This window comes from Chelon labrosus, assembly GCF_963514085.1.
Source record: "Chelon labrosus genome assembly, chromosome: 6".
NCBI lineage: Eukaryota > Metazoa > Chordata > Actinopteri > Mugiliformes > Mugilidae > Chelon > Chelon labrosus.
In genome coordinates this window covers 18,819,415-18,888,988 of record NC_140342.1, presented here as the reverse complement: position 1 = coordinate 18,888,988, position 69,574 = coordinate 18,819,415, and the positions used below count along the sequence as shown (strand labels likewise).

The 69,574-nt window shown below is 40.5% G+C and overlaps 6 protein-coding genes and 1 long non-coding RNA gene across 10 annotated transcripts in view; 3 read left to right on the top strand and 4 right to left on the bottom strand.

Annotated features, from left to right (window-relative positions):
* The window catches only part of LOC311489696 (RNA-binding Raly-like protein), a 26,057-nt gene extending 9,245 nt beyond the window's left edge, over nt 1-16,812 (top strand). The window contains exons 2-8 of the mRNA XM_084546891.1: nt 10,215-10,290; nt 11,015-11,062; nt 11,772-11,965; nt 13,135-13,248; nt 13,505-13,662; nt 15,031-15,068; nt 15,749-16,812. Coding sequence (XP_084403017.1) covers nt 10,215-10,290; nt 11,015-11,062; nt 11,772-11,965; nt 13,135-13,248; nt 13,505-13,662; nt 15,031-15,063 — 623 coding nt within the window. The 3' untranslated portion in view covers nt 15,064-15,068; nt 15,749-16,812. The remainder of the gene's footprint in view (nt 1-10,214; nt 10,291-11,014; nt 11,063-11,771; nt 11,966-13,134; nt 13,249-13,504; nt 13,663-15,030; nt 15,069-15,748) is intronic.
* Nucleotides 16,813-19,150: 2,338 nt separating this feature from the next.
* On the top strand, nt 19,151-32,307 carry lrrcc1 (leucine rich repeat and coiled-coil centrosomal protein 1). The gene is made up of 20 exons (XM_084546546.1): nt 19,151-19,369; nt 19,462-19,557; nt 20,346-20,551; nt 20,721-20,786; nt 20,893-21,060; nt 22,441-22,607; nt 23,041-23,256; nt 23,839-24,032; nt 24,766-24,940; nt 25,661-25,809; nt 26,747-26,951; nt 27,584-27,723; nt 27,971-28,172; nt 28,724-28,909; nt 29,179-29,353; nt 29,790-29,953; nt 30,094-30,302; nt 30,598-30,735; nt 31,315-31,450; nt 31,983-32,307. Exons 2-20 carry the CDS (start codon nt 19,514-19,516, stop codon nt 32,091-32,093), a joined length of 3,051 nt encoding a protein of 1,016 aa, XP_084402672.1. The 5' UTR covers nt 19,151-19,369; nt 19,462-19,513; the 3' UTR covers nt 32,094-32,307.
* A 928-nt stretch (nt 32,308-33,235) lies between these two features.
* Nucleotides 33,236-42,515, top strand: e2f5 (E2F transcription factor 5). The gene is made up of 8 exons (XM_084546186.1): nt 33,236-33,400; nt 34,722-34,831; nt 34,955-35,116; nt 35,601-35,709; nt 36,368-36,674; nt 40,296-40,436; nt 40,621-40,659; nt 41,132-42,515. Exons 1-8 carry the CDS (start codon nt 33,272-33,274, stop codon nt 41,206-41,208), a joined length of 1,074 nt encoding a protein of 357 aa, XP_084402312.1. The 5' UTR covers nt 33,236-33,271; the 3' UTR covers nt 41,209-42,515.
* A 1,220-nt stretch (nt 42,516-43,735) lies between these two features.
* Nucleotides 43,736-50,720, bottom strand: ackr4a (atypical chemokine receptor 4a). 2 transcript variants are annotated; one of them, XM_084547255.1, is made up of 2 exons: nt 50,668-50,720; nt 43,736-45,105 (listed from the first exon to the last, which is right to left on the bottom strand). In XM_084547255.1, exon 2 carries the CDS (start codon nt 45,088-45,090, stop codon nt 43,975-43,977), a length of 1,116 nt encoding a protein of 371 aa, XP_084403381.1. In that variant the 5' UTR covers nt 45,091-45,105; nt 50,668-50,720; the 3' UTR covers nt 43,736-43,974. The 2 variants fall into 2 exon arrangements, with proteins under 2 accessions (XP_084403381.1, XP_084403380.1); XM_084547254.1 differs by lacking the exon at nt 50,668-50,720 and adding an exon at nt 48,461-48,605.
* A 1,812-nt stretch (nt 50,721-52,532) lies between these two features.
* LOC311489043 (uncharacterized protein) lies at nt 52,533-55,054 on the bottom strand. 2 transcript variants are annotated; one of them, XM_084545942.1, is made up of 5 exons: nt 54,260-55,054; nt 54,064-54,165; nt 53,783-53,862; nt 53,506-53,590; nt 52,533-53,427 (listed from the first exon to the last, which is right to left on the bottom strand). In XM_084545942.1, the coding sequence occupies exons 1-4, from the start codon at nt 54,350-54,352 to the stop codon at nt 53,551-53,553; spliced, it is 315 nt and encodes a 104-aa protein (XP_084402068.1). In that variant the 5' UTR covers nt 54,353-55,054; the 3' UTR covers nt 52,533-53,427; nt 53,506-53,550. The 2 variants fall into 2 exon arrangements, with proteins under 2 accessions (XP_084402068.1, XP_084402067.1); XM_084545941.1 differs by having other exon boundaries at nt 53,543-53,590; nt 54,260-55,052.
* A 1,724-nt stretch (nt 55,055-56,778) lies between these two features.
* Nucleotides 56,779-61,841, bottom strand: LOC311489367 (uncharacterized protein). Of its 2 annotated transcripts, XM_084546431.1 has the most exons (8): nt 60,721-61,841; nt 60,183-60,281; nt 60,056-60,076; nt 59,444-59,548; nt 57,745-59,332; nt 57,194-57,292; nt 57,055-57,087; nt 56,779-56,830 (listed from the first exon to the last, which is right to left on the bottom strand). In XM_084546431.1, exons 1-4 carry the CDS (start codon nt 61,042-61,044, stop codon nt 59,498-59,500), a joined length of 495 nt encoding a protein of 164 aa, XP_084402557.1. In that variant the 5' UTR covers nt 61,045-61,841; the 3' UTR covers nt 56,779-56,830; nt 57,055-57,087; nt 57,194-57,292; nt 57,745-59,332; nt 59,444-59,497. The 2 variants fall into 2 exon arrangements, with proteins under 2 accessions (XP_084402557.1, XP_084402556.1); XM_084546430.1 differs by lacking the exons at nt 59,444-59,548; nt 60,056-60,076; nt 60,183-60,281; nt 60,721-61,841 and having other exon boundaries at nt 57,745-58,315.
* Nucleotides 61,842-62,542: 701 nt separating this feature from the next.
* Nucleotides 62,543-64,213, bottom strand: LOC311489368. Its single transcript, XR_014699115.1, has 3 exons — nt 63,708-64,213; nt 63,170-63,268; nt 62,543-63,063 (listed from the first exon to the last, which is right to left on the bottom strand). It is a non-coding gene; the product is annotated as an uncharacterized lncRNA (long non-coding RNA).
* Nucleotides 64,214-69,574: the final 5,361 nt, after the last annotated feature.

The following is a 69,574-nucleotide window of genomic DNA, read 5'->3' as shown; positions in this document are numbered from 1 at the left end:
TTACAGGCAGCCATAATAATCGCGCAGGATAATAACTGGTATGCCAATTCAGCTCTGTCTGTCTGGGCGACTTTTTCATTAGCAGGAAATTGTTGCCAGAAGAGCATGGCAATTATTTTAATCTACTCTGAGACTGCAACCTTAAAAATTAATGTATCATCGTTTTGAGATTAAAAGAAATGTGTGTTCTGCATGTACTGTTGAGGTGCCTATGAGTAAGGTGGTTGGTTGCACATGGCAGCACCAGGTGTGTGTGCACCTGTGTGCATAAGAGGCTGACTGACATGTTTTTGCATGGGTAATAAAACATTTTAGAGGGGTGGCACTACTCACAGATTGGCAACCACTGGCTTACACACTTAATAAATCAGCCAAATGGATGCTTTCTCCCAATTAACTAGCAATAAGTCACCTTGTGAATCAGCAATAAGTCAAAGAATCAGTTTCTGTGAAGTCCTTCATTATATAATGTTTTATGTTTCACAATGAACTCCCAAATGAGGCAGCCAGGTTTCAATATTCAAGTAGTTTCAAGCAGGTGGCAGCTGCCACTTCGTTTTCAGGTTAATGAGCATGTGGTTAGGTGGAAGTGATGGACAGGCTCCAGGGGTTAAAATGTTTCAAGGCGTTGCACTTTAGAGCCACACGGTTACATCATAAGAAATGTTGCCAAAATGGAAACGGAGGAAAGTGCATTAATAGCCGAGGAGAGATGAAAGACAAAATTATCTTTACCTCAGGCTCCGGCAATTTGCTCATTAGGATTAATGCAAAGATCAACACATACCAGCGGTGGGAGGTAGCAGAGCAATGTCGCAATGTTGCCCTCTGTGCTGCAAGTTTATGTCTTTGGATTTAAGAACACCCTCCTACTAATAGATGTATTCCCATATGCCATATACTGAGTCCAGTCAACCCAGAAATTTTAGCAGACTGTCATTACGTTCTCCTTAATGGACCGTAGCTCTGCAGGTAAAGCAACTTTATTAAAAGAACTTGTAGACGGGCTGCCAAATTTATGCACTGCCAACTAACCATTTTCCTTAAGAGGGAGGACAAAGAGTAAAGGACAAGGAAGTCATTACAGAAGGACGGGCTGCTGAGCAATTAATCTGCATGTACCCACAACAAAAACCGTTAAAGCCCCGAGGTCCTCAGTCTTGGAATCAGTTAGGACGCTATACACTTTAGATGAAGGCAGGCAGCTCAGATGGAGGTGACCGTTTAATTTCAGTAAGATTGTAGGGTTATAATCTGCCCCCTTGTGTGTATGGACATCAGTTTTTAAGGTTGGCAGGATGTGTATCAAATGTATTTGCAGTCTATAACTGGTCACTCTTTAACTTCACTCACGTTGACTAGTCAAATGTCTAATTCAAGATTTAGCAAGATTTTAAAATTGCATTGAGTATTGAGAATGAAATTAAAGATACAGATGAATCTGCAGCTCAGTCTGGAATGAAGTCTTACCTTCTTGATTAGTCCTTCAGTTGTTCAGTCTACTTCAATTTCCACGTCAGGAAACACCAAGAACACATTCCAAACATGTCCAGTTTACAATATCATAGGAAAAAAGAATATACAAAATATATCCTGGAAAAATGTCAGTTTTACTCAACTGTCAAATAAAATATCAAAGTAGCCACCAGTTAAATCTAATCTCAAATTAAAATCCGACTAAACATCACAAATTCGAGGTAAATTCAATGTAGTTGTGACTAGTTGGGACTCTCCCACTTCACAGGGCTCTATGACAATACAGCAGTGGCCTCTGTGGCCACAATTAGCAACTACATAACAATAGTAAATGTAAAATTTTAGGAAGTGGTAAAAGCATACGGTGGCGTGGTGGTTAGCAGCGATGCCTCACAGCAAGAAGGTTCCAGTTTGTAATCCAGGCCAACTGGGCCTTTCTGTGTGGAGTTTGCATGTTCTCCCTGTATCTGCGTGGGTTCTCTCCAGGTACTCCAGCTTCCTCCCACCGTCCAAAGACATGCTAGTTAGGTTCATTGGTGATTCTAAATTGGCCGTAGGTGTGCATGAGTGTGAATGGTTGTCTGTCTCTCTGTGTTAGCCCCAGTGATAGACTGGAGACCTGTCCAGGGTGTACCCCGCCTCTCGCCCAATGACAGATGGGATAAGCTCCAGAGGACAAACGATTACAGAAAATGAATGAATGTTAAAAGCACACGTATCCTTCCATGTAATGGTAGCTAAACAGCAGCATCTACTTAAAAAATTAGCTACTATATGCAGCATTTTGCTATTAAGCCAAGTCCAAATATAAAGCAATTTGCTTGTTGCCCATTTGTTTTGTAGATGAGAGTTGGTCACAAGTGGATGGATTTCTTTGTATGTGGAATTCTGTGTTTGTGTTAAATGTCAATCAGCTGTGTCATTCACTGGTTGTTACCTCCCTGTTATCACATCTTCTCAAATTAGTACAGCTTGGTTTTTATTCCCATCGTCACCTTTCATTAACATTCATGGTCTCTTGTCGCCACATCACTGCTGCTGTCTTCCTTTTTGTGCACTCCTTTGATGTGAGTTAGACGGTTTAATAAAGAGTTATTTGCTTACTTATTTAATAGTCACTCTAACCTTACCGCCACAGAACTGAGACCCGTGTTTCTACGGTAACAACGAGCGACACCTGTTGACCCGTGCCACTAAATGGAAGGAAAAAGAGGAAAGCCGTAGTCTTAATTGAGGTTCATTAAAAATGATGCTGAGCATGCAGTGATAAGGCAGAAGGGCTGCAGGATTCCTCCGGAAATATTCAGCGGTATATTACACATCATTAACTTGTCCAAGGAGATATCCTGAGCCTGACTGATGAGTTGGCAGAAGCACTGAACCCTTCCAGATAAAGAAGCCACAACATCACAGGTCTGCACCGCTTTCAGAGTTTGTGCTGATGTTGAATTTTACGCTAATGGCAATGTTCTCTGGTGATGTTCATGGAGCTGAGTGCTATGATGTGCTTCTCTGTTGGCTGTTTAAAGGAAAAAAAATAATAAAAAATCTACACAATTTGCCCAGAATTCGTGGAAGAGCCGTCCGACTTCGAAAGAACTTGATGCTTTTGTTTTTATCTCAAATTCCCTGAAGTTGCACATCACATCAGCACGTCGGGGCGCTGTTTATAGCTACCTTTGTAAGAGGAAGACTGTCTTATTTTGTCTGCATAAAAGCGCTTGATGGAATCCATAATTCATTCCATGTATATGAACAAATGAAGTGTCGCCGTCTGACTAATAAGAACTGCAATTTAACATAATGTGAACCAGAGGTCCTCGTGCCCACGTGCACATACGCATTTGGTGCATATGCAAATATTCAGCGTCTGCTTTTCCAGCCTGTCACTCACTCTGCCCTGTTTAAGGAAACACACTCTCGGGTGTAATGAAAAGAAGAAGCCGCCTGTGCCTCGGAGCCGAGATCGGAGATTATTCAAGTCTCCTCTGTCAGATTTACAGGGCGCGAGAACACGGGGCTAGATTGAATCTGCGGCCGCTGTCATGCAGGATGTCTCTTACTCCCGCATTTGTATTCAAACAGGTGCCTGGATGATCTCTTAATCGAATATGCCTCGCCTGCTCTCGGGATGTGTGTAGCCGCAGAGGTGGAGGTTGCTCTGTGCCAGGAGTGATCGTTTTTCCTGCCAAAAGATTATGCTTAGGCATTAGTTGGGGAGGAAATGTGTTTGTTTTCTCTGACTATATTACCACACCACTTACCTCTTCTGTCTTAATTGTTTCGTAATTGCACACGGAGCATGGTTCCTGCTGCAGATGAAGGAAGACGGTTTCTTTGCCTCTTCAAATGCATTGTTACCTATCAAAGTCACTTAGCTTGCAATTTGCTAAATAGAAGCAGCACAGGGGCTGCGCGGCTATTTAGTTTTCTCCCTTTCTTTTTAACCAGGCTCATCAAAGCTGACTTATTAAGATTTATGTGTGTGTACTCTCATTGTCTGTGCCCAGTCTGGCTTTAATGGCTCGTCTACACCTTCAGAGACAAAGAGCTCAAGGGTGTGCTGAGGCGAGGGGTCTGTATCTAACCAAAATAGACACGCAGTAACACAGCGATGCGCTCGCAGGTAATTCAGCTCTGCTTCATTAATATGAATGAATGTGAAGTGAGTCAGAGAGCCCTGAGGTGCTTATGATTGTATTCTTGGATGATCCGGCGAGGACGGATGAAGCGGTTACTGAACTCGGCCACATCCCTCGTGTGGGAGGCTCAGTTAAAAATGAGGTCCCTTAAAGTCCACAATTGGCGCTTTTGGTATGGAGTTAGAATCATGCCAAAACCTCACACACACACAAAACATGTTTTACTCACGCCCAACGATTCACAAACAAACTCAGTGTGGTTTGCAAATACAAAACATCATTCACAAACTAATGTATTTTGTTTTGCAAATAAGAAACGTACCTATCAAATAAATAGATAATGCTTCAGAAACAAATGCAGTACGTTTTACACATACAAAGAAACATATTTCTTCAAGTACAAAAAAATATCCTTCGAGTACAACAAAAAATCCTTCAAGTACAAAAAAATATCCTTCAAGTACAACAAAAAATCCTTCAAGTACAAAAAAAACCCCAATTCTACAAATACGAAAACTGTCACGTGACTTTTGGCACAATCTTACCACTGTCACGTGACTTTTGGCACAATCTTACCACTGTCACGTGACTTTTGGCACTAATTTTCCGCCTTGCTGATCCACACACAAATGCCTTCAGATCCACACACACAAATGCCAGTAAAATGTCCTGTAATTCACACTCCATAACAGCAGGTGGCGCGGTTGAGTCAATTTAAGGCCGCCAGGACGAACTTTCCCTCCCCCCAAATCTTTATTAAGGCCACCAACAGGAGCTAGCCTACCATGTGTGGATTGGACTTGCCGCCATCGAATTTAACGCAATGAGCAGCCAACAGGTGAGTTTGCGGTCGTTGCTGGTGAAAAATCAAATGTTAAATAAACTCCAGAAATGTCTTTCGTGGGTAGGATGATATATGTAGCTTATGGTACCGCAGGAGCTAACCTAGCTTACACCGATAAGGCTAACTTAACTTTTCATTCTGTTTCTGACTTCAGTGACTTAACACCACTCCTCAGATGGTGCTCAAACAAATGTGTGTGGCCCAAGGTCGTCTTTACTTCAAAATTCCGTCTTAAGACCAAGACGTATCAAGTGTAACGCTATATGTGGCCATAGTTTAATTTAGTTAAGTCAGAAACAGAATGAAAAGTTAAGTTAGCCTTATCGGTGTAAGCTAGGTTAGCTCCTGCGGTACCATAAGCTACATATATCATCCTACCCACGAAAGACATTTCTGGAGTTTATTTAACATTTGATTTTTCACCAGCAACGACCGCAAACTCACCTGTTGGCTGCTCATTGCGTTAAATTCGATGGCGGCAAGTCCAATCCACACATGGTAGGCTAGCTCCTGTTGGTGGCCTTAATAAAGATTTGGGGGGAGGGAAAGTTCGTCCTGGCGGCCTTAAATTGACTCAACCGCGCCACCTGCTGTTATGGAGTGTGAATTACAGGACATTTTACTGGCATTTGTGTGTGTGGATCTGAAGGCATTTGTGTGTGGATCAGCAAGGCGGAAAATTAGTGCCAAAAGTCACGTGACAGTGGTAAGATTGTGCCAAAAGTCACGTGACAGTGGTAAGATTGTGCCAAAAGTCACGTGACAGTTTTCGTATTTGTAGAATTGGGGTTTTTTTTGTACTTGAAGGATTTTTTGTTGTACTTGAAGGATATTTTTTTGTACTTGAAGGATTTTTTGTTGTACTCGAAGGATATTTTTTTGTACTTGAAGAAATATGTTTCTTTGTATGTGTAAAACGTACTGCATTTGTTTCTGAAGCATTATCTATTTATTTGATAGGTACGTTTCTTATTTGCAAAACAAAATACATTAGTTTGTGAATGATGTTTTGTATTTGCAAACCACACTGAGTTTGTTTGTGAATCGTTGGGCGTGAGTAAAACATGTTTTGTGTGTGTGTGAGGTTTTGGCATGATTCTAACTCCATACTTTTGTCTTCTTCGCACAAATGAGGAAAGACTAATGAACAAGACGGTGCGGGAATAAGATAAGACTGACGAAACTATGAGAGTGATTCAGGGTGAACGTTAGCTCTGTTACGAAGAGAAAGAAGGAGGAGAAGACATGGCTGAAATCCAAGATCACAGCAACAGTAAAAATAGTTTTCCATCAGCATGTATTGTGATATTGCAAATAAAATATCTATAAAGCTCGTGAAGTATTTATTATTCTATTGGGGCGTCCTCGCCTGTTATTCTTGTCTTGGATTTAAATAATTTTGCACCACTTTGTAACCCTGGGTTTATGGATTTAAAAAAAAAAAAAAAACGATGTGAAGTTTCACTTACTCGACAGTCCTTGTTATCCTTAAAGCTGCTCTAATCAATAGTTTTATATTAATAATTGATCCAGTGTGAACGCGGTTTCTTGTAGTGATGAGCCTGCATGGTTTAAACATCTTCTGTAGTTTTGATTGTTTTGCTTTTCCAGCCTGCAAACTTTCTCTCACCGACGATTTATTCACATTCTTCAAGGCTAATGTTTTAAATAAAATAAAATAAATAAAAAAAAGTTGTTCTAAACAACCTGGTCAACACCTAATGACAGTTTGGTGAGGGTAGCAACTAGCTGATCAACACAGTGGACCATTTATTAGCAAAAAACGCTGATACAGTATATCCCTTGGAAGTTGGTGGAGACCAAAAACAAAGCTAAAAGGAGAGTGAATATTGGACTTAAAGGGGAAATACTGTTTTTTACAACCTGGACCTTATTTCTGGCATAAAATACACTCGTTTACTCACCCATATAACTTTGGTGTCATTTGGAGTTGTTTGCAAAAAACTAGCAGTAGCAAATTACAGGTAAACAAGCGGCGCTCAGAGATGACATCATGCGGGTCGGAGGTTAGCAAGTCAATCTAGAGACCCCGGATGATGATAACAGGTAACTTCCAGACTCAATGGGGAATAGCACTAGGGTATCATAACAAAATATTGGTGAAATGGACACGTTTCGCTGCAGATAATGCGTTATTTAGAGGCTGCGTTTCGGTGCCCCAGTCACTCCCACTATATGGATATACGCGGATCTAAATATCTGACGAACGACTCCAAATAACACCAAAAAAAACAGTAGTTTCCCTTTAAATTCGTCAGATGGACGCAAATCTGAAGCGCTTAATTTGCACTATAGGCAACTGATTGCAACAACAAGTTCATAATGTGACAATATAACTGTTTTTGTTGCTCTGAGGTTATTTATTTAAAGACTGTCTCAACTTTACACACTGGATTCATGTTCTGCTGTTTTTATTGCATATTCGATAGAGTAGCTTTGGTTCGTGTAGTCCCTCAAAGCTGCCGTTGCAACATTTGCCGGAGAACAGCGCAGTCAACGTTGTGTTATCGTCAAACAGGAACATTGTCGTCTCTGGAGTCGCCAGTGTTCGTACAGTATCTGGCTCAGACTTTTCTTGTGCTCTTGAGTTTTCCTCTGTGATATTGTGCTGCAGCCAACCTGCTCATAACGGCTTCAGCATGGAGTAACTTTTTATATTCCCCCTCAATACGATGCTGCACACAGTTTATAGTATCAATCAAGCCCTAAGTGGCTATTGCTTAGCAACACAGGCTCTATCTCTTCTATCTCCAGCCTCAACTTTTTATGGCTACGCGCACAAACACGTCTGTCTGCGAGCGCACACACTTATTCATGCCACTTTTGTATATGATTAGTATAATGACTGTAATTAATCAGAGGCTCAGTGTGTGTCTGTCGTGGGGGGGTGGAGGATTTGGGGGTGTTGTGAGGTGGCAGTGTTCATTTGAGAGTGCTTTTTAATGCTCCACTCTCTTTTTAATGACCCTAGCAGGGGACCAGCTAGAGTGTGCCTTACAATTTGAACCATTCCTCACATCTTCCTGTATCCTAATGATAATGATACAGCTGCCCCTGTGCACCTGAGAGCTACCAATACATCCCCGAGTCCATTAATCCATTAGAGAGCATGAGGACAAAAAAAATAGGGAATTTAAAGAAAGAGAATGGATGAGAATATCTGGGTTCTAGCACTATGGTTAATCTGCAGACAATGGGAAGGCGGATCCAGACCCGGTGCAGCTGCTGGTGTGTGTGCGAAAACTTTAGTCTGAGAAAACACAAACTTAAATATAGTCTGAGATATCTTGCACTCTTTAATTCATAAGCTCAGTGCATTAAGTCATTTTCCCCTGAAAAACAACTAAACGAAACTGCGACTGCAACGCCTCGGGCAAAACGACTTGGCTAAGGCTCCACGCATGACATTTGCTACGGTGTGATCCCCAGAGCTGATGTTTTAACTGTGCAACTCAAGGGTGACTCATCCGTCAGAAAGTAATCTCTCCTGCGTTCTTAACGTGAGTCTGCATGTGAGTGTGCGCGCGTGGAAACGGGGCTGTCTGATTTTTGTTTGTGTTTGTGTGTATATGACCTTGAGCGGCACTCAAGGCTGATTGAGCCGAGTTTGAGCAGAAGCAGCGACGACAAGCCTTCAGACTAAACGCAGAGATGGCAACCCGGTTTAACGCACCAGGGTTCTTGGCAGGTAGAAAGAGCTGTCAGTCATGACAGCAGTCATGAGTTGCGTGCAGATGAGTCCCGGCAGTCTGCTAATGCATTTGAAGGGGATTTCTTTGTTTTCACTGAGTCAACACTGTCCTAACATTGACTTGAAGTCATTGTCTTGGTTGTCTCAGGGCTGTCTGAGCTCTTACCAAGACCTCCTCATCAGTCTGAGTGCTGCAATGGACTGAAGCGAAATCATTACATGAATCAATGATTTGCACTTCAGTTCACCTGGTTAGTCCCATCACACAGAGCCTGACAGGTGCTTACACAGCTCTAACAAACACTTTCATTAAAAGTTCGGCTGTAGAGCCTGTTATTTAATTATTGCCATCCATTACTTCCTCTGTTCTCAATTTTACACAACTAGAAACTGAATACATCTGGGGTTTGATCTGAGTGGCACAAAACAAACCAGGTTTCAGTCGCATTTATTTAAAAAAATAATAAACCAGGTACTATACGAGAAATATTTGTTAGTTGCAGGCCCAGGTTTAGAGTAAATTGTTACAATTTGCTTTCTCTAATTAAAAATATATATTTGTCTTAAAATAGGCCAATGAAAATTTTACTAATACGTATAATAAACTAAAATTTTAACTGATCTTTCATTAATGAGCTAAGTTAAATCAGACTTTATAGAAGATCTGGGACAAGACAATTTCCTTCACATCAGAGTGATGTTATTGGGAATAAATAGAAATAAAGATATATATAAAGAATGGTAACATTAATAATATATAGAATTTAATCATTTATGTTATGCTATATAAGCATTCACCCTTATCTATATTATATATAATAGTTTTATACACAAACTTTTCTTAAGTTCCCATCATATTTCATAGAAATCTCTTCAGAATGAGCTTAGAGATGCCCAAAAATTCTTTCTGCTTTCTTGCAGTCTACTTTAATGATTGTTTTGACCCAAGTTTCACAAAGTCTTTAATGTGCAAAACCCCAAGCTGACCATCAAACTAAACTCTCTGAATCAAAGCACTCATAAGGAAGCACAAGAAAACAGCGTTAAAACAAGAAGCAATACGTTTCATTTGTCATTCACAAGTGGTACTTTAATGTTTTTCTACAAAGTATCATGCTGTCTGTCCTATCTTAATGAAATCTGTAATATTTATTCAAAACATTTCTACTTTAAGCCCCCTAACTAAATAACAGTGTGAATATTTTGTGTGTGTGTGTAGGTTTGTGTGCCTAGCAAGAATTTTATACTGGTCGTTGGCCAAAATCAAAGTTAACCCTGTTTAGCCAGTATGACAATGTAAAACTGAGTTATGCCATATTTTCATTAAATCATATAAAGTTAATTATATGATCACAAATATTTCACGGACAATCATTTAAAACTGCAGTGGTGTGTCTTTAAAGCATTTTGTCCCCATATTCAACATAGAGTTGCACTGATGTTGAGCCCTTTCAAATTCATATAGATTTTAAATGTTTTCTTAATGTTAAAAAATGACAGTACTATTGTTTGACATTATGACTTTGGCTTTTGTTTCCAGATATCAACATGGCAGGAGAACCAAAGCCATACAGGCCTAAGATGGGCTCCAAGAGGCCCCTTTCATCCCTATACAGGTCTGTGTGTCTTATTTATAATTATAGTTTGTTAAATACGTGCTCATGATCCTCTGTAGCAGATTCGGTGCTTATGTCAGAACAGGCGACTCCGCACCCGTGCTATTAGTGCCTCTTTTTGAAAAAGTTTGCCTGATGCATTTAGCCTAGCTTATCATTAAGGCTGGAAACTGAACCTGAGCAGTTAGCCTGGCCGTATAGCTGATGAGATGGAGCTAGCGGCATCAAGTATAAATTTGATTGTTGTGGTTTCGTTTGAAGTTATGACTATTTCTTAGCCGGGAACAGAAGCTACCTGAAGCATACACAGCTGTGCTAACTGTACCTCCACATTTACAGTCATTACGCTAATGCTAATGCTACTTTTATACTTAGGCTAGGTTTTCCCTCCCTGTCTCCAGTCTCAGTGCTAAGCTAACGGACTGTTTGGTGCTTAATATTCAGGGCAAAGCTCTGACAGTTGGAAAAATACATTCAGTTTCACTTCCTGGATGAGAATCTATCAAATTCAAAAATGCAGCCAGCAGGTTGCTAGCTTAACTTAACACAAATTGTTTTAAACTTCAGTTTTTGTACAGATTAAACAACGATAATGAAAAAAAAAATGCTTTTAGTTAGTTATGTATTTTTAAATGTGCAGAGTAATTTTATTTAATAAATGCAAACAGTTCTAATTTCCACTTGTCGTTTGCAGTTAACACAGAAAAATTATCTATGTCCACAGTGGCTACGAGTTTGACTATGATTACTACAGAGATGATTTCTACAGCAGGTATGTAAAAAACATTACCTAGTCTTATAGGTAAATAACCTTTTTAACTTTTCGTGTCTTTTTTCAGTAAGTGCATTTCCTTCCTGATATTTTGCCCTTCCGTTTACACCCTCCTTTCTCCTCATTTCTAAACTCCGATAAAAAAAGCTTTTTGAGCAGACTAGCCGCATTTCCGTCCGCAGCAAAGTAACTACATTATCACAGGGATAATGAATGTCATATCGGGGAGGTTTTTATTCCTCTCCGTTGGGCTTACTAATGATGCTTTTACCCGCATAGGCGAGTACTGAATGTCAGATAGTCCCCCGGCTGGTCATTTGCACTGGCAAGGCAGAGAATGTATCTTTATTCTGACATTTTCATTGGTTTGTTTACTTCCTTTACTTTGCAATATCCCCGAGAGTTGAGTTCCTTCAGATTTGAGTCATTATTGCTATTTTGGGCAATTTGATATGTTGAAGGCAACTGGGAACAAGATTTGATTGAATGGCTGTGGCGCTGTTCAATATGTGCCTTTATCGTGCAAACATCTTATGCAGTATGTCTGTTGGGTGCTCTGTAAGTGTTTCTTGTCGCTTGAATAACAACAGCTAACTGACTCATGAAAAAAAATAAATAACACTTCTCTTTTTAACTGTTTCTCTGCGCTGTGGGACATTGTGCATTGTGTGTTTTTGTTGCCACAACTTGATTTTTCATGTCTCTTTAGACTCTTTGAGTACCACGGCCGCGTTGTGCCCCCGACCAGAGCTGTGATCCCCATTAAACGTTCACGGCTAGTTGTCCCATCCACACGCAGAGCCAAATCCTCCTTTCCAGTCAGGGCCTGTTCTTCCTCTTCCTCGTCCTCATCTTCCTCCTCTCGGGCGCTCAATGCTGGAGGCTCCATCGCTGGCCCTAAACGTATGTTTTCTTTGTCCCATTTTGCTCCTGCAATTTTTTTCCTGCTCTGTTTTCAGATTCAGTTCAAACTGGAATGTTGTTTTTGTAATTACGGCCGTCATTTCAATAATTTATTATAAGACTGTATTCATCACAGTAAATGCTGTGACCTAGAAACAAGGACATGCCAAACCACATGTACCGAATATCAACACCAGTCAGGTTGAGGGCTACCAAAAATAATTATTTTAATTATTAGGTGATTTGTCTGTCACTTTCTTTAAAAGATTAATACAATTACTAACCCTTATTCTTTAATTTTCCTGACATCTTTAGGATATTTCTTTTGGTCAAACAATAGTCCACAGCCCAAAGATGTTAAACAACAGAAAGCAGCTTATTCTCACGTCTGAGATCATTTTTAATCGATTGATTTATTTTGCCAACTACACAAATGCTGATTTCCGTGACAGGCTAATTTGTAGTTAATTGTTTGGTAATGTAAAAAAAGAAAACCCACCGAAAAAAAACAGCTTTCATAATTTTGTTTTGGGCTGAAGCAGTTCAATTTGAAATGTGACACTGGTAGTAATCAAGATGCAACAAGTGTCACCCAATTTCTTGCCTCTTTCTAGCATTTCAGTGTCTTGTTCCCTGTTGTTTTGATTCCTTTGCCCCTGACCTTATATCATAGCAAACAGAAGATGGACAAAGTTAATGACTGGGAGGTGGTGAATTTAATCGCTAAAAAGCCAGACATTTTTCCTGGTGGAGACCAAAAACAGAGCTAAAAATCAATTGAATATTTGCATTTTGCTGAATAATAATACTGCTCAGTGTCTGAAAGTCAGTTTTAGGACATCGGGGATAATTTTGTCCTTGCTAGTAAGAACCAAAACGGGATTATGATTATACATATACTGTTATTTTATGTTGCTGAATTGCTGTGTACTGCCCAAACTCTCAAAGACTCCAATCAGTATTCTCCCCACAATCCAGCATAGTGACATTTCTTAAACTATGGCTACCATCCCTCCTCCTTGCCTTTTTCATCAACCGTGCCTCGGCCACTTTTCTGTCAAAGTGCTTGGCTGTTGAGAAATGTCTGAGCAGTGCGACTGTGTCTCTTGTTAAAAGTCACATTAGTTCTGTCTTTTTTTATTTTTACCTTTATTGATGTTTGTCTGCAGTCAAGACAGACCAACTCCTAACAATAAAGAAGGAGCTGTCGCAGATCAAGACCAAGATCGACTCATTGCTGGGAAGGCTGGATAAGATTGAGAGGCAACATCGCTCTGACGGTGGTAAGACATAGGGGAGGGGAGGACCTGTCTGGGAGAGGAGCATCCATATATGCACAGGGAAAGACAGAGTGCTCGTCTGGTGTTGGAATAAAATACGCAGACAGTGTTTGAGGCGAGAGGGCAGAGCGATAGAGAAAATATGTTGAGCAGCTTGTCTGAAAGACGGATTGTTCTATTATTTAAAGAAGATATAAATTCTACCAGCCTTATTATGTTATGATGTTAACTGCCAGACCTTGCCGCTGTCTTTTGCCAGAGATGCAGAGGACACAGGAGGAGGTGCGCGAGTGTCTCCATGGTGACGCAGCAGACCACTCTGGCGGAGAGGAAGCGGAGGGGACGGCCGAGGTGGAGGCGGGTGAGATGACGGACGGCGGTGAAGACGACTTTGAAGATGAAGGCACCAGCGACATGGTGAGCAGGCCAAGCACCCATTTACGGTCTCAACAAGTGGAGAGTGGGTTCTCCTGCCTCTGATGTGAAGGCGAAATGTTGTGCTCAGCTGTGTGTTTGAGAGTCCGAATCTAAGAAATATACACGGCCCCTTAATGCACTTGTCGCGTCTCCTCTTGTGCTCAGTCACTCAGGTGTTTTTTTTTCATCAGCTGTACATTTCAATGTGCTCATGTTGCAAGATTAAAGCCACAATCTCGTGCGCTAATGGAATAGTTCAACATTTCTGGAAAATATGTTTATTAACATTATGGCAGATAGTGGATCGACAACAGGAAGGAACAGATAGCCTGTCGGAAAAGGATTTAATGTGTGAACTGATGACCTTCAGAGGTGTGGATAGACATATTGTGGAAGCTTCAGAGAAATTGTCATTTCGTTTAAAGAACCAGTTTTGCCCTAATTTCAATAGAAGGTCAAGCAAGGTCTCTTTTATTACATGGGCCTACTATTATTTATGCAATATATACCATACAGTGTGTAGTGTATACTGTATTTTGAAATAATATAGAACATATATACAGTCCACATATTGATGCCAATACAGTGCCTTTTTACATATTTAGGTTATAGAGAAAACTGATTTCCATTTTGATTTGAAGAGGTAAGTTTAGGGTAAATTTAGTATTATATATTTGGGTTTTTGTGGGGGAGATGATTCACATTATTATACAGTTAATCCTAGGACATCAACGTGTTAAGAAACTGATCAGAAATTGCAGACCTGTCAAGTAAAATGTAGTTGTTTTTGGAATTACACTAACCAATTAAATAAATTGTTTTGGAAAAATGTGGCTTTGAGGCGGTGGATTTAGCAAGTGGAAATGGAAATCGCCTTTGCTTACAATTTAGTTCTCTGTCCTGATGATTTCCGAAATTACCGAAATCTGAAGAAAGAGCTTGTCAGTTTTATAGACACGTTAGAAAAGTAAATAATCATATTTTTATTCTAACAGAAAAACCAGCAACTAGCTCTCAAGCTGTCTGCACATCTGTGATTGCAGACTGAAATATTGATGCTTTATGCTAAATACCCGGAGACCAAGTTACCCAACCAACTCTCACCAACAAATACGGAGCTCTTGTTTTTCTTAATGTTTTTTCTGTCTGTGTGTGTACCTGCTCACCTGATTTTGTCTTTTTGTGTCAATATGTTCTTTATACATCATTTTAAAAGCTTTAAACGCTCCAAATAAGAAATACTTTTCAGTTGCACAGTAAAGGCACATTTAGACTAATTTAGACTAGAGGAAATCTGTATTGCTGCCTAGTTACAAGAATGGATGCTAGTTTGATGTCTACATTAATATTAAAATCTTTTTTTTGCAGATAGAGAACCACATATCAGACATTGACAACTGAGTAAGGTCAGTATTTAATCTCTGCTTTAACGATGCACAAAATAGCCAATTTATTTTGGTAAAAGCGTTTGGAAAGCACATGGAGTGTAGCATTTTTGATGCCCAGCAGCGTGTAGTCAGCGGCAAAATTGATTCAAAAGATTACAGGCTTATTTTTTTTCTGCTTTCAAGGAGAGTGAGAAACACGGCTCATCACCTTCCAGTTTAATCCTCCACACTGTTCTTCTAAATGGCCTGTCATTCTCTCTGTCTGGGAGCGAAGCGAAAGGCAGCTCCTCTGCTGTTATCTGTGATGACTGCCTGAACAGCCGCAGATGTAGGACTCCGTCTCATCCGCGCTTTCCATCAAACAACATTTAAATCTCGCAAACAGCAATGTGATTTAATTTGCCTCTCGGCTGACATTTCCTCCCGGTTGTCCTCAAGTGCCCACGAACGTGAATCTTACTGAACATGATCGGTCATTAAGATAATTGTAGAATTGCAGGCAATATCAGGATCATTTATTGTATTTAATGCTAGTAATCTGTGATTTCACCTTTTAATAAGACAATCTTGCTGATGAATCACTGAAAATGTGGCCGCTCTTTCGACATAGGTTTCGCGTGAAAGAAAGTGTGATAAAAACATAATGATTTTTCACTGCAGTCTTTTTGTTTTTAATTTTTAATTTTTTTAAATTTCAGGGGTAAAAAGAAGGCTACAGTTCAAGACGTTGGGAGAACAAATACCAGCAAAACCTTCTTGATCGGGGAAGTGTCTTTAACATTAAAGGAAAGTAATGAGGGAAGTGACTGACACCAGATGAAGACTTTTTCCAAACTTGTTTTATGCTTGTTTGTTGCTCATTTGCCTCATTATAACATGACACTCCTGACGTGACACTTCATGTAAATGCTGGGTGTAACTACTCTCCAGTCTACTTTGAGATCCGCCGCAAGGAGCAATCAATAATTCCCCCTCGAACTGATTGCCTTTCTGAAAAAACATGGACAATACAGTATATTGTGTGCTTAATATATTATGGTCTGTATTGTGCATAAACATACAGTTACGTGATCAATCTGATTAAAATTGTTTACTTTATATCTTTGTTGTACCACAAATGTATGTTTCTGTTGCTGTGCATTGAAAACTGTGAAGAGCCACAGCGCTGGCTGAGAGCTGAACATGAATGTAAGATAACACACATTTTCTTTGACACATGCTTTATTTATTGGTACATTTTGGTGAAATGTACACTGTAATTTATTCACATTATGTCTCCACACTGTATTGTATCACGTTTGTTATTTGTTCTACATGATAAGATGCATTTCTGTACATTCTGTTTATGGTAGTCAAAAAATGACTAAATTATGCTGTCGGCATGATAAAAATGTGGCTATTATGGATCATTTGTATTCATTGCATCCGTTGTACAGCCATGGATGATAAGAATTTTTGACATAAACCTACTCCCAACCCCCACCGAAGATTGTCTTGAGTTTTGTTTCATTTTCACAAACAAGTGAGGGGGAAAAAAAACAAAAAACATGCACATAGTGGTTGTCTGCTCAGTATAATAACTCAGCAACTGCTGGATGGATTCTGATGAAACAGACCCTTGTGATCAAATTTGAATAACTGTGTGACACCGTTTTGAAATGCCTGAAAACTAAATGTATTTCAGTTAAATGTGGTACAGACAGCTGAACAAATGTGACTTGCGTACTGTACTGTACAAACTGTGTGTAATTAGCTCTGCATCATACACAGAGTGTTGTCTTTTTATGGAAATACACTTTATACAATAATTCTACACAACTATATTTCAGCAGGACACAGTGTGATGATTAAAAGCAAGAAAATATTACTCAATGATATGATTGGGGGGAAATGCTTAAGGAGTATTTGCTTACACTTTTTTTTTATATTTTGTAATAAACAAGCTGAAGGCCTTTGTTAATAGTGATGGTCTGAATATACTGCTTCCTCCATCACTGCAGGCATTCAGATCAATCAGGATAAACTGCAATACCTAATTTTAAATTGTACAGCTCTTTGGTTTATGACCACATACTTGCAACACTGAAACGTTTTCACCAGCGACTACTGTAGGCTGCTTTTGTTCTAGCGAAGGTTAGCATGCTAACAAGATGAACTCACAAGGAAAAACATACCTTCTAAAAGGCTGTAATGTTTCTTAATCATCAAGGTTATTGTGTATCTAGAAACAAATGTAAAATGTTTAAGTCCATTTGCTTTGTGTTTACCTTTGTGTTTAGATATACCTAACATCAGAATGCTAACATTGCCCTTGTTAGCATTTAGCTCAAAGCATCACAGAACTGCTAGCATGACTCTAGGTTTCTGTCATCAACCTCGTATAAACTGACTTAGCCTGAAGTTAAACTTCTGTGTAACCTTTCTTTCCACCCTTAAACCATTTTCAAAGCAAATGAGTAACAAGGTGAAAGTAAAGGCACTGAATGATGCTAAATGTGCTCAATTTCCACTCAGATTTAATTATAGCATTCCTGTACATTAGTCTCGTTCCCTAATTGGCTATGAGAGTATTCATCTATTTTTTTAATACATTGCCCTTGAAAACTACAGGCTATGAGAGATGTACTGGTGACACAACAACAGATGGCATTGCTAATTCAGTCACTTCATTAGCACCAGATCATCATTTTCACAGGTTAAGGAGGGCCGGTGGCTGGGTTGCAGGTATAATTGGTTCTATCATCTCTGGCTAGCAGCCAGTGAGTACAATGATCACTCATACAGCTGCTCTGATATGGACAATGTTCAGTGTGTGATGAACTGAATCAATCAGCAGCCTGTGGAGCTGCTGGAGGAATTATGAGTATAATAGGGGTCAGGATCTTTATAATACATCTGTGATTAGCTGTAGTTGAGCGAGGATGCACCACTCACAGACCTATACTGTAAGTCAAGGGAAGTGCTAATATAGATAAGTTAATGCGTTGCATCTTAGAGAAGGCAAGCATAAAATGAGAAATGTATACATAATTTAATTCTATATGAATTATTCAAGCGGCACAGTGGAGTGGTGGTTAGCACTGATGCCTCACAGCAAGACGGTTCCGGGTTTGAATCCAGGCCGACTGGGGCCTTTCTGTATGGAGTTTTTTCTCCCTGGTTCTGCGTGGGTTCTCGCCGGGTTCTCCGGCTTCCTCCCACCGTCCAAAGGCATGCTGATTAGGTTAATTGGTGATTCTAAATTGGCCGTAGGTGTGCATGTGAGTGTGACTGGTTGTCTGTCTCTCTGTGTTAGCCCTGTGATAGACTGGTGAACTGTCCAGGGTGTACTTCGCCTCTCGCCCGATGACAGCTGGGATAAGCTCTAGCCCCCCCACGACCCTTCACAGGACAAGCGGTTACAGAAGATTAATGAATGAATGAATGAATGAATTATTCAAATTCATCAGTTTAATATTGTATTTACTCTGCATGGTCAGTGTCTCATGGACGAAAAGTCAGTTTAGATTGAGAGATGCCTTTACCAATGGTGGCTGATGACTGGTTTTGTTTTCTACAATTAAAGTATTAACTTTGAAACTCAGGCCATCCTTGGCATATTCAGCTCTTTTTTTTGTTTGTTTTTATTTGAGCATTTTCTGAGGAAAATCATGTAATGTGACTGACCGAACCAGAATACATACCAAATGGACTTCAAGGGGGGATTATTTATTATGTACATGGTTACATATGCTTGTTGTATGGTCTTAAAATGCAACTGTGTCGATTCAACTGGAAGTAAAGTAGTCAAAACTACAACATAGCTACATCTTGACAGTACAATGCTATTTATAAATTGCTGCATCAGTAGTTTATGACCAAATTACAGTTTGCTGATAATAATTCTGTATATTTATTTACATTTAATAAGAACAGAACTGACTGTTTAGTTAATAATTATCACTTATTATATATTCGTCTATCTTTTATATGTTCACTAGTACAGTATATCACTTTTACATATTGTTTTTTTGGATCTTAAACACTGTGGATCGATTCTGCAGTGGGCGGAGCTAACACACTTTCCCGGATGTTACCGTTAATAGCGTCATGTAAACAGGAAGTGAAATGCTCGAAGCGGCGAGTTCAATTCTTTTCAACTTAACGACGACAAATATTGGAACAAACCGAACGCATGTCGTTTTGGCAGTCAGAAAATAAAGTCTTCACGACTTGTTTCCTACTAAAGTACGATAAAGTGTTCTTTGTAGGCAGCTTGTGCTAAGTTTGCCTCCTTTGAGCTACATCGATGTTAACTAAACTGTTTGCTCGGCTGCTAGGTAACTTAGCTAAAGATTTTTTCTTGGGCTTTGTGCACATTAAGCTTAATTTGACAACTGTAGTTTGTTATTAAGTTTTGTTTCGTTCGCAGACTTCATGTTTGATGGTTGCAAAAACGGTAGAAACAGCTGGTTACCGTCGCTATGGGAGACAAGGAGCTGAGTCTTATTGACAAAAAAATAACAAGGTAACGATATCTAACCCTTTAGCTCAGCTGTATAAAACGTTTAATTCATTATTTTTGGTGCAGCAACACAATCGTAACATAATACATTTACCAAGGTGACTCAATTGAACGAAACGTATAAGTTTAAAGTAGCATAACATTGAACCACTCAAGCCACGTAGACACACTGTACTGTATATGTGGACTAAAATATTTAACTTATTATAGCGTAATTCAGAGACCAGAAACAAATCAAATCAGAGTGTGCATTTATTAACTATCAACAGCTACCAGTGATCCTCTCAATCAATGAATCCTTTAGTACATTTTTCCAATAATACTTGATTTACTGCTACCTATAAGGCAGACTTGTAAATGGGTATGTTAACATTGTGTTGCTCAAATACTCTCACTTCTTTAGGGTCTTTAAAAACACTATAAATCCAAAAAAGATAGAGAATTGTTTTATAAATTAAAGATGTTGTTCACATTAAAGCCGGAAGCTGCAGTGATGTATCACAAGGAGATTCATGTTTAAAGAGTTGCAATCCTAAAAGGTTGTAAACACAAGGCTTTCATTTTTCAGTTAATCAGCAGCAATATTGTAAATATCGTCTTGCTTCTTGTTATATGTTAAGAAATGCTCCTTTTAGCATGATTATTGAACCAAATAATTAAAAATCACTAATACACAAAGTTATCAATAATAGACTAATCATTAATTGGTACAAATTGTCCTATAATCAAATGCTTGTGTGCACTAAGTTTTACCTTCTGCTGTGAATCTGACCTTGTTGCCTCCTGTCTAGTTTGTTAGATATTCCCCAGAGTCCCACTGTAACGTCGCTTAATCTGCACTGCAATCACATCCCAAGGATCGAGGGACTGACCTCAGCTTGGCACCTGCGGCACTTAGACCTTTCCTCCAATTGCATTTCTAAGATTGAGGGTCTAAGTTCTCTCACTTCCCTGAGGACTCTAAATTTATCCTGCAACTTAATCACCAAGGTTGAAGGTGAGTCTTTAGTCACGATTTTATTGAGATAATAAATGCGGCGGCTCTGTGCAAGTTCTCCAGGTAATAATTCTTCATTAAAGGATCTTGTGTTTACTCTGATGTTGCTGTCACTGCTCCACGAGCTGGTAAATCACTCAGTTGTTAATGTCCACTCCCTTTACCACAGGACTGGATGGCCTTGTGAACCTAACAAGATTAAACTTGTCCTACAATCGGATAAATAATCTCACTGGTGAGTTGACTACCGTCTGAAAAGAATTTTCTTTTTCTGCACCCAAATGAGAAAACTGACATCTGAAGATAATTCAGTGCTTTTTTTCCCCTCATCTCCTCATTAGGCTTGTTGTATCTCCATGGCACGGAGTACAAGCTAAAGCACCTCAGTCTCCATGGCAACAACCTGGACAGCATCGATCATCTCTTGCAGTGCCTGCTGGGATTACGAGGTTTAAGAGAAGTCACTTTGACCAAGGATGGCAGAGACAACCCTGTCTGTAGGTCACCAGGTAGGACAAGAAACATTACCACAGGTGTATATACTGTACATTATTATATATGGATAATTATACACTTACTTGCCAGTTCACTGGGTGCACTTGTGATAATCAGTGCATTCTAATATAATAGTCAAGCACTAAATCTTAGCTCTCATGAAGGTTATGGTATCCAGCATTTGTTTTAAATAACTGAGGTGATAACTGAGGTGTTGATTCAACTGTGTTTTCATTTTGGACGCTGTGGGTTAGTAGTACTATTGAATTGTATTGTGTTGTGCCGACACATGTTTCTATTATTTTAACAACCCCATTTTAGTCAGTGAGCTAGGCTAAATAACAGAAAACCTTTTGTATTTAATTGAATGCAGTTTAACAGCACCACAAACTTCATCTTAAAAATGATCACACAGTTGAATTACCACCTTTCTCACACTGTTTCTACACAAACGTAACATTCAAACAGTCATGAAGGGGGATTTAGTGCAGAACTATTATATAAGAATGCATTTGTTTTCTGTAGGGGGGTATAGTTATCACGTACGAAGGATTGACACAGAGAAGCTGTTTTATACTTGCAGAATAAATGTTCTGTTGACTGACTTATTGATTAATCAACTAAGTTTGCATGTCAATGAGAGGGAACATGACTCTACTGAAGTACTTGTCATTATTTTATTTTCAGCATTGGTCAACAACGAGCATCACTGTCTTGTACATTGTCCAGTTACAGAAAATGTTCAAGATGATAATGATGAGTGATAAAATGGACAAAGTTTATATACATATAAGGGATTTTATTCATAGTGTGTAAATTACCGTCGATGGTACTGGATATACACAATTATCTTCATTTTGTTTTTTCATAAATCCCTAATGATGAAGATGTTTTTCAGATTTCTCTGTGAGTTCCATAATAAAAGCTTAGGAAAAATATGTAGAGGCCACTATAGTCCATTATTCTCTCTTTATATCTTTGGTTAGTCATTTTTTGTTACTTGGATTGACAAGTTATATTAACGAAAAAACCTTTTCAGTAATGCTGTGCAGCCATTATTCATATCTTTCTGGCCATGTCTCATTCACAGCAGCAGCTGTTGAAAGCGTCTCTTTTCATCTCTTTAATCCAAGAAAGCGTACTTAACGCACTGTTACAACCTTTTCTGTCAGTACACGTAGATGCACTTACATAAGCCGTGCTTGGTTCCCATTAAGTAAGGTGCATCAGTAGTGCATACGAGGATACCATGCAAAGGTTATTCTTTTAGATATAATTATTTGATCATATGCAGCAAAACCGTTACATCATCTGATGTTTTATGAAGGCCATTGATGTGAACCTGAATAATGGTCAGGGTTTTGTAATGCGTCTGTGCTGATGGTTTATTGCAGGTTTTAGGGAGATTGTTATGCAGTCGCTGCCACAGATCTCTGTTCTGGACGGCTTAGACCGGCTGGGAGATCCATCACCTCCAGGTCTAGGCAGTCCATGTGATATCCCCGGTCTCGAGGACTATGTGGACCTCCTGCTCTCCTCAGATACAAGTCACAATGAAGCGGTAATTTTTGATGCCATGATACCATGAATTATAATTCAATTATATTAACTCAGATTTACATTTTTTTTTTTTATTAAATCAACATTTATTTAACCAGAGAGTCTCTTGAAATAGATTCATTTTCAGCATTCAAATATAGTACAAATAGGACACGAGACCAATGACGGAAAAAGGCCTAACTTTTAAAATAATTGTTTGTCTTTAAAAATATTCCCAAATCATAATGCAGAAGAATCTGAGTATCACAGAATAGTAGGAATTTTTATTATGTTATATTATTATATTACATGTTTCCCTCTGTTTTTCTGTTAAGCAAGACCAACTGCAGTTTGACAGCGTTTCCGAGATGTCTCTTTTCCTGAGTGCGAGAAATGCACTGAAATGTCATATGCCTAATATATTGCTGAAATTTTAATTTAAGTTTCCATTACAGGTTAAAAGTGATGTCCCTCTTACAACACCCCGCATTGACCAGCTGCTGACCCAGTTTCGCCAGCGCATTTCCTCTGGAGCAGTCACGGATCCAGTCACACATCCAGCTCCTCAGTGCTTCCGTCCGATTCGTTCTGCCGTGGCTGATCCGGCAGACCCCGCTAATGAACAGCGCATCAGGAAACTGGAGCACCAGGTGTCTCAACTCATTCAGCAGGTGAACATTTAATACTGCTGTTAACTCATTTAATAAATATTTGTGTTGTTTTATAATCTCTTTATCTCTAAAGCTAAAAAGCAGCTGGGTAACTCACATTTAGACTGCATCCCAGCTTATATACAACATACAGTGCTGTGGAAAAATTTTAGACTGTTATCCATCAACACAATACAATCAGGGAGACGTCAGGCCGCTCACAAATCCAATGACAATGACTCAGAAAAGACATCCAGAGTTTCAAAGAACTGTCTTCAGCGAGAAGAACAACAAAGATTCCTTCACCAGATGGTACAGCTCACACAGAGCCCTGATGTCAACATCAGGGAGTCAGTCAGGGATTGCATGAGGAGAGAGAAGACACTGTGACAAATCCACAGGAGGAACTGTTTTCCGGGATGCTTGAAAAAAACCAAGCTACCTGCCCAGTACCTTAAAAAACTGTGTGCATGTGTACCAAAAGAGAATTTAGTGTCATCACTAGTTGTCTAAAACAGATAAATTGCATTATTTTTTTCTCTTAACTGTGCTTTGTATGAAATTATTTGATTACGTTTACTGACTAAACTTATATTTTCCCAGGGCCCCACAGCTGATAAATCCTCAAACCCTTCGGTGGCAGTGGCACGCAAAGCCAAGAGGGACACAGACCGCACGTCGGAAAGCGAGTGTGACAGCGGGAAGGAAAACAAGAGGCGCACAAGGATTCCCAAACATCGCAGCAGCTTAACGTCAGCGGCGAGCACCAAGGAGCGCAGGGGCAGGAGATCAGACAGGTGATCCGTCAGATTAAAGAAATTTCAGCTGCCATGTTAACTAACCTTGAATGCTGTCATGTTTACATGTGTACTCCCTGATTTCGCTGTAACAAAAATTACTACCTTGAGCAAGGCACTCTATTAATGGTGATTAAAATTTAAGAAAACTCTTTCAGCAGGGAGTAATGATAAACACAATTATACACGTGTCAGAATTTACTGACACAGAAGTGATTGTGATGTAATTATTGACAGCGTGCATCTATAATTATCAAACACAGCATACGGCAATGAGTGTCTCTGTGTGTTCAACATGCATCGACTTAATATCAGGTATCTTAATGACAGAGGAAATCGGGAGGCCGATCGGAGGTGATAAATTTTCCTCTCTGAGCAATGTTGTAAACGTTCCTCCTCCCTGTTAGAAATTACAACTGTCACCTCACTCCCATGATTAACGGCCGTGCCTCCGTGGACTACCCCCTCATCTGCCCCCTCATCTTACTTCATCAGCCGCTGATGACACGTGCTTAAGATTCAGTGATTTAACTTAAGTAATCTCACAACTGTCCTCATCAGAAATCAAGGTGATTTCATCTCCGAATTCAGCTCAAAGTCGTTCAAACTTTGCTCACCTACGGAAGTGAGCAAGTCTTCTGCTTTGACCTTTATTTAGCCAGACTTAAGCTGGAGGGCTGTTGAGAATCAATTTCACCGCTGGCTCAATACCTGCGATTTGTTTTATGCGCAGCGATCAGGAGAATCACAAGCAGTGGACTTCAAAGTCTGCTGCGGGGACCAGGAGGAAGGCTGGCGGCACAGGAGGTACGGAGGCAGCAAGGCCAACAAGGAAGGGACCTTTGAGAACAGCGACGGCCTCAGGCGATGTGAAAACCAAGTCCACTGAGGAGGAGGAAACCTACAGGGTACACCATGGATAGGTCACCTACATGCTGAATGGCAGATTCTATTTTTATTGTGTGAATGTAATAAGAAAAAGGTTATGTCCCCATGCAAGAAGGGAGCAAAGTGGTAGGTTTGCAGCAGTAAATAAAAAAAAAAATAAAAATGCATGCTTTTTCTGTAATAACAGCATATCTGTATCTTGCAATAAGAGGTGCTACATCCAAACACGCAAAAATTTACATCTCATTATCTTGTCGTATTTATTTTTAGTAATAAAGTATGCCACTTGGGTTCATATATTAAAAATGATAGTAAACTAAACTCCCCTATTAAATTCTGGTGCTCCATTCATCTTCGTATTAATATTACCATTTTCCCTTCTGCCTCAGGAAATTTGGGTGTTATACAACTAGAAGTAATGTCATCTCTTGAGATTTTCTCTCTGTGAATATAAAAAACTGATTTCAGTTATGAAGAGTCTGATGTGTTAAACTGGTAAAAAGTTTCCCTCTTTTGTTCCCTTCATTTTTCACCAAGCACTTTTGAACTCTTCAGTATTGTTCCATTGTTCAGTAACAAATATCATCATCATAATGTGTTGGAATAGAAATTTAAAGAACTTAAGTTGTATATTAAAATCCGTGTTTCAGTTTGAAGCCAAACTAATGCCACATTTTTTCTCCTTTTTTGGATTTTCCCCAACGTATGTTCATGCCTGTATTTGTACATGTGCTGCTCAGACAATTGTGGAGGAGCGCGACCAGGAAAGAGAGAGACGCTGGAAGGCAGAACAAGCCGTGAGGAAGTTAACCGAGGATCTGAAGTGCATGCAGACCAAGGTCGGCGAGGAAAAAGACCTCCAGAGCATGGCTCTGCATACCACAGACAGGTGAGAAGGAGGCTCAGATGGACACGTGCTGTATGCACTGTTCTTCATCTTTTGTGTTGGCTCTCTTGTTTGGCTCTCTTGTGTCTAGGGCCTGCCGCCTGTCTCAGTCTTGAACAAGGAGCACCCATCCCACCATTAAAATTCTTCTCTGTCATTGTGCCTTTCAGCAGCCATTGAGCCTTTTATTAAATCAAGCACACATTTTGGCTCCATTGCCCCAAACCCTATAAGCATACCTGCAGCTGAATGTGATAATAAACCTATTTAGTTTAAAGATAATTAGCCTATCCGTTCACCCTGATTATATACCTCATATTTAAATTCCAGAGGCTATAATTACCTGTTCTTAAATATTCCTATATCTGTTGTTGCGCACATGGGGCCATATTGCTTCTTCTGCGGTGTGCAGATATATCCAAGAACCAGGTGTGACTATCCTGTGCTTTGTTTTCATCATGTCCTGCTTAGATAAATCTGCGTTACGGTTGTAATTAGAAGCCTGGTGACACGCATATGTCAGCGGTATAACACAAATCAATCTTAGCTGTCATTTTCTAATGGCACTGAACGCAGCTGCTTCTGTTGACTTCTGCTCTCATCGGGAGACAGATTACAGAGAAGTGACTCATCGAGGTAGATTGAAAAAGGGCACTTCTGTGCATGAGGTGGTTCCACATTGTTGGTCTTTCTTAGTCGTGCACTGTGTAGCTTCTTTCTCTCCACCTGACTGCTAATTCCATTCCCATTCCACTTCTATCGAGATAAGATTTTGACTGTGGTGCAATGTTTCACAGGATATCACATATTTAACGCTGGGAGATAAAAGACAGAGGACAGTGAAGGGCATCACAAAATTGGTAGCGGTTTCCCGATATCTATATCCAGCAAAAAAATTTAATTTGTGGTACTGTCTTATCAAATTTTCCTGTCCATCCAGGCTGAAAGAGTTGTTGCTGAAAGAGCGATCGGGGCGCTCCGCGTTGCAGGCTCGTGTTGACGAGCTGGAAGGGAGATGTCAGTCCCTAACTCAGCAGCTGGAGCAGGCCCGCAGCAGTGAAGAACAATACAAGACTGCTCTGCGTAGACTGGAGGAAAGTATCTCCCATGGAGACGCACTCAGGACTTGCCAGCAGGCTGAAGAGGTACAGATGCTAGTTTGTTTCCCTTAGATGATGTTAATCCACTAAGACGAGTTTATTCTGAGCGTTTTTGCTTCTGCTACACACTGTTTGCTCATTATTAGTGCCTGTATTTCATTAATGTAGCCCACAGAGTGTATAAATACATAGAGATTAATTCAGGCAAATATACAAAACATGAGTTGACCTTCCCTTAGATAACGGGTGTCAAACATATGGCCCGCGGGTCAAAAGCGGCCCGCCTGAGGGTCCAATCTGGCCCGCAGCATGAATTTGCTATGAAAGTGCAAAAATGACCTGGAAGACAGCAATTTTTTTTAATGAAAACAGCTGTTATTCCTAATTTGTCCATTGTTTTTAGTCAGAGAAGTAGACAGAACACAACGCTGAAACCCCGGACTAAACAGCAGACAGCTACATGCCCAAATTACACTTATTTTTCTTAAGATTTTTTATTAAATGTAAACGTTCTCCTAATTTACTTGTTCTTCCTTGCACTAAAACAAATGGAAAAAATCGGAGTTGTCGTTACTTATAGGTTATTATGCCCTTATTTTACCGGTCTGGCCCGCTTGAGATCAAATTGAGCTGCATGTGGCCCCCGAACTAAAATGAGTTTGACACCTCTGCCTTAGATGAAGAGACACCAGGAGCTGGAGAACAAGGCAGCAGCCCTGAAGAGGGAGTTGGATATCCAGAGAGCCTCACTACGACAGCACAAAGACAAAATACAGCAGCTGCACGAACTGCTGGCATCCAGGGAACAAGAGCACAGGTACACCTGAAGGGATTCGCTCTGAAACACTAGGAGGAGCCGTGCTTGTCTTGTTAGAAAGTTCTCCCTCTTTTTAAAGTCACTCACAGTATTGGAGCCAATTTGAAACATACAGTCTGTATTTCATGTTATTCCTCTTAATGTTTCAACATATTACAACATGCAGGCTGTCTCGTTTCTGTAAAGACACATTAGCTCTTCAGACAGGTCAGTGTCTTCTTTACACTTGTTTCTATTCTCCTTGAAGAAAACAGCTGGAGCTGCGCTTACAACCTGGCGGTGCGGATTTTCGCGAGGCAGTGGCGAAGGAGGTAGCTTCGTTGGAAGAGAGACACAGCCACAGGGAGGCGGACCTGCAGGAGAAACTGGCGGCGGGCAGGAAACAGTACGCCGCTCTGGAGGACGAGTTCCGCATGGCGTTAACCATCGAGGCTGCTCGCTTCTCTGAGGTCTGCTAAAAGATGGACACCTGCCATCACCTGTAATCACTGTAATGCCATTCTGAAATTAACACTGCATTGTTTGGGTTGATGGGTGATTACTATGTACAGTAAAAAGTGAAATGACTGAACTTGTATTGACTCCACTATGATATGGAGATTGAGATTGAATAAGGATCATTTGACTCTGAACAAGTGCTCTGTGATTGCCACAGGAAGAAAGCTTAACAGAACAGATTTCAGTCAATACACACTCTCTTGTTAAAGTTACATCCAGCCGCTACACAAAATGTAATCTTATGTTTGATTGCTACCGCTTGCACAACTTTCTCCTTTAAGGCAGCCACTTTTGACCTTTGAGAAAAGTCTGAATAAGACACAGATTACCTGCCACTGTTTTCTGTAAATACACAACTCTGGAACCTATTTTGTCGACATCAGTGTTGACGCTGATTGATGAAATTGTAAAGTCAGGTATTGCTTGAACCGAAGCCCTTCACTCTGTTTAACTAGATTTCTCATTGACATTCCCTCCCACACCTTTACTCTCCCTTCTGTAGGTGAAGGAGGCATGTGATCAGATCACGGCTGAAGTGATGGAGCTCAAGGCAACCCTCGCCCAGTCACAGCAGAGGGAGAAGAAATCGGGCTCTCTGGTGCAGGAACTCACAACAATGGTCAAAGAACAGAAGAACCGTATCTCCGAGCTCATCAAAGCCAAAAGAGAAGCTGTCACAGATCTAAAGGTGTGAAGCACTGAAGACACAGAGGGAGAGTTTTTTATTCATGCCCTTCAAGTAAATTAAGACCCCACATGGCCTGATCAGGTTTAAAATATCACATTATATGAAAGATAGACAGTGAGTCTTCTGTTTTTGCCATTTCATTTCACCCTGAGCCTGTAGAAAACTGACTACTTTGAGACATCATGAATACTGAATGGTCCAGCTGTCTTTCCATCTGCCAGCCGTGACAGATGGCCGTTGATCATTAATACTGTCTGTCTTTCTGCCAGAGCCGTCTGCATTCCTTGGAAGCAGAGGTTGGACAGGACCGGCGTCTCGGCCTGCAGCTCGAGTTGCTCAAGAAAGACAAGGCGCGACTGTTGTCACAGCTCACAGCTCAGGAGTCGGTGATAGACGGTCTCAGAGCAGAGAGGAGGATCTGGGGACAGGAGCTCGCTCAGCAAGGTGGGACACATCCGGGAGGACGCTAGACGTGTGCTTTGAGTCAGCCTTAAAGTGCATGGGAGACTCTAATAGTCGGTTTTAGTTGTATTGACCGACACTACTTCAGATTGTCCTATGAGTTTGTCTAAAATGCATGTGCCTCTGACTTGCTGGTAAAATTTTGTAGATTCTACTTTATAAGCTGGTATGATGGAGGATTAATACTGGATCTGCAGATTTATTTATTTTTTTATTTCATTTTTATCAAGCATAGACTGTGTATAAGGTATCAGGTAAAGCCCACCATCTAGTGGTTATTTGGTAGACCCATTTTTACGTAGGAAAAGCTGGGCTCATTCATTTTGAATGCACTCTTAACCAAAGATTTTCCTTTGCAATTACATAATTTATTAAAAAAAACATTTAAACTAACATTTTATGTATTTCTCTTCACTAGGAGCATCCTTGGCTCAGGATCGTGGACGTCTGGAGGCCAGGATAGAGGTACTGAGCACTGAGCTGGAGACTCAGAAGAAGCAGAATGAGAGGGACAATGATGCTCTTAAAATCAAAACCAAAATCATGGACGACCAGACAGAGACTATTCGCAAACTCAAAGAGGTACTTTCATACATATATTATTGAAATCATTGTGTTTGACTAAAAGATAAACAACAAAAACGTTCTGTCAGACTCCATCTAGTTTTTGATTTTTATGTACATATGTGTATGTGTCCATCCTCCACCTTCCTGCTGCTTAGTCCTTACAGGACCGTGACGATCAGATCCGCAAACTGAGGGAGGAGGCGGCCCAAGCCCAGAAGAGGCTCCAGCAGCAGCACGAGGAGGAAACAAACCAACAGACTGAGCTGAAGGAGCGTCTGGAACATCTGAGCTTGCGCAAGGAGGAGCTGAAACAACAGCTGGAAGACAAGGAGGTGGAGCTCGAGGAGGTCAGGAGAGTTTACAAGTAAGTGTCCCATCACACACATTAGTTTCCACTAGGATGATTGCGGGCGTAAGATAAAGTGAGACAAGGACAAAAACTTGAAAGTGCTTTACAATCAGTGTATAATTGCATCTAGATAAGTAACTTCAAATACCACATAAATGTAAAATTTAAAGTTGCAGTGATATATTTATGTAACCTGACGCAAACACTTGTTATGGCCATAACTGGTGGTGCTGCTCAGGTCAATAAAATATTAACGCTGTATGTAGTCTCTGAAGTATTTATGTTTTCTGTTTCGTGTCTCATCTCTTAGTGAGTCCAGTAAGAAGTGGCAGGAGAAGGCGGACCTGCTCACTCGACTGGAGAGCCAGGTGAAGCGTATGAAGGAGAACTTTGATTCCAAGGAGCGCTTGTTGCTGGAAGAAAGAGATAAAGCAGCAGAAGCACACAAGTATGCTACACTATCAATTATTAACCTGTTTAAGTGATGCTTTTGTGCTGCTGCAAGGTGTGTCGAAATATATTTATCTTTTTTTGGTCTCATATTTGTGTTGTTTGGTCTGATAGTGATAGCTTTAAGTGTTTGAGAGGTTTAAAGATATGTGTCTTATCTTCACCTGCCTGCTGTGAACAGGCCAGGACAGCTCTGCAGCTTTGGTAAATCCTGGAGGAGAACGGAGTTATTTCCTAGGTCAGATAGAATGATAAATTGCTTTTCCCCCCAAGCCTTGAAAAGCGATCGAATTGCTGTCACTGAAAAATCTGAACCAGTTATGACAAGGTTCTTAAAAAGTCTGGGGTAACATCATGGTTTTGCTTTTTTTGTTATTTTTTTTAAGAGCGTAATTAAGGTTATTGTGCGATGTCTCCCTTCATTTTAAATTGAACACCACATTACATATGTTTGCTCTTCCTGCCACCCACCCTCAGTAATTCATGCATTTATTTTACCCACGGCAGTTATGACAGCATCCAAAGTGTTGTCATCACCTTATGTAAGATATTTAATTTGCGGTTGTCTGTCCTGCAGAGCTGCAGTGGAGAAGTTGCACTGCGTAGATGATGCTTTTCGCCGACAGCTGGAGTCTGTCCAGGTCGCCCATCAAGCTGAGCTGCTACAACTGGCTAATGAGAAACAAAAAAAGATAGAGCAAGCCAATCAGAAGGTAAAATGCTGACAGCTTTCACAGAGGGGGTTTTCTTCCTGGATTAAGATCTGCTGTGTGGCAGTGTGTTTATACATCTCCTTTATGACAGTACAAAAAGGGAGAATTAATTGAAATTCTTCAGTTTATGGAAAAAATAAAGATCTGAAGACAGTGCTGTTGTTTCAAAATGTTCAAAACGAATTTCTGTCCTGAGTTTGATTGCATTTTACCCAAAAAAAGACTATGCTACACCAGACTGGCAGCCCCACCCATAATTGTTTTGTGGTGGAAATTTGGTCTGGAACTGTCCCATTGGGAACCTGTTATGCTCCAATTAAGTTGTTTGGCTGGGCTTCATGCAGCGATGGACAAAAGAGTAGTAGCGACGTAGACGTACACTTAATCTGAGTGCCATGGAGTTGAATTTGCCAGGCTACCACTACAATACAGTTATTGAATTGTATGAATAAAGCAGTGTGAACATTTTGTGTTGAAGCCTCTGTGAAGTGTTTTGTGTAGCTGAGGTTGTCTGTTTACCTTTCTCACTCAGGTATTTGAAGTAGAGACGGAGATGCGTCAGCTCCTGGAAGAGACGGAAACCAACAAGAGAATCATGGAAGAGAAAATGAAACGTCTCACGAGTGTACTGAAAGACTTTTAAATCTGAGCTGTGAATTAACAGTGGACCACTGTCATTTTAAAACATTTGTAATATTTATGTAAACTTATATTTCTGTACATATTAGATCAGTATATTTTGTTTTATCTAAATAAATTCTCTCTTGAGCATATTTTTGTTTTCTGTTTGTAATGTAAGATGAGGACCCAGGGTTCGGTGGACATGTTGTGTAGTCTTTAAGGATGTTTCGTTTATATTATACAGTACAGTGTAGCAGATTTGCTGTACCATACGCATTCATAGGAAAATGGAGTAGTCCACAAAAAACACAATTTAATAAAATTAAATGTTTTTTCTCTGGGAAGACTGCATTTTAGTACTTAAGTATTTGGATAGTACTTTGGCTTTGCAATGCACTTTACGCAATGTATTTAAAAAAACGATTTCATAAAATGTGCGATACTATGAAAAATTGAGAGATATCAAATGTATGACTTTCATTCAAAATTTTTATGTAGTATGAGTAAAATTGATAGATAGATAGATAGATAGATAGATAGATACTTTAGAAAAATAAAGTGACCAGTAGAAGTAGAAGGTTTTTTTTTTTTTTTTTATAAATATGAGAGCTACAAATGGGAAAAAATTAATGAAAATCACAGTCACCAGATGTAGCAGAGGTAGACAGATGGAGGCGTATCATAATCTTACTTGTTTGATTATAATATCCGATTGACCGATTATAATATCAATACTAATGTTAATATGATTGTGATCTAAGTTATTACTTTTGATACATTTCCACAGTTTTTATGACGAGGTTTTGATTTTATTTTGTTCTTGCACCTGTTATTTATTTATTTATTTGTACCAGAAGCTGTAAGTATATCTAATTAATTTATTATTTTAATAATTTCAGTTGTCAGTTGAAGTGGTCTGCCCTGTTCAAGAGAAGAAGGGCGGAGTCAAATTCGGAATGGGCGTGTCTTCTCTTCGCAGGGGTGGGGGTGCGCATCCACGGCACGAGCGAGACAAGGGTTGCCGTGGCAACAGTAACCTAACGTAACGTCCGTTGATTTAAAAAGCCTGCAGGTACTTCGGTCGCCCCGTTGAGGTAACAGAGACGTTGTCTGTTAACTGAAAGAAATGATAGTTATTTGGAGTTAAACGGAAAAATAAATAAATAGTAATTAAGTAAGAGTTTCTTTTGTTGGAAGAAGATGGAGTTTGAGACGACGGAGACCGTACGCTCGACACCGAGTCGCCATGAGAAAAGTTTGGGGCTCCTCACCATGAAGTTTGTCAGTCTGCTACAAGAAGCTAAGGATGGCGTCCTTGATTTGAAAGTGGTCAGTGAAACGGAGAGAACACGGGCTCGGTGTTCTCGTTCGTGGGCTGTTTTGGAGAGCATTAATCCGTGTTTAGTAGCTCCACGGTCCACACGACAGATGTGAACAAAGGGCTGTCAGTCAGTCACAAGTGGGGTCAACCAGGTGGACTGATTTATTTTAACAGGTGGACTAGCGAGCCGCCATTAGCCGGCCTTATCTATCCTGGTCCACAAACACAGAAGAAATGGGGAGGGGGGAAAAAAAAGTACCAGTTTACAGTAAAATACCAGTTCACAGTTAAATGCTTAAAGGCAACACGCTAGCTTGTCCTCTACATGGTGACAAAAATCTTATTTCTTGTATTACTGTTCCCCTCTGTACATCTAAAATAGTCCCATATATGTATAACGTGTGTAAGGCAGTCCATTTAAGTAAAACTGCATATTTTTGAACAGTTAAACCTATGAAGTATTAATTGAATTACTGTGAAAATACATTAGTACTGATTTGGATGCAGACTTCATATTAAATGTGGCCGTTCCCTTTATTACCAGTTAGATAGTCTTCAGTGATTTCTTGAGGCTTTTTTGATTATTACCCTTCAAATAAAACCACATCTGCTTGTGACTCAATGCCAGTAGTTGCACATGTTTACGGATAGTGACCAGAGCAACCTGGATAGAAGGAGAGAGAGAGAGATTAAGAGGTTTGCCCGGCTGAAAATAATCTTTATTTATTCCGCCCGCCTGTCCTTGTAATGCTTTTGCTACCCATCTGATGTATCTTGTGACCCTCCTGTCTCTTGCACCGGAAACCTGTAACAACATCACTCACCTATTTATGTTTTTATAATGAGTTTTCCAATTACTCTGTGCTATCAACTACTGCCAAGGTCTTTTAAAAGACTTGTAGTGATAGCAGAAGGTCTTTCAGTGTTTTGATATGTGACCGCGTCGCCCCCAGGATTACACGAAACTTTAATTTCTACAAAGTGCTCTTTTTTTTTTTCATCAGTGATAAAGAGATTTCCCTCTCTACTTGCGCGCCAAAGCTGGATAATGTTTACACAGCAGGTTCCTCAGACCCTTTCCCTCCGCCCTCCTCCCTCCTCCTCTGCTATTGTATAACTGTCCTCTTCTGCCAAGGAGTTTGATTTGCTGTTTGTGCAGCTTAATTTACCAAATCCTTCATTTGTTGGCCTTGCCGGAGTGTCTCACCTCATGCGATGTTTTTCCATAGAAGCTTCCTGGTAGCGTCTGTTAAAACAAACCGTGATGCATGTCGTGAGTAAGGGGTTCGTCTTAAGACATTTTACGGAGGTGTCTGTCTGAATTAACAGGCTGCAGACAGCTTGGCAGTGAAGCAGAAGAGGAGAATATACGACATCACCAATGTACTGGAAGGTGTCGGGCTGATCGAGAAGAAAAACAAGAATATAATCCAGTGGAGGTTAGAAAAATAATACTTTCAGTTTCTGTCAATTCAGATGAAATCTACTCTTTAATTCACATAGTGAGAAATCGCAGTATTTGACTGATATGTTTTCTCATCCTTTATCTTCTTCCTGTCAAGGGGAGAAAACACAGGCAGCCAAACTCAGGAGGTGCTGGATCAGGTAAAAGTTTTAAAGGCACAAATCTCTGACCTAGAAGCCCAGGAGAAAGCGCTGGATGACCAGAAGACCTGGCTGGAGGAGAACATCAAACGCCTCAAACACGATCCCATCAGCAGTACATATCCTTTTAAGACGTCTGTTTTCAGTTTTTCTTTAGTCTCCCACATTAAGAGGAGTTAAAATCTGTTACTCCTTCATTCCCACTTTATGAAATGACCTTATATCAGCTTACTGCGTTCATTTTAAGCGTATAAAACATCTGTTACTGAGCTTTTTCATTTGATGTTTTTCCAGTGAAATGTCACTTTTTTCCTTCTTTTTTTTTTATTAGCTGTCTCTACAGTTTGTAATTCTATTCCTCTTGGGGCCTCATTTACTAATTTCAGAGGAAAGAATTCCCTTCTTGATCCTTTTACATTGTTTGCTTATCGAACAAAGAAAACGCTCTAAAGGGAGGATTATAAATATAATTGCTATTGTCAGTCAGTGAAATCGCAGCCAGGCTAATCCTGACTTGCACAATGCTCACAGTCTTGTTTATCCGGTTTATTGTCTCCCGTTTTCCTCCCAAAAGTAATCCTGTTTCCTTAACGAATATTCCACCTATAAGTTTGTGACACACGAAGACATCTGCAGTGCTTTCAGCGGAGACACTCTTCTCGCTGTTGTGGCTCCTGCTGGGACTCAGCTGGAGGTGCCTCTACCTGAAATGGTAGTTTGCTTCGCTGATGTTTACATGTAGAATTTAGCTTCGCTCTGCCCTCATATAAAACAGTCGCATATAAAACGCATATTAAACTTATTACTTATCGGTATCTTGGGGAATATGGAAATGGAGAAACGGCTTGCCGGGGGCTTACTTAGCTGGGTTTTCTGTACACACTTGCTGTAACTTTTGTCAGCTGTGTGCTGCAGTAATTAAAGAGGTCTTTTTAAATGCCAACTTCAATATGATGGAATAGCGTTTAGTGAGACGCTCACTCAGAGGTGGTGTTCATTTTATTTTAGATTATGAACATACTAGTCTCAATGATCAGTCAGGGAAATATTTTTAGCTGCCACACACTCCTATGTAATTGTGTTTGTGTTTCCATGGGCTCTATTTGATGTTGTCGTACTGTTCATTGGCAGAACTTGCTGGCTGCTCAGTCTGTAAATGTTGCCGTGACCGTGAACCAAAATTGTAACCCTCTTGGCCATAAAGCAGAACCGTGAGCTCAAAGCTAAAAAGTCCAATAAAACTGAGGGAAATTACAGTGATGTGATTATTTTCTATGGGGTTGCCACTTCAACATATTCCTTTAACTCTTTCCTTATATTGATTGTAGTTGCTGTAACCATAAATTTACCAACATGCTCCTGTTCCAAAGGGTCAGAAGAAGTACCAGGTGAACCTGCGCAGCCACTCGGCTCCCATCCAAGTCATGCTGATCAACAAGGATTCAGACACCGCGTTACCTGTAGTCTTTCCTGTTCCGCCCTCCGACGACATCTGCCCGATGCTATCGCCACCCAGCACGCCCGCCAGCCTGCAAAGATTCCCCCTTTCAGCGTCTTCGTGCTTCACTTCCTCCGCCTACTGCAGCCAGGGCTCTCTCTGCTCAGACCACCAGATGGTGCTGCCGGAACATGATGAAGTGCTGACGCCATTGTCCACCCCTCCTGACGTGCAGATGGGTAAGGGCTGGGGGCCGTGGGATTTGAGGATGTTTTGGAAGTTCCTCTAGATGTATATGGAAGTGTTTGTATTGATTCAAAACATGCAGCAGGGCTCAGTAACAAAATGAAATATAAAACATCACCTTCAGCGGCTTGAAAAAGTAACACAACACAAAGTCTTAATACAATATCCCTTAAACAGTGGTTCATACAGAACACTTCATTTAAACCTCACACGGATTACAGAGCTACATTTGCTATTGCTATGCCTCCCGAGTGCTCGTATAGAAAGTAGCTGGACTTTCTTTGTTCTTGAAGATGTTTTACTTTTTTAATTCTGACTGGTAGGAAGTTCCTAGTTTCTATTTTGGGCCATCTGTGATTACTCACCCGAAACTCATGTGACCCTCAGGTCACATGAATGGCAGCGCCCTTCAGATACAGTGCAATCCCGCAGAGCTAGACGGCTGGGAATCTACACGGACCTATTGTTTAGATTTCTTTAGAGTTGGATTTCTTCTTGAGTTGTGTACTGGACCTTAAAAACCATCATTAGGAGTCGCAAGAGTTGTTCGTTGGGGTGGGGGGTGGGCAAAGGTTGGATTTTTGGAAATATTTCCAGTATGCAGTATTAAGTTACAAATTTAAATCTTTCATTCACATTTCTTTGGTTGCTGTCCTTTCTAAAACGAAACAGGACTCCTACGCTTTCTAAATATCAGCATCACTAGGGCAATATAGTGAACAGGGTTCCCACGCGTCCTGGAAAACCTGGAAAACCTGGAAAATGATTGACCAATTTTCCAGTCATGGAAAACATATGGAAAATGAGAAAAAAGGTCAAATGTCCTGGAAATTATTAAGTTAAAATTATTAAGTTATCCTGGAAAATTATTTATCCTCCCCCTGCCTTCTGACCGAATGCAAACGGGTTAAAAGTTATGCGCATGCATGTCTTCTGGGCAACATAAGGCACAGAGCTTCTCTGCTTCTAGCCAGCGCAGCGCCCCACGTGACACTACCAGCAAATCAAATTTGATTTTGTTGCTAGCTTTAGCAGAGAATTTCTGGCTTTAGTGACTTTTCAGACCCCGCGCCTAGAGACAAAACTCGGGACTACGGTAAGTTGAAAAGTGCCAGTGTCGCTAGTATCATTCCAAAGAATGAGCGGGACAGGGGAATGTATTAGTGTATGACATGATAACTTGTCTCTGTAGCAGCTAAAAATGTCCTGGAAAAGTCCTGGAAAATAATTTCAGGTTAGGAGTGGGAACCCTGAGTGAAGGATGACGTGATTTAAGGATATATAATATAATGGCACACACCATACACAAGGAAATTAAATCACCAGTATCTAAGCTCTAAGCAGATGCTGGCATTATGAAATGGATCATGTCAGTTACTGTTACTGTTCAGCAGTTACTCAGAAATATCAGATGGCATGACGTCTTGACATGTAAGAACACGAAAGGTTTAAAATAAGTTACTGCTTGCTTCTGTTATACTATGTGATGATAACAAAGCTAAAAGCCCTCTGTCTGTCATAATGCCAACCTCGCTGAGCAAACTTCCTGAGTGCAGTTAAGTGAACCAAATCAAAGCCACACACCATAAATCAATCTAAAATATACGTTTTAGCCATTCACAGTTTGAAAGACCTGAGTCATACTTCAGTAGCTTTTTGATTAATTAATGAACTGTAGCATCAAGTTCTTTTTTTTGTCAGTTCCCATGCCACAACAGCGGCCTGCATAGAAGAGCTAGCCTTCCAATAGCTCTGCGTGACAGTTTCATTTTCAATTCTCATATTTACATGGAATAACACCCTTCAACCACGCAAGTCAAAGGGTGTTAAATGAAGTCTGTCTCAGCTGCTGTAGTCGGTGTGACTTTCAGATCACAAATGCTGGGTGTCTGCGATAACACTGACTGATGTGTGAGTTATTTCAGTTACATGAGAGTAGAGATGTTGCAGACATGCTACTGAAAGTCTGTTGGTTTTAAGCGCTCGGTGTGTATGGTCACTTGGCTAAAACCAATTCACCCAATAACTATGCTGTGATACAACAAACACACCGAACTGTATGAGGAAGTTTAAAACCGCTCTTTCTTACATAAACTTTCACTCAAAAATGTTATTCTGAGTAAAACACCCTGCACAACAATGCGGATAAGGCTTGGTGCACTTGGTGGTTTGACCTCAGCGTTTCTTTAGCAGCAGTAGTTTAAAGGCAAAAAGAAATCTGGGTCGAAATCTGGCTGCATCAAGATGAAAATATGAAAATATAATATATGTTTACTGTACATAGATGATAAAATGCTGGTTCTGTACAATACATATTGCATGCTGTGGAGTGTTCCTGGTCTGCAATGGTCGGTACCCACCTGAAGCTGTCCAAGGAAGGAAAAGCAATGAACTAGCAACAGGGTGGGGATCATGTGGGGCATGAAGGCTGGCCTATGTGGTCCAATCTGAGATGAGCTACTGTAGCTCACACTGTGGAAAAAACGACTACTCGTTCTGATGAAAAGGTGTCAGACACACGTTGCACCACAGCTGGTTTTGTGTGGGGCTGCGTAGTCTTAGACTAGTCGGGGTGCCCGTGTTGACTTCTGTTCGCTGGCCTGGTCTAATGAGTCACCTTTTATTTTACATTACAAAGATTGTTTGGTATTTATGCATATCTTACCCAGAAAACATATGACACAAAGGTGTACTGTCGGAAGGAGGCAAGCTAGCTGCTGAGGAAAATCATTTGTCAGTTATTAAAGCAAGAATTGTTCAGGAATGGTTTGTGGAACACAAAGAGTTCAAGGTGTTGACTTGGCTTCTGAATTCCCCAGATCTCAGTCCAGTTGAGTATCTGTGGGATGTGCTAGACAAACAAGTCTGATACGTGGAGTCCTCCCCTCGCAACTTGCAGGACTTTGGCACATATTACTGCAGCCACAGCAAGAAGTTAGAGGAATCCATTCCTCAATGTGTCAGGGTTGTTTTGGCAACAAAAGTTGAACCTCCACAATATTAGGCGGGTGGTCATGTTGTTACAATGAATCCTGCATAGTTTTACAGACGATGCATTAGAATTGTTTTCTGAAGACGGTTGACGCCCTTCCCACATCATGTCACATGAAAGGAACTGGATTTTTTTTCAGTTTAGAGCCTTCCCGTATGTTTGGAGGACAAACCACTTCCATATCCGGATATAGGTTTATAAAAAAAAAAAAAAAAGATGAGTCAGTGTCGTCCTTGTCATGTAAGTTTAGATAAAATTGGGTAACAGCAGGTCACAACATTGTCAAAGTGAAACCCAGTCATTCTTCCCTTCTAGAGAAAAAGAGGAACAGAAAAGACATTTACTGAATGAACTGTAACACAACATGGAAAGAATTGTATTGTGGTAGTCAGTCCAGTTTTTAGGAATTTTTACATTTAGAGCTGTGTAGAAATAGCAGTTTTGTTTTGTCAGATATGAGAGTGGGATTAACTCTTTGCAAGAAAGTAAAAAAAAAAAGTACATTTTCCATTTTTGTAATGCAGCTGACCTTGGCAGCCGTTTCTGGGTCTAAATAACCAAACCATGCACTGTACAGCTAAGGATTCTTGATTCCCCTTCTGTCCTTCTGTCCTTCTTGCAGAGTGTCACATTCAGTCAGTAGCTGCATCACTGGAGCAGCAGCAGATAGACCTGGCAGGACCAGAGTTTCAGTCTGTGCTGGATGTGAGCACCCTGCTGAAGCTCAGCGCTGCTGGAGACCACATGAAGGACGACGGAGGGGGTGAGTGTGAACACAAGGGACCGAGTTTATACTGTAAATGCAGCCGGCAGTGAAGCTCAGGGGAAGCTTAATGTTTACTTGTCTCTTTTCTGATTGTGGTGAAACTTTAAGGCCTAAACTTTAATTTACCTCAAAGACGAAATAGACCAGCGAGCAAAGAAACATGTTTTGAATTATTTTGCAGGAGGTGTTGACCTGATAGATGAGCTGATGTCTACTGACGGTAAGCATCACTACTAGATGGATTAACTGATATCATAAATTATGTTAATTACACCTAACATCATGCTAAAAGGCTGTGTGTTTTTACCCTCCTCACTTCAAAGTTTCGAGCCTGACGCATCACTGTAACCATGCTAAAATCACAACAAATATCACCAACTACAACACGTAGTTTAGCTTGTGTTTTGCAGTTATATAGTCATAAATAAAAGTATGATAGTCTTCATAATAGCACTGAAAAAGGTCAGCAAAGTCAGGGTACTACTTACTGTATATTAGTTCCAGATATTTTGGCAGTCCGTCCAATAATTGTTGCATTATTTCCTGTTTGGAAAATGGACCAGCATTCCATGATTTCCTTCCTTAGTGATGCCGTTAGCGTGGCTAGAAATCTGCTGTGTGTTCAGTGTATAGGACATCATGTGTTTCTGGTATTACTCCTGATCCCTCTCTCTCTCTCTCTCCACATACAGGTATAGACTACAGCTTCAACCTGGACGATAATGAGGGAGTGAGTGACCTGTTTGACGTTCAGATCCTCAATTACTGACGACCGTTACAGTTGGACAGCTGATAATTTAACATCCACAGTCATCCTAAAACAAAAACAAAAAAAACCAACAACACGTAAGCGCTGTTCACCAAACAACTTACAGATTCAGTTTACTACTTGCCAAAAAACAAAGTGCCTGAATAAATTTACCATAGGGTATTTACGTAACCATAGGCCATTATGCCTCCTTTAATGGTTTACCAGGTAAATATCTACAAGATTGCAGACCAGTGAGGTGCCTTTAGCGGAGGTTAGCCGGGACAAATCCCTCAGCCTCCTGTTGCACTTCTGTATCTTCGTATTTTTCCACTCCCAGTGGAACGTCTGCCTTACTTTGTGTAGTTTAACAACCTTTGGGACTGAGACAGTGTTTTGCTTTAGTTGACAGTAACTCGTAACAGTTCAGTGTTGGCTCCTTTTTAAACACGGTTGATGATGGATGTAGTTCAGGGAACATAAGGATCTTCACATAATGAATTTAATAGTTTCAACAAGTATTTAAGGAATATTTTGTCTACATTTTGTTGCTTTGTTCTTGTGAAAATGCCAGAGTTTTCTTTTCTAAATTATTGTGATGCTGCCATTTTAGGCCTCGGAGTTTTTGTTAAGAGTTTTTTCTCTTTCTTATCCTTACAGTTATTTGTATGAATAATTAATATTTTCTGCTTAATTTAAGAAAAAGAGGTTCTACTTTGATGAAGCTGAGGCTAGTTGACTGCCTTAATTGTAATGTAAAAGGAGTGAATTTGCCATATTCCTGATCTAAACTATCAAACATTAAGAGCCCCGAGTGGCATTTTTGTATATTTATATTTGTTTTAATTCCATGTTTTTGTCACACATTTTTGAAAGTTTATTTTTCAATAAACTGATTTAATCTGGAAACATAACACTCCTTTTCTGACGAGCAATGAGCAGAGTTTAAATGGCAAACCCAAAGAAACCACAAATTATTACGAATGTGTGGTGAACTTCCTGCGTTCATTAGTGAATTGTTGGGGTTCCTCAAAGCATACTGAAGGTAGTGTTTATCAGACATTAGCCAACACTGGTTTGGAACTTAATTCTTGAACTTTAGACTGACTAAAGTGTTTTGGACTGTTAACAGATGGTAAACCTCAAATAGATGCTTTCCACATGACGAAGAGAGAGAGAGAGAGACTGGGAGAGAGAATATGGATATTTTGGTACAGGAAAACTAAAAAACAAAATGGAATTGTGTAATTCCATGTTTATGTAAACCTGCCTGAGTTAATCACGCTAAAGCTGAACTACAAATGTCCAACCCCGTTCTGTGCAGCTCCACATGCTGATACTCGGATTGTTCATCTTAAATCAGTTTTACAAAACATCTATAGTGATAACATCTGATTATCAACATGACATCACCTCATAAAAACTTTTTTTCAGCTTGTTGCGTAGCCGTCACTGCTCAGGGGGAAAACTGTGAGGCGGACGTGCTGCAGAAAATGTGCGTTTCAGATGTTCAGAGGAATTCAGGAAACGCACTGTAGCGTTGCCACATCAAACAGACTTGAATCCCACTGGATGTAAAGGCGCTCCAGTGGATATTTTGATATCGGCTATCTTTTAGTTTTCAGGAATTCCAAACTCCTCTCAAGCTGAGAAACAAAACAGACGGTCAGAAAGTTTATCTGGAACAGTATCTGAGATACAAAGTGTTTCCACTCACTGCTTAATAGGTACAGACGTGTATCTTGTTTACAGGTTCTGCAGATGTGTGACATCGAGTGCATCTGGAGTATGTTCTCATGTTTATTATAATTATAACAAGGGTTATTTCAACAAATTGGAGTTATGCTGCAAAGGAGAAACACTCCAGCTCCTACACAGCTCTGCAAAGATTTGTTTCTTTTCACTTTATTTGTGGTGGTTTACAGAGCAATGCATGCAAGTATGAAGTTCAAGAGTTTGCACTTTGTGGATGGAGTGGGAGTTAAAAGTCTCTTGGAAAACACCAGTTAACTCAGATCTGATAAACAACAAACAGTCTCTGAGCTTTCCTCCTGTAACACATACTGTTTAAACGGTGTTTATTCATTAAAGCTGGGTGCAAACATAAAAGCCTAATATGCATTTTTATTAACTTTTGGTTCATGCATTCTTGTTTTGTTTTCTGCCTTTTTAATCTTGCACCACCATCAGCCGAGTCCTACTGAACCGTGACATTTGAATGAGTCAGTGATATCAGTACTTTTCCTGCTTTGAAGAAATCTGCTGTGGTTCAGAACCAGACACATCCGTCTCCACTGTGTTTTTCTTTTTACGCGAACGTTGGCATTCTGACACTAAAACAAAGATGGTGAACGCGATGAACCCACTAAACGTCAGGATACTGCCATGCTAATTAGCATGTAGCTCAAACACTCAAATCAAGTACACCTGAACAGTATAAAGACTCTTTGTATTTTTGAATGTGAAAGTAAAAGACAACCAAGTTTAGCAGATGCTTTTATTAAAAAAAAAATAAAAAAAGTTATCATGCTTTTTGTTCAAGTGCTCTTTCAAGTACATATTCTTACAAACAATTTATCATTCATTATTTACATCAGTATAAAATGATTCTTAGTTCTTCAAACGTAAACAAGAATACAGTGCATAAATTCAGTTTTACTGGTAAACAATAAAAACCTCGTTTTTTTAAAATGTTGAATAAACTGTTAAAAGCAGAGGACTTACTAACAGAACAACTATTTGCTCTTTGGCTATACTAAACAATAGAGGTCTTTCTGTTATCGTAACTCATATTGAGAATGTGTTTGTCTCTTGGGATGCACTGTGGGAGTTAAATGACATCTCCATTCCCTCCTCCTCTGCAGGAGCTTCCCCTCCTCTCCTGCTCCTCTTCCTCCTCTTCTGTCCAAACTTCTTGGCCACTTTCATCATGTTCTGCCTGAAGGAAGACCCCACAAAGGCGTAGAGGATCGGGTTGAGGCAGCAGTGAGCGAGGGCCAGGCTCTCGGCCACCTGGGCGGCCTGATCCAGCACTTTGCTCGTCCCGCAGTGGGTCACTAAAGAGTAGACCGAATCCATCGCGCGGTAGACCTTCAGCGTGTTATAAGGCAGCTGGGTGACCACGAACACAGCCACTACTATGAGAAGAACGCGCAGAGCTTTCCACTTCTTGCCTCTGCTCTCAACAGGGAGGCCCCTCAGAGCTTGGCCCACGCTGCAGTAGCAGATCACCATAACCAGGAGAGGAAGCAGGAACCCCAGCAGCACCTCCACTACCTCCAGGGCAGCTTTACCGCCTCGAGCCATAGATGAAGGATAGATGGCCAGGCAGATATTTCTATCAGATGCCCACCTCACTTCTGAGAGAATTAAATCAGGAAGACCAAGGAGGAAAGCTGTCACCCAGACGCTCAAACACACCTTCCAACAGTGTCTCCTGGAGAACACCCTCTGTAGGCGCCCTCTTTGGTCTTTGCCTTGAACTCTAGCCAACGCCAAGTACCGATCCAAGCTGATGCAGGCCAGCAGCATCATGCAACAGGTGAAATTGACCGTGTAGCAGGCCGACACGACCTTACAGACGACCTCTCCCAGCTCCCAGCCCCTGGCGGCATCTGCGGCCCAGAAGGGCAGCGTGAAGAGCAGGAGCAGGTCGGCCACGGCCAGGTGGCTCAGGAAGGCGTCGGTCATGGTCTTGAGGCGTTTGTGGTAGGCGTAGACGGCCACGACTAAAGCGTTTCCGGCCAGTCCCGTCACCAGACACACTGTGTACATGACGGGGAGGAAGATGGCCGCGAAAGAGCGGACGTCGCCCTTCTCGCACAGCGACGGATAGTCGTCGTAGCTGAAGTTGTAGCTGATGTTTTCGTGGTAGTAGTAGTCGTCGTGCTCGAAGGCGTCCATGCTGATCAGGTGAAGCTGTGGGGAGACGACATGTTTTTAGAATTTAAACATTCAGAGCATGTGCGTTATTGTGTGCAGAGAATAAGCACATTGTGCATGAAGGTTTGGCTACAAGAGAGGTTTACACCGATCAGCCGTAACATTGTGACCATTCCTAATATTGTGTAGGTCTCCCTTGATGTGACTCATCAGAGAATGGACATGGACCTTCTGGGTTGAAGGCAGGGGCCTCTGTGGATCATCCCACAGAGACTTGATCAGCTTGGGATCTAGTGAATTTGGAAGCCAGGTCAACACCTTGTGCTGCCATCAAGGAGTGTCATTGCTATGGGGTGGTGGTGTCTGGCCTGGTCCAGGTGGGTGCTACATGTCTAAGTAACATCCACATGAATGAACGCCAGCAGAACATTGTATTGTCACAAGATGGTCAATGCTATTTACTATGCTATTATGGCTGATTGGTGTAATACGTCTGGGGGAAAAAGGTTAGTATTCCCAACGGCTTCATCTTCTCATTTCAGCTCCGCGTTTCTGACAATGTAACACAATCCTTAGCCTTACTGTCTTCTAGATGCCAGCAGCCCTTCTTACGACCTAACGGCTGATGTTACCAAGCAAGTTGCGTGCCAGACTTCCTATATCCAAACCACAAAATCCAGGAACACGCTTCGTGTTTTCAGCAAGATTGATGAAAGAGAGATTCTCTGAAATGGTAAAGTCTGGATGTGACGTTATGACGTCAGCAGTCAGTTCAGTCTGATCACGAGTATTGTTTTGTTTTATGTTTCACAGGAGCACTAAATAACACAAGATAAGGGCAGTGTGCCTTTAAACATTAAACCTTGCTTGAGCAACAAGATCAACTTGACAGAAGAAACAGCTAAATCAAATTAGAAAGCTGGCAAGTGTAAATTACATTTTATTCCTACGACTCCGCCTACTATAGAGCTAATGTCTGGATTTGATGTTCTGGATACGATGAAGAAATGCACCACAGCTTAACTGCGACAAGGCCCTTCCTCTCAGAAGAAAAAACATGGACACAAACATTCCTCCGGTTTGGGTAAATACAAGCGAAGAAGAAATGTGGATTAGTTATACCGTCAGGCATCAACATCTGGACACCGTGTCCTGACCTGAACTTTTCACAAGTGATAAGTGCAGAGGAGGCTACATAGTTTCCGTAAGTGTAGATCAAATAAACTATCAAATTCCCCTGGAGATGCTGCTGAGATTTCCATTTCTCCTCTCTACGGTACATTTAACTTCTACTCCACCACTTTTCACAGGGGAATACTGTATCCTTCTCTCCGTTCATTTGACAGCTGTGGTTAAAGGTCGCCTGGAGAGGGACGCCTTGTTACTGACGGTGTTTTTGGGAAACACTGATGTTGCCGTTACACTTGACTTCTGTCCAGGAGAGGGACACGTTTCTACATGCATATTTAAATTTACAGGACGACCAGTTTATGAAATGGTTTACGGCATTAGTCTAGATTTGGACCACCTAACCATTGAAGGGTTTGTCTTTATTTTTAATACTTTATAAACTGAAGAAAAAAATTTATAGGAAAAGGACAGTGAGCCAAAATCAGCCTCGAGGGCACCTGTCATTCAAAGTGGCCACTTAATTATGTGTGACTCTAAGCATTAAATAATTTAAACAGGTCAGGTGTTAACTGAATTGAATTATTATTATTTATGTTTTGTACCAGGCTGTAAATATGTTTATTCCTGCATTTTAACGTGGAGGCCTCCGGTGGTCATTTGTGAAACTGCAGCTGTTTGCGACTTACGCTTTATTTTTCCTACTCCGCTGCTTGACCTGAACACACCTCCAGGTTCGGCACATACTATCTGACCAAGAAGCAAAGTGATTGAGTCAGAAATTAAAAATATAAAACTTATTTTTGGTTAAAAGTAGGGACGTCCCAGTATCTGTACAAGTATTTAATGTGCACTCATATGCTCATACTAGTAAAACAGCTCTGAGACAACACACCCAATACAACTGTTTGATAATAATAATAATAATCCTAGAGTATTGTTAGCTGTGCAGGTTGCCCGGTAGGAGCAGGTCACAGTAATACACCTTCAAGCTGGTTTGACAACTGCCAATTCATTAAAACAAAAAAAAAAGAAAAGAAAATGGAGGTAGTCGGTGCTAGGCAGGTCAGCTGACTGTTAACGAGGGTTTTTTGGGTTAAAATAAGTGTTGCAGATGCAGTTGGACGCAAAATCTTCATGATTTCTGCCTTAGCCGGCTCCCACCTGTCCTCCTTTTAAGGAATTCACACAGTAGTGGTTTTGGGTTTCCAAACAAATAAGATAACCTTAGCTGCAGCTGCATATGTACTGCATATTTACATATTATTAAGCACTAGTGCTGGTACTTGTTCCCGGCAAGCTCCCAAATGTAAGTTCTTGTACTTGACGTGACAAAAAGTGCCAGTGGGTCAAATAATTACAATTGCTGTTTACGCGTTTGACCAGCTGGTCCCAGCAGATAGCAGCCCACCCTGAGCCCGACTCCGTCTGAGGTTTCTTCCTGTCACGAAGGAGAGGAGTTTCCTCCCCCCTGTCAACAAGTGCTGAATTATTGGTAATTGTTCTGGTAGAAGGTGGCCTTGATTTCACTATGCACGGTGCATTGATGTGATGCCATCTGCCATCTTATAAATAAAACTGAAAGTAGAAAAAAAAATCTATTTCAGTTTTAAAATTGTAAAATGAATGTGTCCAGACATTTGAGAGGTAGGTACTGCACTTAAAAACACTACAACTTATAAGTAAAATTCTTACAGTGGAAATGCCCCTAGATAAAAAAAGATGATAATAATACTGTAATACTGCAAAATACATAACATATAAGTATTTATATGTTAAAAGCTCATCAGATCTGCCAAATTAAGCCAGTGTAACCCACTGGCAAATAGAAACCAATATACTGATGCAGGACTCAGGCTCTGACACAATAATATAGGAATTAAATTAGCTCAAGACAATCATAAAACATATTAAAATCAGTAAGAACAAACGACATTTCTAATGATATATTGTTAAATTGCGTTCAATTAGTACCTGATGCTTCCTGTGCTCTTCTTGTAATAGGGTAACTTTGCATCTCTTGAGTGAACAATTAAAACTTCGTCTCTATCAGTGCGTTGAAGAGAATTGATTTCAAATCTACTGCACGGAGATCTTCAAATAAGTTAATAGTTAATTAAAAATCAATGAATGGCGGCAGTGATCGGCGGTGCAAGCGCAGGGTTTTCGTGTTCACACAGTTCTCGGTAAACCCAAACAGCACATTTATAAAATAGACGTATTCTATCATTCAAGTCCAAACATACGTATGACAGATACTCACGGTGTTTTATTCAACTACCAGTCCTGTTTGTCTGCCCCATGAACAGAGAGCTCCACTCAAGGCAGCTGTTTTCTTTCAGTGTCTGTGCCAGTGTCTGTTTGTCTGCCTGAGCGCAGTTTGAGTTTTACACCTGCGCAGCACGAGTGGGCGGAGAGTGACGACGTGAGCGGTATGGAGAACAAAACCCGCAAAAAACCCGAGTGGAAGTTAAACTTACAGAAACTAATTAGATGTGAGCTTTTGGTTTAGATTGGAAATAAAACGCGCCCAGCCCCTTACTTGAATCATGAGGCAATCCCAAACCATGAGTCTAACACTGACCAACATAACTTCTGCACAGATCAACTTTTCCCAAAAGTCTTCAAACACCCAGAAATGTCCTCATGCATATAATCACTATGAAATAAGCATGTTTTCTGCTTTAATGTTTTGTTTCCATTTATGAATGAGGTTAAATACAGATAAATGATTAGGTCGAACATTGTATTTTTTGGTTTAATTGTTTAATTGTAATTCACTGACATTTTATCATGCATTCACAAAAAACTCTTAACATTTGTCCCTGAAAAGTTTCACCTTGAGTCTGGAGCGTTTCTGCAGATTAATTATAGTCATGTGACTTTCAGGTTTGCACCCTCAACCATCTTCCTGACTCTCCATCTGTCATTTAAAGGGGAATTATTGTTTTTTTACAATCTTTACTCACCCATATAACTTTGGTGTCATTTGGAGTTGTTTGGACGATATTTAGATCAGCGTATATCCATATAGTGGGAGTGACTGGGGCACCGAAACGCAGCCTCTAAATAACGCATTATCTGCCACGAAACTCGTTCAAAGGTGTTTCTTACAATAAAAGAGCATCAGATGATGCGATAGCCTGCAGATGTAATTTACCCGCAGCTAACTATCTAAAAATAGGAACAAAACTTAACCAAAGGAAACTGTAACTGAGTGAGTTTTCTTGAAGACGTTTCACCGTTCATCCAAAAGTTGTTTCTTCAGATTTAAAGGGGAATTACCATTTTTTACAACCTATTTCTGGCATAAAATACGATCGTTTACTCACCAATATAACTTTGGTGTCTTTTGGATTCGTTCGGACGATATTTAGATCCCTGTGTGTCCATATAGTGGGAGTGACTGGGGCACCGAGATGCAGCCTCTAAATAACGCATTATCTGCCGCGAAACTTGTTCATTTCACCAATATTTTGTTATGATACGCTAGTCCTATTCCCCGTTGAGTTACCTGTTGTCATCATCCGGGGTCTGTAGATTGACCTACTAATCTCTGACCTGGATAATGTCATCTCTGAGTGCCAGAAATAGGTTGTAAAAAATGGTAATTCCCCTTTAAATCTGAAGAAACCACTTTTGGATGAGTGGTGAAAAGTCTTCGAGAAAACTCACTCAGTTCCAGTTTCCTTTGGTTAAGCTTTGTTTCTATTTCTAGATACTTAGCTGCGGGTAAATTACCTTTGCAGGCTATCGCATCATCTGATGCTCTTTGACTGTAAGAAACCCCTTATTGACAGATCAGTTCAGGGTCTATAAAGCAAAGCACCCCATGTTTCCAAGCACCACAATGGATGTGCAGCAACAACAATGAAGAGAGAAGGAAAACAGGCTGAAACTATAATGTGAGCCATATGTTAGAGCACAGCTGTGTTTGATTTATCTGGACACAGCAAACTATTTTCCAACAGAAAAGAGGCGAACACAATTGAATTAAGTGTGTTTTTCTTTCAAAGTATGTTCCATTTTACACCTCGCATCCATCCCAGCTCTGGATAAATAATCCAATAAAGTATAAAAGTTCAATTGACAAAAGTTTACCGCATAAATTTAATTATATTACAGACTGATGAGCCAAAAGAGTCCCTCCAGTCCAGTTTGAAATCCAGTATTGTCGTATGAGCACACTTCTGAGAAGGATGACTCAGACGAGTCAAGTGACAGGAGACAGAAACTAAGTCACACTAATCCATTTGTTTGTGGTGATTGTGGAGAGCATATTTCATTTTTGAGCAAGAAGGGACATGTTTACACTGAGTCAAACGCTCATATGTAAAGAAGATTTCGACACTCGAGGAGCAGCGCAAACAACGAGACGCTGATCCAAACAGGAAATACAACAGTGACGGGATCTTTAAAGAAAAAGATGCTGACACAAAAAAAGAATATGAAGTTTAAATCTGTACTTACTATTAAAGCACAGCTCTGCCAATAAAAAGCATGCGCCGCAACACACCCGGAGTGATAAACACCCTGCAGCGAAATCCACAAAGAATGAGGAAGATTATTTTTCAGTTTATTTATCCCTCCAGATCTGGCGGAGCAGCAGCATTTCCTTTTAAAGAGAAATGCTTCTGTTCCCTGTGAGGCACAGATTAACAGAGAAAACACAAACATGACCTCTCTCTTGTTTTCTGAATGAAACTGGTTTAGTTACTTTGGTATATATTTAGCAGGAAAATGACATGTTAGGTGGAAGTGGTTGCTGGTGAGCTACCCCTTGACCCCTGTTACCCCTGAGTGGGGTGGAAGTGCCCTCAGGTGGTGCATGGGCTTGATTGCAACACCTGGGAAGGAGTGAACAAAAGGCCACAGCAATCGTACTTTCGCTGATCATGCCCACCAGTCGCCAGCTTGCTGATCTCATTTGCTACCCATCATCTTCTGTAACCTCTTGTCCTGTGAAGGGTCGCAGGGGGGAGGCTGGAGCCTATAGCCGAGCTGTCATCAGGCAGGAGGTAGGGTACACCCTGGACAGGTCACCAGTCTATCGCAGGGCTAACACAGAGAGACAGACAACCATTCACACCTATGACCAATTTAGAATCACCAGTTAACCTAACAAACGGTGGGAGGAAGCCGGAGAACCCACGCAGACACAGGGAGAACATGCAAACTCCACACGGAAAGGCCCCAGTTGGATTTGAACACTGGATTCAGCATCAGTGTTAACCACCACGGCACCATAGAAAAACTATGAATCTTGTTACCCTTGTGTCCCTGTCACCTAAAGCTCTAAAAATTGTCTTAAGAATTCATTTAAGTTACCTATTCCTAGATGAATGTGTACATGGTCCTGTACGGGGCAAATGTGAGACATCTGGCCCTTGTTAAAGGCCCAACATGTTGAATTTATAAGGAAACAGAACTGGATAGTATATATTTGGAGGTTTTCATTAAGGAATAATCATCTGATCAGTTAAGAATTTGCTTTCCCTATCTACATAAGGAGCTGGTTGTTGTCTCTGCCATGTTGCACTGCCATATTCCTAGAGAGTCTCTAGGGGGGGCATGTTGTGCGATTGATATCTCCTCTATTTTTAAAAAGTCAGGGTGGAGGGAGGGTGCTTGCACTCTGCAACCTCACCACTAGGTGGCTGTAATTGCTACACACTGGACCTTTAAGAGCAAAGTTCAATCGTGTGTCCTAGGAGAGTAGACGTCACTTCAAGCATGAGGTGCCTTCAGACCAAACAGTTTTAGGTTTCTCAGAGGTTTATACCAGTCGGGGGGGCTACATCTTAACAGATTTTTATTTTTTTGTGTGTGTGTTTGGATTCGCTCTGTCAATAGGAATAATTAGCATGCAGGCATTTAGTTCCGCTCAACATTAAACTACATCCAGCAACACTGCATATAGATTCAGTAGTTATGTTTTCATGGGTGTTTTATAACATTTAACAGCAGTTGTTGCACATCTAATGTTTTAGCATAGTTAGCACAATCATAAAGATTGTGCAAATCGAAGATGAGACATAAAACTGACTGGATACAGAAAGTGTTGAAAGTTCCCCCAAAGACTTCCTCCAACCTGGGCAGTTTCTGCTAAATCTCTCAGGGAGGGGGGGCAATGCTGGCAGTGTAAAGCAAATGCAGCTAGATATCTACGGTGATCTGATCAGTGGGTAAAGGCATGTTACTGACTAGTTCCCTCTCCTTAAAAGTCCAGTCCTTTCAGATGTTTCTGACGCAATGTGTTTCTTTGGAATGTCTGGACTTCTAGCTAACTGGTGACATTGATTTGGTTGATTTGTTGCCATGTTGAAACCGCCCTAAAGCGGTGGGCCGGCAGTACTCCCAAGGATTGGACTCTAGTCAGAGACATTAGGACAAAATGCCTCCATCTGTAATAGTCACTGACAGCTCGAAAGGAAAAAAAAAAGTAATTCTTTCTCCCTTTGGTGGGGTGTTGCCTTATCACACCAGAGGAAAAAACATGGAGAAACTTTAATGTGGCAGTTAATTGGGGTCATTTAGTGCAGATCTGTGTATGTAATCATAGAGGGGAGTAGGCCTGCGTCATATCCTTCATTGGTAACAGCTAACTACTAACAGGCTTCTCTGTTTATTTACATTTAATTTGACACGGTCTCCTCCCACAGTCCAAACGCAGAAAGATTAGTTAAAACGATGCAGATATGAGTCCTCCCAGAAGCCTGTCTGTAGGATGGATGAACCTCAAATTTAAAATACAAATGACTTGATTGTTGTGCTTTAAAGTCAGTGACACTTTATTTAGAAAGTGGGATATAACTGTGGAACAATAATAATAAACCACAGTGCACTGTGACAAGAGTGAAAATGGATACAGTAATAACTTTTCATGCGATAATAACAAGAAAACATATTTATATACCGTAAGTCAGATCCATTCTATAACACTTGTGTCATTACATTTGATATGTGACAAAGGCCTGTGCCGCCTTCTCATCGATGCATTATGCAACACAGAAGCATTAAGTGCTCCTACACTAAACGTTGCTGTTAATGTACCGCACAGTATTTACGAAGGTTTTTGTCTGTAAAGCAAATTCCAAGCTGTGAATAATTTGCAGAGATATCAGAGAGAAAGAGATATAGTTCGTAATAAACAGAATGACTTCCTCGAAGAGAAGCTGTAGTTAGTGTAGGTCTTCGTCTCATTGGTCTTCGTCGTTCTTCTTCTGATCACTGGCGGAAACACACGAGAAAGGTCGCTGAGTATAAAATATATATCAGTGTCTACGGCAACGAGTGTTGATAACTCACACATCAGATGTGATCTTCTTCTTCACGTGCGCCTCACCTTTGATGTTAATGGATGATTAAAGGAGTCCTACTTCCCGGGCGATGTCTGGTCGGAAACAAAAACAATTTCAAATCATAAATCAGCCCCACTGTGTTTATTTTCATGCCAAAAAAATACCACATATCGTTTCCTGCTGCTCAGTTGACATTTGCAGTTGACTGAAGCGTGTTAATACACAGCTAGTCTTTTCACCAAGCTTGCTGGGTTCGCTGTATTTGTGTTCACATAAGCAGTTACCTGGATTTTTTGGGTTTGCGTTTTGGCTTTGTTGTTGGTGGCTGTGTCGTTGGTGGCTGTGTTGTTGGAGGCTGTGTTGTCTGAAAAGAGAAAGGCAGAGTTTTAGAAGAAACAACAGATAAAACTAAAGTGATCCAGCAACTGCATTTCAGCCACCGATCATCATTTTAAATGAGCATTTTTAAAATCTGACCATGATGATATTTAATGACGGTTTCTTTTCTTTAAATATAGATTTAAAGTTCCCTTCAGCTCGCTTGTTAATAAATATTTGTTCTTACCTTTTCCTCAGCTCCACATCGTCCTGGTCTCCAAAGGCAGCTGACATTTCGTTTAGTCCTCTGGTTTCCCGTTTTCATCAGGAGCTCAGTTCCTTCCTGTGCCTGGGAAAAAATAAAATAATAATTGACTCCTCCTGTTCTACTTGTTAATGCAAATCCAAACTAAGCAAAAGTTTCACAAAGTGGGTCTCGTTACCAGGGGATGCTGCTGAGCTGTGAGCGGAGAGGAGGCTGTGATGAGCAGGAACGCCTGCAGACACAGCAGGACCAGCAGCACAGTTTTGTCCATGACTTCTGAGCTGTAGAGTCTGATGCCGTTGTGAAACACACAGGTCTTTATATTCTCTGCAAATGACTTCCATACGCAGCTCAGAGGTGGGCAGTTGCAAAATAGGCGTACATGCACACGGACTGTTGATTCGATCTTGGTCTAATTCAACTGTAATGTTTACTGTTTTTTTTTGTGTATTTAACTGATATATCTGCTTCGCCTCCTTGGATATTTCCTGTTCACTTCAGTTAAAGCAAACAAGCTGCCTCATGGAGAAATGATACAGCTGTGTGTGAGGTCACTGCACATGACCTTAGTTGAATAAATGTTGCATTGAACTCCAAGTTTAACAAATGCCGTCACTGGTTCATCATTCATTCGCCAATTATTGTTTGAAATTGAACATTTTTCGTTGTCAAAGTAAAATGTAAAGCAGGCTTCAGATGTTCTGACAGGGTCCCTCTCGCTGTTGTAGAATTTGGCCACAAGATGGCAGCGTTGTTCATGTTTAAGAGTCACGTTGCAACCTGGAGATTTGCAAGTTGTAAAAGTTGTAGTTAAACACGCACATGTCTAGTATGGATTTGGGTTATCGTAAGTTATCAGTATTTTACTGGACAGTTTTGTTTAAGGTACTATGAGAGTTAATGCTGCAGAGACATCAACCTTTGACCTTTCAATTGCATAACAAGGCCATGTTAGTCTGCAACCTCCGACCACACTACTGTAGACTGTCACTATGTACGTGGTGCAGGTTTGAAGTGAATGTTAACTCTGTTTTACAACAGCTGATTTGTGCAGGAAATCCCACGTTCCCTTTTGGAGCGCTCACAAATTGTGCATTTTACATTTTGAGATGATCTTTGTGTGATTTTTTTTTTTTTGTTGGGAAATACACATGTCAGCTATAAAATTAAGACCCCTGTACAAGTAAAGTGAATAGCAGTGATCAGGGACAAACGAGACTGATCCATGGAGGCACCTCCCACCTTGCAACTTGTTGAAGGATGTGCATCTAATGTGCTGGTGGCAGATACCACAGCACACCCTCAGAGGTCTCGAGGAGTCCATGCATCGATGGGTCAGGGCTGTTTGGGTGACAAAAGATGGACCTTCATGATATTAGGCAGATGGTCATTATGTTACGGCTGATTAAAGTTTGTATTCATGTGTTTTCTGTCATATTAGGGCCTCAAGAACACCATAAAACCAACTAATACCCAAGTAATTTTACACATTATTTATATTGAATCTAAATGAGCGATTCAACATGCTAACTAATTTAAATCAAATACATAAGACAAAGCCATATTTAATGGTTTTATGTGGCTTTTTCTTTTTTGTTTGTTTTACCTTTGAACCATATATTTAAGATGAAACAATTAAGCGTCCTCCACTTTAATTTACAGATTAAAGTAGCTGTCCACAGCAAACTAACCACAGTAATGCTTCCACAGCTGGATCGGTGTCACTGACCCGAGTGTGGTTGTCAGCTCCCACTGGGAATATTCTGAACTGTGCTCCTGCTGGAAAACAACTACCATACTGACATGTTTATTCAGGTCATGGATCACGTTAGTGTAGTGGTGGTCAGTGGTGAAGACGTCTTTGAGGACACCCAAAGAAATCCAGTCGTTTTTAGATACTTCAAATTATTTTAATTACTGTGAAAGAAGAGAGGTAGCAGAAGAGAAAAACAACAGCTCTTCAAATAATACAGAACAAAGCGGCACCAAGGTCCTGAATCCTCTCTGCACGTTTGTATGTGAGCAAACATGAATGTAGGTGTGGACGTGAATTATTAGCTTGTCACAGGCTGAAGTCCACCTCTGGTTTACTGTGGGACTCCTGCCACCCTGAACGCCATAACCCGTTAAAGACATGGAAGGATGAGCTTTTTCATTTTCAGATACATATTCATATTTCAGCCTGTTTTTCATTTGGTGAGCAAAACTATCCAAAAATGAAACAAAAGGAAAACCCTCTGGCTTCAACAACATAAATCACTTCTACAGTTCTACTTGATGACCTACAGAAAAAAATGAATACGTTATGAAATCACAGTCAGCTGGTACTTTAATGTGTAGACACTGGGAGCTAACGCATGCATATTGCATTATGAAACTCATACAAAGGTTGAATATTATCATTATAATATAAAACGGCTAAGCAGATTACAACTCTTGTAACAAAGATAAACATTCTTGAAGAGTAGATAATAGTTAACGTGGGTCTTCATGTCTTCAGTCATCTGGTCTAGCTTCCTTTGGTTTTCTTCTGAAAATCAGACAAAAAGTAGAGAAATCTCAGATATCAGAGACAAACATCTCACTGAGAGTGATGAATCAATCACAGGGTGCACAGATGAGTTTTTTTTTTTTTTCTGGTTACTATTTGTTTGCCTTGCACTTTACTTTGCAGTAAAAGCATTGAGAGGATTTTACGTTATTTCATTGTTTGTCCAGAAACGACGGGCTTTCCAGTTGGTCCTCTGGTCTGTGAACAGAGAGAGAGAGAAAAAGGAGTCAGGAGAAACTCTGAATTCAACACATCAGCAGTGAAATAGCTTGGTTCTGTCAGCAGGTGTTGAACTTGAAAGCGTTGGGAGTTGCAGTTGTTTGTTCATCTTTTCTTTTGCTGCACACACTGATCCATTCGCCTCCAAATGCACAGATATCACACACCTACAGTAATTTGTTGTAAATGAAGATTCAGAATACCTCCATTGTATCCAACTTAAACGCTGTCCCAGGCTGTGACAGAGCAAACAGAAATGGTTATCCATTACCACCCTCTTTCTATGGTGAAAAGTGTTTTAGATAATGTACAAATTAGAAGGATTTATTAAAGTGGTCTTACCAGACCGACGATTGAACATCCACCTCTTCTCCAACCACAGTAATGCCGTTTGGCTCTTTTTCGGCTCTTGTCTCGCTCATCCATTTTTATTCCCTCTATCTTCAGCAAAGTCAGGGGAAATATGTGTTATTTGCTATCGCACAGAAACGGCCTCACTCAGAGTCACGTGTTCATTTGTGCTGTGATGCCAAACATTTTTTTTACATTTGACGTCACGTGATATCTTTTATTCTACCTGATCCTCAAAACTTGTACGTCTCGCTTTACTGCATTTTAATCTTAACGCAGATTTTAAAACAAAAAAGTCTGTAAAAGGAATCTGAAACATCTGATCACCTCATAAAATCACATGAAAGATTAATACCAAATGTTTCCAGACTTCTTATCTTTAGATCCCTGATGAAACACTGATGTCATTTTCTATTTAAATCTGCCCCCCTTTCTTTCTTTTCTTTTTTTTTAAGTATCTTATGTTTGACAAAAGTCTCCAGATTTTCCAGATTTGAAAGACCAGAACAGAAATCTGAATATGGAGCTGGTGATCTTCTTACCACATCCAGAGTTTGCTGTTGATGATCCACAGCTCCCAGAGCGGATGCATCTGCAGAGGAGAAGGCTGTGACGAGCAGGAAAACCTGCAAGAGGAGCAGCAGCACAGTTCTGTCCATGGTGAACGGAGGAGTCTGACACAGCTGGTAAACACACCAGCATTTATAGACTCCCTCCTGTCCAATCGCCTCCACATGGACACAGAGGAGGCAGTTATGAGTGGGGGTGGGGATTAAATAATAACACATCCACACAAAAATATGCACAGTTTCATCACAGCTTGCACTCGCAAATCTTCTTTCCTCTGTTGCAATCCCTTGTAGCATCTCTGCCTGTATCAGTAAACATGCTACATACCAGCAGCTTGTTGCATAAGAAAATGAATATGTCCTCAGTCCTGAATATGAATAAAACCAAGATGTTGAATACAGCTGAATCAAACTAAAATGTCCTCTAGTCTTCTGTCACTACTGCCTCTTTTTTCTGTCTCTCCATATAGCTGGCTTCAAGCAGATGTCCCCTCCTCCCCTCCTCCCCTTCTTCAGGTTTCATTTTGTCCTCGGCACCGTGTTCCAAGTGTTTTCTCTGGGAACTTCTGTCTCTGTTATTCTGTTATTGATTTATACAAACTAACTGAATTGAATCTTGAATCATGGATTGTGTGTTTTTAATGGAAAAACTTAATGCGACAACAATGATATTACTCTGAAGTGGAAACACTCGAGAACCCCAGACTTGTATAAATTCCTCCTGTTTGCAATATGGACTGCAGATTTTGTGGTTTAAATCAAGCATGCCACTCTACAACTTGATCATTAAACTCCTTGTCCTGTTATGACTTTAACAAAATGCGTTCCGCAAAGTAGTTACAGATGTTCCTCCTTTCAGCCAAATGGTTTTACATCTGGTAATAAACAAAGCTTCTGTTTGTTCAAACCTTATTTGTGGTAGTCCTACATCTGAATATTTGTGCTTACATTTTTTGTTATAACTTTTTGCAACAGAAGTAGTAATGTATTAAGTTCAGGAACTAGACCATGGCCCATATCATTCTATTTCCCACTCTTACCTATAAAGGTGTGTCCTAACCCTCTCTTTCTCTCTCCGTCTGTGTTTTCAACCCCCACCCTACCGATCCCTCTCTTTTCTTTTCTTCCTCTTCTACCTTTCATTGCAGCAACCAGGGGACAAGGATCCCACGCTTCCTGAGATGTGACCCCACCTTGAGTCTTACTTCCTGGCTTCCTCTACCATCATCAGTCTAGACATTCTTTTCATCCCTTCCCCTTGACCTCTTTTTATCCCCTTTCATCCCATCCCCTCAACCTGTTCTATCCATAAGGTATTCAAAAAAATTAATATGTTATGAAATCACAGTCAGCTGGTACTTTAATGTATAGACGCTGGGAGCTAACGCATGCATATTTCATTATGAAACTCATACACAGGTTGCATATTATCATTATAATATAAAACAGCTAAGCAGATTACAACTCTTGTAACAAAGATAAACATTCTTGAAGAGCAGATAATAGCTAATGCGGGTCTTCATGTCTTCAGTCCTCTGGTCTTGCGTCCTTTAGTTTTCTTCTGAAAATCAGACAAACGGTAGAGAAATCTCACAGATCAGAGACAAACATCTCACTGAGAGTGATGAATCAATCACAGAGTGCACAGATGAGTATTTTTTTTTCTGGTTACCATTTGTTTGCCTTGCACTTTACTTTGCAGTAAAAGCATCGAGAGGATTTTACGTTATTTCATTGCTTGTCCAGAAATGACGGGCATTCCAGTTGGTACTCTGATCTGTGAAAAAGACAGAGAGAAGAAGGAGTCAGGGGAAGATCTGAAGCTCTCAACACATTCATTCATTCATCTTCTATACCAGCTTGTTCCTGTGAAGGGTCGCAGGGGTCTGCTGGAGCCTATCCCTGCTGTCATTGGGTGAGAGACACCAGTCTGTCACAGGGCTAACACAGAGAGACAGACAACCATTCACACGCACACCTACAGTCAATTTGGAATCACCTATTAACCTAACCAGCATGTCTTTGGACGGTGGGAGGAAGCTGGAGTACCTAGAGGGAACCCACGCAGACACAGGGAGAACATGCAAACTCCACACAGAAAGGCCCAGTCGGCCCATGGATTCGAACCCGGGACCTTCTCGCTGTGAGGCATCAGTGCTAACCACCTCGCCACTGTGCCATCTGAATTCAACAAATTAGCTTGGTTCTGTCAGCAGTTGTTCGTTCATCTTTTCTTTTGCTGCACACACTGATCCATTCGCTTCCAACAATTCAGAATACTTACTGTTTTGTCCGGTTGCTCAAGCTGTGACAGAGCAAACAGAAATGGTTATCCATTACCACCCTCTTTCTATGGTGAAAAGTGTTTTAGATAATGTACAAATTAGAAGGATTTATTAAAGTGGTCTTACCATGGCAATGTGTGAACATGCACTTGGTCTCCAATCACAGAAATGCCGTTTGGCTCTTTTTCGGCTCTTGTCTCGCTCATCCATTTTTATTCCCTCCATCTTCAGCAAAGTCAGGGGAAATATGTGTTATTTGCTATCGCACAGAAACGGCCTCACTCAGAGTCATGTGTTCATTTGTGCTGTGATGCCAAACATTTTTTTACATTTGACGCGGCATCTTTTATTCTACCTGATCCTCAAAACTTGTACGTCTCGCTTTACTGCATTTTAATCTTAACGCAGATTTTAAAACAAAAAAGTCTGTAAAAGGAATCTGAAACATCTGATCACCTCATAAAATCACGTGAAAGATTAATACCAAACGTTTCCAGACTTCTTATCTTTAGGTCCCCGATGAATCTGCCCCCCTTTCTTTCTTTTCTTTACTTTTTTTCTTTTTTTTTAAGTGTCTTATATTATGTTAGACAAAAGTCTCCAGATTTTCCAGATTTGATTGACCAGAACAGAAATCTGAATTTGGAGCTGGTGATCTTCTTACCACATCCAGAGTTTGCTGTTGATGATCCACAGCTCCCAGAGCGGCTGCATCTGCAGAGGAGAAGGCTGTGACGAGCAGGAAAACCTGCAAGAGGAGCAGCAGCACAGTTCTGTCCATGGTGAACGGAGGAGTCTGACACAGCTGGTAAACACGCCAGCATTTATAGACTCCCTCCTGTCTAATCGCCTCCACATGGACACAGAGGAGGCAGTTATGAGTGGGGGTGGGGATTAAATAATAACACATCCACACAAAAATATGCACAGTTTCATCACAGCTTGCACTCGCAAATCTTCTTTCCTCTGTTGCAATCCCTTGTAGCATCTCTGCCTGTATCAGTAAACATGCTGCATACCAGCAGCTTGTTGCATAAGAAAATGAATATGTCCTCAGTCCTGAATATGAATAAAACCAAGATGTTGAATACAGCTGAATCAAACTAAAATGTCCTCTAGTCTTCTGTCACTACTGCCTCTTTTTTCTGTCTCTCCATCCAGCTGGCCTCAAGCAGATGTCCCCTCCTCCCCTTCTCCAGGTTTCATTTTGTCCTCGGCACCGTGTCCCAAGTGTTTGCTCTGGGAACTTCTGTCTCTGTTATTCTGTTATTGATTCAGCATTTATACAAACTAACTGAATTGAATCTTGAATCATGGATTGCGTGTTTTTAATGGAAAAACTTAATGCGACAACAATGATATTACTCTGAAGTGGAAACACTCGAGAACCCCAGACTTGTATAAATTCCTCTTGTTTGCAATATGGACTGCAGAGTTTGTGGTTTAAATCAAGCATGCCACTCTACAACTTGATCATTAAACTCCTTGTCCTGTTATGACTTTAACAAAATGCGTTCCGCAAAGTAGTTACAGATGTTCCTCCTTTCAGCCAAATGGTTTTACATCTGGTAATAAACAAAGCTTCTGTTTGTTCAAACCTTATTTGTGGTAGTCCTACATCCGAATATTTTTGCTTACATTTTTTTTATAACTTTTTGCAACAGAAGTGGTAATGAATTAAGTTCAGGAACTAGACCATGGCCCATATCATTCTATTTCCCACTCTTACCTATAAAGGTGTGTCCTAACCCTCTCTTTCTCTCTCTGTCTCAGTTCTCAACCCCCACCCTCCCCATCCCTCTCTTTTCTTTTCTTCCTCTTCCATCTTTCATTGCAGCAACCAGGGGACAAGGATCCAAAGCTTCCTGAGATGTGACCCCACCCTGAGTCTCACTTCCTGGCTTCCTCTACCATCATCAGTCTAGACATTCTTCCTCTTTCATCCCTTCCCCTTGACCTCTTTTTATCCCCTTTCATCCCATCCCCTCAACCTGTTCTATCCATAAAGTATTCAAAAAAATGAATACGTTATGAAATCACAGTCAGCTGGTACTTTAATGTGTAGACACTGGGAGCTAACGCATGCATATTTCATTATGAAACTCATACACAGGTTGCATATTATCATAATATAAAGTGGCTAAACAGATTACAACTCTTGTAACAAAGATAAACATTCTTGAAGAGTAGATAATAGTTAACGTGGGTCTTCATGTCTTCAGTCATCTGGTCTTGCTTCCTTTGGTTTTCTTCTGACAATCAGACAAAAAGTAGAGAAATCTCAGATATCAGAGACAAACATCTCACTGAGAGTGATGAATCAATCACAGAGTGCACAGATGAGTTTTTTTTTTAGTTTTTTTTTTCTGGTTACCATTTGTTTGCCTTGCACTTCACTTTGCAGTAAAAGCATCGAGAGGATTTTACGTTATTTCCATGCTTGTCCAGAAACGACGGGCATTCCAGTTGGTACTCTGATCTGTGAAAAAGACAGAGAGAAGAAGGAGTCAGGGGAAGATCTGAAGCTCTCAACACATTCATTCATTCATCTTCTATACCAGCTTGTTCCTGTGAAGGGTCGCAGGGGTCTGCTGGAGCCTATCCCAGCTGTCATTGGGTGAGAGACACCAGTCTGTCACAGGGCTAACACAGAGAGACAGACAACCATTCACACGCACACCTACAGCCAATTTGGAATCACCTATTAACCTAACCAGCATGTCTTTGGACGGTGGGAGGAAGCTGGAGTACCTAGAGGGAACCCACGCAGACACAGGGAGAACATGCAAACTCCACACAGAAAGGCCCAGTCGGCCCATGGATTCGAACCCGGGACCTTCTCGCTGTGAGGCATCAGTGCTAACCACCTCGCCACTGTGCCATCTGAATTCAACAAATTAGCTTGGTTCTGTCAGCAGTTGTTCGTTCATCTTTTCTTTTGCTGCACACACTGATCCATTCGCTTCCAACAATTCAGAATACTTACTGTTTTGTCCGGTTGCTCAAGCTGTGACAGCGCAAACAGAAATGGTTATCCATTACCACCCTCTTTCTATGGTGAAAAGTGTTTTAGATAATGTACAAATTAGAAGGATTTATTAAAGTGGTCTTACCATGGCAATGTGTGAACATGCACTTGGTCTCCAATCACAGAAATGCCGTTTGGCTCTTTTTCGGCTCTTGTCTCGCGCATCCATTTTTATTCCCTCCATCTTCAGCAAAGTCAGGGGAAATATGTGTTATTTGCTATCGCACAGAAACGGCCTCACTCAGAGTCATGCGTTCATTTGTGCTGTGATGCCCAACGTTTTTTTACATTTGACGTGGCATCTTTTATTCTACCTGATCCTCAAAACTTGTACGTCTCGCTTTACTGCATTTTAATCTTAACTCAGGTTTTAAAACAAAAAAGTCTGTAAAAGGAATCTGAAACATCTGATCACCTCATAAAATCACGTGAAAGATTAATACCAAACGTTTCCAGACTTCTTATCTTTAGGTCCCCGATGAATCTGCCCCCCTTTCTTTCTTTTCTTTACTTTTTTTCTTTTTTTTTAAGTATCTTATATTATGTTCGACAAAAGTCTCCAGATTTTCCAGATTTGATAGACCAGAACAGAAATCTGAATTTGGAGCTGGTGATCTTCTTACCACATCCAGAGTTTGCTGTTGATGATCCACAGCTCCCAGAGCGGCTGCATCTGCAGAGGAGAAAGCTGTGACGAGCAGGAAAACCTGCAAGAGGAGCAGCAGCACAGTTCTGTCCATGGTGAACGGAGGAGTCTGACACAGCTGGTAAACACACCAGCATTTATAGACTCCCTCCTGTCCAATCGCCTCCACATGGACACAGAGGAGGCAGTTATGAGTGGGGGTGGGGATTAAATAATAACACATCCACACAAAAATATGCACAGTTTCATCACAGCTTGCACTCGCAAATCTTCTTTCCTCTGTTGCAATCCCTTGTAGCATCTCTGCCTGTATCAGTAAACATGCTGCATACCAGCAGCTTGTTGCATAAGAAAATGAATATGTCCTCAGTCCTGAATATGAATAAAACCAAGATGTTGAATACAGCTGAATCAAACTAAAATGTCCTCTAGTCTTCTGTCACTACTGCCTCTTTTTTCTGTCTCTCCATCCAGCTGGCCTCAAGCAGATGCCCCTCCTCCCCTTCTCCAGGTTTCATTTTGTCCTCGGCACCGTGTCCCAAGTGTTTGCTCTGGGAACTTCTGTCTCTGTTATTCTGTTATTGATTCAGCATTTATACAAACTAACTGAATTGAATCTTGAATCATGGATTGCGTGTTTTTAATGGAAAAACTTAATGCGACAACAATGATATTACTCTGAAGTGGAAACACTCGAGAACCCCAGACTTGTATAAATTCCTCCTGTTTGCAATATGGACTGCAGAGTTTGTGGTTTAAATCAAGCATGCCACTCTACAACTTGATCATTAAACTCCTTGTCCTGTTATGACTTTAACAAAATGTGTTCCGCAAAGTGGTTACAGATGTTCCTCCTTTCAGCCAAATGATTTTACATCTGGTAATAAACAAAGCTTCTGTTTGTTCAAACCTTATTTGTGGTAGTCCTACATCTGAATATTTTTGCTTACATTTTTTATAACTTTTTGCAACAGAAGTGGTAATGAATTAAGTTCAGGAACTAGACCATGGCCCATATCATTCTATTTCCCACTCTTACCCATAAAGGTGTGTCCTAACCCTCTCTTTTTCTCTCTGTCTCAGTTCTCAACCCCCACTCTCCTCATCCCTCTCATTTCTTTTCTTCCTCTTCCACCTTTCATAACAGCAACCAGCTTCCTGAGATGTGACCCCACCCTGAGCCTGACTCCCTGGGTTCCTCTACCATCATAAGTCTAGACATTCTTCCTCTTTCATCCCATCCCCTCGACCCCCTTTCATCCCTTCCCCTCGACGCCTTTTCATATCTTCCCCTCAACCCTTTTCATCCCATCCCCTCAACCCCTTTTCATCCCTTCCCCTCGACCCCTTATCATCCCATCCCCTCGACCCTTTTCATCCCATCCCCTCAAACCCTTTTCATCCATTTTCATCCCTACCCCTTAACCTCTTTTTATCCCATTTCATCCCACCCTTTCATCCCCTTTTCATCCACTACCCTCCTCATCCCTCCATCCATTTCTCTACTAATAAACCTATTTGCATCAATTAAGGTGAGGCCTTTGTTAGTGAAATAAACTGTTAACTTAAAAATTAAGGCAGACTGACGCCATCTAGAGGTCATGTTACAAATTAACGCATACAGTGATCATTGTTTACATTCTGTGGAGGAAATTTTATATTTACCCTTCATTTTATACTTATTATAATTATTTTTAATATTATACTAATCTTTATGTTATTTCATAGATGGGTCTGTGCCTGGTCCTCCTTCAGCAGAAATCACAGTTGCAGGTCAGTTTTAGGTCAAAACATTATGCGAGAAACGCACAAATGCAACCTTTCGAAAAGACCATTACCTTTTATTCGTAGACATTTCTACACCTGTATTTTTGTCTTTCGGAAGGCAAAGAATCCCGTTTATCTGTACAATTTCAATACAATACACATATGCTTTTGTGAATTCACTCACTGAAAAATAAATTTCCACAACACATTCAAACAACAGTAAAGGACTTTTATTACATTTCCTCATTTGGAAACAGGGAACACACTGAGAAACGGAGCAGAAAAAAAAATAAAACCCCAAAAAGAATAGCTCCCTAAAATTCAGTTCTGGGGTTTTTAATTATATTTCAAAGGCAAAAACTGTTGTTCCTGTGGTGATGATTTATGGGGTATATGTGGCTGAGGGACAGGGTGCTGGTTCCATTCAGATCCTTTAGTGTAAGCCCTTCTTCAAAGAGAGAGAAAAAGAGAGGAATGAAGGCAGACTGACTCCATCTAGTGGTCATGTTATAGAATAATGGATGAAAAGACTTTTATTATGGAACGTAATGCCATTTCTCAACTCAACTGAAAAACAGAGCAGAAAACAGAGTTATCTGACTAAAAGCGGTAAATGCAGTGTCGGCTGATGAAGTATGAATCTGTCATCAGAACATACTCTTCATTTGCTTTCGAAGGAAACATCTGTTATTCCAGCTGAGCGATGGGGTGTGCTTTATCGTGGGCCCTTCATAAAAGAGAGAGACAGTAAGAGGGATAGTGAGAGTTATTTACAGACTTTTTTTTGTTGCTGTTGCGGACAATTGTTAATAAGTTTCCTTGAGCAAGACTTTAGACACCCAGTTGCTCTCAGTGCTTGGCAATACTCAGTGAATGTGTGTGCATTTGTATAAACAATGGTTTGGATGTGTCATTGTGACTGTAAAGCGCTTAGTACACCGACAGGTAAACAGGCGCTGTATAAATACAAGATCATATCGTTATCTGTGTGTCCAGCTCACTAATTACATGTTACTGTTTTTGTCATAATGTTGTGTTTGGGTACCTTCAGTTATCCAGTCTGGTATGTTTTGTAATTGGGTTTCCCTTCGCTTTTATTTTAGTTTTACTTCTTTGTCTTTTCCCACCCCTGTGATTACATTCACCTGTCTTTGTCCTGTCATTAGTCTCACCTGTGCCTTGTTAGCCTCAGTGTATATATAGCCTTGTCTTGTCACTTGTCAAGCTGTCTGTAGAGTCATCTGCCTGTTTTCTCTGGTTCTGTGTAACTTGTTTTTGCTTCCAAATACCCTCCTTATCTTTTGATTGAATTTCACCTTTTGTCAGACTTGTGTTTCTGGGTTTTACCTGCTTAACTCTGCAGCGGCTTTTGTTCCATGTTTTTGTCAGTCATCGTCAAATTTACTTAGAATTGCTCATCCTGCCTCTCCAGACTGTGTGTCCTTGCTACGTATTATTGTCACGACCCGGCTCAAAGGAATGACAAAATGTGACCATATGTGAATCTTTTAATTAAAGTCAAATTACTGAATTGAATTAAATCGAATGAGCAGTCAGTATATCAGTCATGTATATGTCATGAATAAAGTAAATCAAAGTTCAACCAAACGAAAGACGAGAGACTTCTCAAACATAGATATAGTGTCGCTCCAAATGAGCCCCTCCTCAACAGCAAACAAATGAGGAAGTAGGTCTTAAGGCCTGGAAACTCTCACAGTGTATATTAAACTAATGAGATGTGCAATTTTTCTATCTGTAACCGTGATTAAAGTTGAGAAGACACAAAGGGGCTGAGGGCGCTCAGGAGACTTCAAAAAGTTTCTAGCTGAGGTGCTCTTCTGCGATGGGTGAAGTAATGGGCGATGTTTTGTTTTTTTCGTGATTAAAGTTGGTTTGATTTTTTTATTGTGTTCTTGTGAAAACCACAATGAAAACATTTTGTGAATCATTTCCTTGATTCATTTTCTCATCATAGAATAACAAAAATAAATCCAGACTATCTTATTTATTGGTTTTATCCGTTGCCAAGTTAATTTCTCTGTCTCCGTCTCTTGTCTATTGTAATTCACCAGAAACACATTTCTGTCACACTGGAAGCAGGCCAGTATAAGCAGTGTGTTACTGAGAAGCACTAAAATCAAATTATGTTTCCATTGAACATGAGCACATCAATGGTGAAAGACCTCTCTCCTTTCTGAATGATTTGTAATAAATCACATGTTGGTGTTTCCTAAAAGAACAAAGCATCTTGATTTGTGTCTACGCTCCAAGGGAACACACTGGACAAAAAGTTGGTCTAAAAGGTTATTTATTGATCTAAGTAAAGTGAATGCACACAATCATTTGAACGGTTAATTAGTTATTCTTAGATTACATGCACTAATAAACAAATGATAGATTCTGTACGATGAAATCTTTTAAATCCATTATCTCTACCTGCTTATCACTTGGGTTTGAGCATATACCAATCAGGCATAACATTATGACCACCTTCTTAATCTTGTGTAGGTTCCTTTGTGCCTTCATGTTTCTTGAGTTGTTCCTAAACCATTTGTGTGTGTGTGTCTGTATCAGGCTGCATCCTGATGGGGTTAGCTTCCTATTGACAAGGAGTGTCATTGCTTTGGGTTGGGAGTGCCTGAGATGGTCAATGTTATTTACTTCTGCTGTCAGTGGTCATAATGTTGTGGCTGAATAGTGTATACTAGCTGTCAATGATAAAGAGGCACACTACGCCCTTGACAGTTCCCCAGTCCACACAGGGCAAACACAGAGAAAAACTACGATCACTTTAAAATCACTTATTAATCTAATACACATGTCTTTGGGAGTAGGCACCTAGACAAACTCATGCAGGTACAAGGAGAATATGCACAGTTCACACACAAAGGGCCCAGACAGCCAGCGGATTGAAACTCAGAGCTGTGAGGTGACAGTCTAGACCACAGCACCACAGAGCTGCTTAATATGATTAAAATGTTGGTTGGGTTGGTGGTGTCAGTTGGCTGATGGACCACCTGCAGGTCTCCAATCCCCAGAGTTGATGAAGGTATAACTCACTTTCTAGTGTCCTTCACTACTCTTAGATTATCTTGAGTTGGTGTTTGGTCACATGACAAAAACTTTCAACAGGCATTTAAAGCAAAATTATCATAGTATAATATATATTGTTAAAAATCCTATTCTTGTAGATTATTTTAATTAATGTCTGTCATGATTACCCATTACCTACCATAAAACAACAATATACAGCTCATAACCTTGATTATAGTTTATATCAGATATAACACAATAATTAAACTAACATACAAGCAGTATACGATTCTAAGTGCCTCCCTTCCTACTATTAATGGATGAATAGTTATCAGTGATATTCACCTATCAGACTTATTAACCAGTTGAATGGTTTAAAAGACGGCTTAACTAAAGTGTATAAACACTGACTAATCCCAAACCACAACCCAATACCTATACACTAAAAAAAAGTCATGACTAGAAATCAGTTTAATTTTAGATCTTAAAATTAAAGAGGACATAGGATGAAAGTCTCCCTTTTGAGCTTTTTCTACATTTAGTAGGGTGTGTGGCATGTCTACCAGCTCAGAAAAGCTGATAAAAATCTATACAGTCAGTTTGTTATGAGTTTGCTGTGAAAAGAACTGTTTTTGGTCTGGTCAGTAGGGGCCTGTTTAATACATTCATTGAGATTTTTTTAACCAAACAGAGATTCCATCAAGTCATGAAAGAAATCTATCAACTTGTGGAAATGGACATCTGATGTCACATTTAAATTGTTTAACAAGAAGGCCTGTTCTCACGTTTTCTTGTAGTGGCCACTAGATGGCGGTATGTTCAGTTAGTGATCCAGTAATGCAATCTTCATGATTAATATCCAGAGGTCTCTTGATGATGATCCGGCAGGTGGAAGATCTCTGTAGTTTTTGTTACACTTGTTCACCAATCTCAGGTGTCGATACACTGTAAAGATGACAGAAATACACTCTGGTCAACTGCTCACTGTAAAGTGAAGTATGCAGTGTAGCCCTTTTTTTTTTTTTTTTAGATATACTGTAAATA

What these genes read in the sequence shown, in the direction of transcription:
- lrrcc1 (XM_084546546.1), top strand. Translation starts at nt 19,514, where the DNA reads ATGGGAGACAAGGAGCTGAGTCTTATTGACAAAAAAATAACAAG. An exon ending in TCGGATAAATAATCTCACTG is followed by an intron (nt 20,787 to 20,892) that starts GTGAGTTGACTA and finishes TCTCCTCATTAG; the next exon opens with GCTTGTTGTATCTCCATGGC. An exon ending in TCCAGGGAACAAGAGCACAG is followed by an intron (nt 27,724 to 27,970) that starts GTACACCTGAAG and finishes TTCTCCTTGAAG; the next exon opens with AAAACAGCTGGAGCTGCGCT.
- e2f5 (XM_084546186.1), top strand. Translation starts at nt 33,272, where the DNA reads ATGGAGTTTGAGACGACGGAGACCGTACGCTCGACACCGAGTCGCCAT. An exon ending in CACGATCCCATCAGCAGTAC is followed by an intron (nt 35,117 to 35,600) that starts ATATCCTTTTAA and finishes CGAATATTCCAC; the next exon opens with CTATAAGTTTGTGACACACG. An exon ending in CCCTCCTGACGTGCAGATGG is followed by an intron (nt 36,675 to 40,295) that starts GTAAGGGCTGGG and finishes TCCTTCTTGCAG; the next exon opens with AGTGTCACATTCAGTCAGTA.
- ackr4a (XM_084547255.1), bottom strand. Translation starts at nt 45,090, where the DNA reads ATGGACGCCTTCGAGCACGACGACTACTACTACCACGAAAACATCAGC.
- LOC311489043 (XM_084545942.1), bottom strand. Translation starts at nt 54,352, where the DNA reads ATGGACAAAACTGTGCTGCTGGTCCTGCTGTGTCTGCAGGCGTTCCTG. An exon ending in CAGCTCAGCAGCATCCCCTG is followed by an intron (nt 54,166 to 54,259) that starts GTAACGAGACCC and finishes ATTTTTTCCCAG; the next exon opens with GCACAGGAAGGAACTGAGCT. An exon ending in CGCAAACCCAAAAAATCCAG is followed by an intron (nt 53,591 to 53,782) that starts GTAACTGCTTAT and finishes GTTTCCGACCAG; the next exon opens with ACATCGCCCGGGAAGTAGGA.
- LOC311489367 (XM_084546430.1), bottom strand. Translation starts at nt 58,068, where the DNA reads ATGCTACAAGGGATTGCAACAGAGGAAAGAAGATTTGCGAGTGCAAGC. An exon ending in AACAGCAAACTCTGGATGTG is followed by an intron (nt 57,293 to 57,744) that starts GTAAGAAGATCA and finishes ACTTTGCTGAAG; the next exon opens with ATAGAGGGAATAAAAATGGA. An exon ending in GATGTTCAATCGTCGGTCTG is followed by an intron (nt 57,088 to 57,193) that starts GTAAGACCACTT and finishes GCTCTGTCACAG; the next exon opens with CCTGGGACAGCGTTTAAGTT.